This window comes from Chiloscyllium plagiosum, unplaced genomic scaffold (genome assembly GCF_037043375.1).
Source record: "Chiloscyllium plagiosum isolate Xiang-an unplaced genomic scaffold, Cpla_swu_hap1 HiC_scaffold_12, whole genome shotgun sequence".
In the NCBI taxonomy this organism is placed as follows: Eukaryota; Metazoa; Chordata; class Chondrichthyes; order Orectolobiformes; family Hemiscylliidae; genus Chiloscyllium; species Chiloscyllium plagiosum.
In genome coordinates, this window is record NW_028270150.1 from 27,935,289 (window position 1) to 28,007,377 (window position 72,089).

The 72,089-nt window shown below is 42.5% G+C and overlaps 1 protein-coding gene and 1 long non-coding RNA gene across 3 annotated transcripts; both read left to right on the top strand.

The window, feature by feature from the left end:
- Positions 1 to 7,370: 7,370 nt before the first annotated feature.
- LOC122555356 (uncharacterized) lies at positions 7,371 to 53,052 on the top strand. 2 transcript variants are annotated; one of them, XR_015758743.1, is made up of 5 exons: positions 7,371 to 7,546; positions 8,621 to 8,738; positions 27,949 to 28,072; positions 51,714 to 51,800; positions 52,993 to 53,052. It is a non-coding gene; the product is annotated as an uncharacterized LOC122555356 (long non-coding RNA). The 2 variants fall into 2 exon arrangements; XR_015758744.1 differs by lacking the exon at positions 8,621 to 8,738.
- A 5,877-nt stretch (positions 53,053 to 58,929) lies between these two features.
- LOC148148509 (potassium voltage-gated channel subfamily E member 2) lies at positions 58,930 to 59,331 on the top strand. The gene has a single exon (XM_087993192.1). It carries the CDS (start codon positions 58,930 to 58,932, stop codon positions 59,329 to 59,331), a length of 402 nt encoding a protein of 133 aa, XP_087849318.1.
- The last annotated feature ends 12,758 nt before the right edge of the window (positions 59,332 to 72,089 follow it).

Genomic DNA, 72,089 nt, shown 5'->3' on the forward strand with positions numbered 1-72,089 from the left:
TCAGTCCTTGCCTTTCCAAATACATGTCCATCCTGTCCCTCAGGATTCCCTCCAACAACTTACCCATCACTGAGGTCAGGCTCACCGGTCAATAGTTTCCTGGCTTGTCTTTACCGCCCTTCTTAAACAGTGGCACCACGTTTGCCAACATCCAGTCTTCCAGCACCTCACCTGTGACTATCGAGAATACAAATATCTCAGCAAGAGGCCCAGCAATCACTTCTCTAGCTTCCCACAGAGTTCTCGGGTACACCTGATCAGGTCCTGGGGATTTATCCACCTTTAACTGTTTCAAGACATCCAGCACTTCCTCCTCTGTAATCTGGACATTTTGCAAGATGTCACCATCTATTTCACTACAGTCTATATCTTCCATATCCTTTTCCACAGTAAATACTGATGCAAAATATTCATTTAGTATCTCCCCCATTTTCTGTGGCTCTACACAAAGGCCGCCTTGCTGATCTTTGAGGGCCCCTATTCTCTCCCTAGTTACCCTTTTGTCCTTCATGTAATTGTAAAAACCCTTTGGATTCTCCTTAATTCTATTTGCCAAAGCTATCTCATGTCCCCGTTTTGCCCTCCTGATTTCCCTCTTAAGTATACTCCTACTTTCTTTATACTCTTCTAAGGATTCACTCGATCTATCCTGTCTGTACCTGACATATGCTTCCTTCTTTTTCTTAACCAAACCCTCAATTTATTTCGTCATCCAGCATTCCCTATACCTACCAGCCTTCCTTAGCACAGCTGTAATGCTATCCCTTATCAAAAATGCCACTCCCCCTCCTCTTTTGCCTCCCTTTCTATCCTTCCTTATCCTAGCTTGCGTCTTGCGGAGTTAACGATATTTTCTCTAATATAACATCCTAAATCCTACGAATCTTAGAGTTCAATTTTATGAAACAAGTGTGGGACTGTGAGACTAAATAAAAGGATGTATCCATCTTTATGTCTGATCATATAAAAATGTTCATGAAATTCGTTTCTTTTCATTAGCAATTCAAGTACTTTTTTCTTGAAATGTTGTCACTATGGTAAGGTCTGCAGTCAATCACTGTACAGTAAGTTTTCATGAACAGCAATATGACAGTGAAAGTAACAAATGATTGGTTGAGGCATAAATGTTGGCCAGGAGAATAATTAAGCCCTTGTCATTATTCAAAATTGGACCAGAGGAATTTTTAAAATGCATTGAGAGGGTGGGCAGGGCTTTAGTTTAGTGTCTCATTTGTAGGCTTAGCACTCTGTCAGTATAAGTTTGAGTGTCATGCTAGAATAAGCACAACATTTATACAATTTGGATGTCAGGAATTAAATATGGGGGTTGGAATACAGATTAGACAAGACCTAACAACTCAGATAAACATGAATTAAATTTCTACTTTGATAGTTTGAGAATTTTAATTCAATTGGAAAGTTTGAAATTAAAATTTCTGCTTCAGTAGAATTGAACGTGAAACTGACTGACATCCTTTAGGAGTCTCCTGACACTAGGTTATAGTCCAACAGGTTTGTTGAAATCACAAGCTTTCAGAAGGCTGATCCTTCATCAGATGAAGTCATCTGATGAAGGAGCAGTGCTATGAAAGCTTGGGATTTCAAATAAACCTGTTGGACTGTAACCTGGTGTCGTATGACTTCTGACCCTGTCCACCTAGTCCAATACTGGCACCTCCACATCACCATCCTTTAGAGAAGGAAACTTGCTGTCCTTACCCTAAATGTGACTCCAGTCCACAGCAATGTGAGGTGGTCTTGCCAGCTCCTAGTGGCTGAAGAGAAAATCCCAGCGCTTTCCCACTGAGTGACAAGGTGTACTTTATTTTTGCTCTTCTCCTGGAGTGTTATTCACGGCACAATGTTTGATGCATTTTTCTGCTTACAGAGACGATAGGGAGTAATAACGTTATTGGGCTAGTAATCCAAAGCCCAAGCTAATGTGCTGAGGATGTGGGTTCAAATCCCACCATGGCAGAAGGTGAAATTTGAATTCAATACAATCTGCAATAAAGTGCTAATCTATTGGCAGCCATGTAACCACTGTCGATTGTTATAAAAAAGCAATCTCATTCACTAATGTCCTTTAGGAAAGGAATTCTGCCTTCCAAACCTGGTATGGCCTACATGTGACTCCAGCACCACAACAATGTGGTTGATTCTGAACTGCCTTCTGGGGAATTAGGGATGGGTAAGAATTGTTGGCCTAGATAGTGACACCCACATCCTATGAACAAATGAAAAAAATCCTTAGGACAATAGTGAGCCTATGGGAATCCCTCTTTCTTCTGATGGAGTGTGAAATACTTGATTTAGGATCCATTGGAACCTTTTTTGGCACCATTGTGTTGTAAGATAACTGCTGTAAACCAACAGTGAGTGATTGATTACTATGATTTGCCAGTTTCTCCTTTATCAATCTATCATGCAACTACCAGATAGACCTTGGACAATAGTTCCTATGTGCTATTTGGAGGAAGAGAACTGGAGGAATGGGCTTATTAGCTGTGTGTCAGCTGAATTCATAAATGGAGTATCATTTATTTAATAACTGCAGTTATAAATACTGGTGGAACTTGTCTTACCTAAGGAACAATGCCCAGAATGTGGAAAATATGATTCACTGATAAAAAGACATGATAACCTTGTGTGTGATGTAAGCGAACCTACAACCAGCTCCTGAAACAGATATGAGGTTTCCAACATCACTTCAGCTCCGATTTCTTTTACTTCAGCTCATCCCAAGCCACCACAGAGACCAAATAGCCAATATCAATCATTTTCTACAGTCCAAAATTTATACATGAAGTATAACGGAAAAAAGACCAATATGTTGTTTTCTAGAGCAAAGATCTCTCAATAGTTTCCCATCATTGAGAAAGAATATTGTACTGAGATGGTAGGATTTCTCAAAGTGCAGGGTATCATTGTCTGTATACATGTTCTTCAATAGCCCCCTCATATTTTAGTGGTATCTAGTCGGCATGGACGAATTGGACCAAAGGGTCTGTTTCTGTGCTCTACACCTCTATGACTCTATGGTGCCATGCTGATCCAGAACAACTTCCAATCACTCAGTGCACATTTCATTCATGACCATCGATGATTTTTGGAATACTGTGTTGAATTCTGGTCTCCTGCTACAGGAAAGATGTTGTGAAACTTGAAAATGTTCATAAAAGATTTACCAAGATGTTGCCAGGACGAGAGGCTTTGAGTTATAAGGATAGGCTAAATAGGCTGGGATCTTTTTCCCAGGAGTTTCAGAGGCTGAGGGGTGACCTTATAGAGGTTTATAAAATCGTGACGGGCATATCCAAGGTCTTTTCCCCAGGGAAAGGAGTCCAAAATTAAAGGGCATAGCTTTAAGGTGAGAGGGGAAAGATTTCAAAGGAACCTAAGAGACAACATTTTCACACAGAGGGTGGTGCGTGTATGGAATGAGCTGCCAGAGGAGGTGGTACAGGCTGGTACAATTACAACATTTAAAAGGCATTTGGACGGATATGTGAATAGGAAGAGTTTAAGGGGATATGGGCCAAATGGTGACAAATGGGACTAGATTAATTTGGGATATCTGTTGAGCATGGACAAGTTGGACCAAAGGGTCTGTTTTCACTTTGTATAACTTAGAGTCATAGAGATGCACAGCATGGAAACAGATCCTTCAGTCCAACTCATCCATGCTGACCTGATATCTCAACCTAATCTAGTCCCATTTGCCAGTATGTGGCCCAAATCCTTCCAATCCCTTCCTATTCATATACCCATCCAAATGCCTTTTAAATGCTGTAATTGTACCAGCCTCCACCACTTCCTCTGTCACATCATTCCATACATGCACCACCCTCTGCAAGACAAAGTTGCCCCTTAGGTCTCTTTTATCTCTTTCTCCTCTCACCCTAAACCTGTGCCCTCTAGATCTGGACCCCTCCAACCCAGGGAAAAGACCTTGTCTATTTACACTATCCATGCCCTTTATGATTTTATAAACCTCTATAAGGTCACCCCTCAGCCTCCGGCGCTCCAGGGAAAACAGCCCCAGTCTATTCAGCCTCACCCCATAGCTCAAATCCTCCAACCCTGGCAACATCCTTGTAAATCTTTTCTGATCCATTTCAATTTTCACAACATCCTTCTAATAGGAAGGAGACCAGAATTGCAAGCAATATTCCAAAATTGGCCTAACCAACTTCCTGTACAGTCACAATATGACCTTCCAACCTCTATACTCAATGCTCTGACCAATAAAGGAAAGCATAGCAAACGCCTTCTTCACTATCCTATCTACTTGCAACTCTACTTGTAAAGATCCATGAACACAATGATTCTATGACTGTATCTGGTGTTAAATGTGGCATGTGACTGTCCCTTTCCTCAGGAGCAGCCTTTGAAGTATTTTCTTTAAGGCAATCTTAGTCCATTCACTACTTATTGCAAAAGGAAAATGAAGACTTTTCTAGGATAAGGATTTTGCAGGCTAGGGCAGAATTTATTACCCATCCCTAATTGCTCAGAGGATGGTATAAGTTAACTACGTTGCTGTGATTCTGCAGTCATGTGTTGGCCAGACCTGGTAAGGAGAGCCGATTTCCTTCTCTAAAGGACATTAGTAAACCAGATGGGACAATTGACACTAGTTATACGATCACCATTAGATGAGCATTTTACTCTGGACTTTTACTAAATTCAACTTGGATCATCTGCCATGGTGAAATTCAAACCTATGACCCAAGAATGTTAACCTGGACATCTGGATTATTAGTCCAGTGACATAACCGTGATGGCACTGCTGTCCTAATGTTACTCTCTGTAAATAGGATTCATGTCATGTCTATGACAGTAGCTTAGCCTGATAATATTGAAAATAAGTTATCAATGCGTGTTTAATAGAGTACAGCCAAGACATGGTGAATTATACATTCAATATGACAAGTCAGTGAATGCTCCATAGTCCTGCTATGAAAACACACAATATTGTAATTTGCTGCTTGTTTGTAACTTTACAGGGCAAAGAGAAATTAGCATAGGCCAAAGAAGATTGTTCCTGACAATCAAATCTTCCTCATGGTCCTCTGGTTATAAGAACTGGTGAGGTAATGGCTATGTGAGATGGTTCACAGTCTCTTTAGGCACTTGCCTAACCTAACTCATCCATTGGTGATGCAGAGTTATCTAGATCAGCAGGATATGGCAGAACTGTCTGATATTAATCCAGTCTGTTCCACTCTTTCTGTCTCACATTTGATTCAAGATAAGTTTCCAAACTCAAATTCATGCTGTCATGTTGAATATTCATTTTCAATCTGTACCATCACCTGACATCACGCTGTCCCAATCTGTTGCTGAAATGTTCGCTCATGCCTTCGTTACTTTGAGAGTGACTCTTTCCTGGCTGCTCATACACATTGTACCCTCTGCACACTTGAAGGCATCCAAACTTTGCTGCGCATCTTAACTCACTTCAAGTCCTATTTCCCAAATACCCAAATACCCACATTGACACAAATCAAGCAGTATCTTGCAAGCTTTTATCCTTATTTTAAAGTCCTTCCATGGCTATGTTACTCCCTACCTCTGTAATCTCCTCCAGGTCCACAACCCTCTGGAGATACCTGTGCTCCTCTAATTCTGGCCCCTTGTACTTCCCTGGTTTTAAATGTTCTGCTATTGGTGGCCCTGCCTTTAGTTACCTAAGTCCCAAGCTCTGGAATTCCCTCCCTAAACCTATCTGCCTCTTTACATCACTTTCTTCCTTTAAGATACTCCTTAAAATCTCAGGGTTTTTTTTTGTTATCTGACCTTTATGTTGCTTTGTGTTATACTTTATTTTATAAACACAACCTCTACCATCTAGAAGGACAAGAGCAGAAGATACATGGGAATGTCATCATCTGCAAGTCCCTCTCCAAGCCACTCTCTATCCTGACTTGGAAATATATCGCTGTTCCTTCACTGTGACTGGCTCAAAATCCTGGAATTTCCTCCATAATGGTATTTGGGTCAACATACAGCACATGGACTGCTTTATTTCAAGTGGCAGCTCACCACCACCTTCTCTATAGAAACCAGGGATGGCAATAAATGCTGGCCAGCCAGCGACACCCACATCTCACGAATGAATAAAGAAACAATCATTTGTGTTGAGCTTTGGATGTTTTATTCTATTAAAGGTGTTATATCAATACAGGTTGTTATTAAATTGGTGAGCAGATGTCATCTTGAGAGAAAGAAACATCATCCAAGGCCCACTGGAAATATCCCATTTTAGTCACTGACAACGATGACATGGATAAGTCACTATTTCCACCACATCCCTGACAGCCATCAGACCTGTCCAATATAGAGGAGGCCATTTATTACATTGGAACCTTTGTCAAGAGTGTAAAACAGGTCTCAGGGATTCTCTCATGTCATTGCAGGCTTCTGCTCATAGACTTACTACAATCCGAAGAATCTTTCACAGGTAGGTGGTAAGTGGTCACATAAACCTGGGGAAACATGTGAATGAAGCCTTGTACCTATTTATAGATGTCCTCAGCATAGCCACACTCTCCATGGTCTCTCCACACTGGCCTCAATTTGCTTTGTGCCATTTCCAGCGATTATAGTAATCTCTGTTCCTGAGAAACATCTTTTATCCAAAATCGGGACTCTGATGTCCAGCTCCCTCTCCTCACCAGCTGAGGATAAACTTTGAAATGATCCTTCTAACACCAATTTGATGCTTCTGCATTCAAACTGCTTACCACCTAAGCTTCCTCATGCCTATATGACTCATCCACCTCTTTCAAACTATCTCCCAAATTTTCCCGATATGGATTTATGTCTCTAGTACTTTAAAATTTAGAGCGTTGTTCTTGTTGGGACAAGTCAGGATTGCAAAACCTCTATTTAATTAAACTAATTTTTGGGGTACTGTTACTACCAGCTGGGAGAAAAATGACAATTAGAACTACAGTGTTTTCATTCTATTTTTAGCTGTAAAAATAAAGCAAATAGGAGAAAAAAAAACTATCTTATGTCAAGATGAAGCCAAATGGATAACAAATTTAAAGGTGAGGTTTTGACTCAAACTCTTCTGTAATGTTAAAATTGGACTCAATTTATATTGTTAGTGTGGGAAAGCAGCATGCCTGAAGGACTGGGCTAATGGTGAGAGTAGGTTTGGGTTGGGGAGATAGTTTGGAAGCTCTGGAGTGAAAGGAGGGTGGAGATGGCTAAGCTAGGAGTCGTGTTATGTAACATATACCTGAACAGAATAGATAACCTTGGCATAGACGTGGCCGCCAGTGTTTCACATTGACTCAGCTTTGTGGAATTTATCTAAAAAAGAGAAAAGAGAGAAGAAACAAATGCTGTTGCCATGGCAGCTCTTGTGGTATCACTTTATATTGCAGGTTTGCCTTGTCCATTGGCTGGATTTGAATAGGCTGGAAACAATATGGCAGGAAGAGTGCAGTATAAAGCCTGAGCGCGACCTGATCCTTTCAGCTGTTTCCTCATGATTCAAATGGCACAAGAATTAAAGTTGAAGAATTGACCTGTAAGTATTTTCTCTCCCATTCGTTGCGCACATTCTTCTCTTTTCAGATGAACATAAAGAGATTACCAATTTGAGGACAGTGTGCAGGGATTAAAAAGACGTGCATTTCTATCGTGCCATTCATGACTTCAGGATATTTCAAAAAGCTTAACAGTAATAGAGTCATAGAGATGTACAGCATTGAAACAGACCCTTCGATCCAACCCATCCATGCCGACCAAATATCCCAACCCAATCTAGTCCCACCTGCCAGCACCCGGCCCATATCCCTCCAAACCCTTCCTATTCATATACCCATCCAAATGCTTCTTAAACGTTGCAATTGTACCAGCCTCCACCACTTCCTAATTTTTTCAGTACAGTCAATAGTTGTTATTTAAGAAACACAACAAGTGCAGAAGCACATAATGGAATACCACATACAACAATGTGAACGACCATAATCTCATTGAATGGTGCAAACATGCTAAATAATCTGTTTCTGTTTGGAATGATCAGACGGCCTGACAGTGTGACATTGGGTGATGTATAAATATTTGTCAGGGTACAAAGAAATCTTCTGCTGTTCTTCAAAATAGTGTTAATGGCTATTATACATCCAGGTGAATACGTCCATTATGAAATACAAAATCTCAGACAATGCAATGCCCCCACAGTCCTTCACTGGACTTCTAGCCCGGATTTAGCCCTAACAGCTTAAGCATCGAACCCCATAACTTTCTGATTCAGTTGTAAGAAAGCTGCCAACTGAGGTCTATGCATTAGCTGGCTACCTTTGGGCAAGTCTTTTCTTATGTATGAACCATGCAAGTAGGAACAAAGGATTAGAGAGAGAGAATAGGAATTGAGAATGTGAGTGAAAGATAAGGGGTGGCTGTGAAGTTTAATGGAGAGTTTCTGGCCAATCTGAACTGTACAAGAACGTGGCAATGAGATAACTGCATGCCATGCATTTTTATCACATTACATTAAAATAGGGAGGTGTCTCACTCTTTGGCACACTTGCTGAATGAATTAAGTTGTTATTTTTCTTATTGTAATCCACTGTGTTGATCTATGCCATTGCCATTTCAGAGCACTGCCATCTCCTGGCAAACAACCTCAAACAGTGGTTGCATGTGATTAGCTGTTGGAAAGTGGGTTTCCTTCTTCTGGCAACATTTAACGGCATGATGCCTCTCGCAGTTGATCAGTAAGTCAGGACATTGCAATGCTGGAGTGAGCATCAGTTGTGGGAAGGATTTCACTCTGATCATATATTGTTCTCTTGGACTACAAGAGCAAGGCAGCGGCCTAGTGGTTTATCACTGGATTATTAATCCACAGACCCAGGTAACGATCTGGGTACCTGGGCTTGAATCCTGCAGTAATTGAATATATACAAGGCTGAGTTAGGCACGTTTCTGACTGGCGATTACTCTGGCTCCAAACTCTTATATTCTTTCACTCACCTGAGTTGCTTATATGTCGCTGAGGGAGCTGAATTTCTCTTGTTTGAGAGACAACATGTACACTCATTTGAAAACACTGATTTGGTTGACCTGAAATACAGAGTGTGTTAATGGGATGGAATATAGGCTTGTAATACACTATCTGGTAGCTGTCATACTGGAGCCCAAGATTAAAATTACTCCCTTTACCCCAGCCCCAACAGCCCCTTACTAAATACAAGCCTTTTTTCAATGCTGTGACTGTTCAAAGAGTGTTACAATGATCTTAAGTATTAATCAAAATATTTTCTCAAATATGCAAACATAGACAGTGAAGGCCTTTATAATTACCTCCTACCTTCCTCAACAAAATGTCCTTCTAATCCAACATATTAAAACATAACATTTTCCCAACTGCTGTTCTGAATTATGGGGTAATTTCACCACTCCTCCAACATTCCACGCTATCAGCAATGCTTTCTTTTGAATAAAAGGTTACAGTATTTTCAGTCAGACCGGAAAGCCAAAAAAATGTTTTAAGAGTGCTTTCAATGCTTTTGATAAAATAACTTATCCAAGGACTGGCTGTGTTGAATTAGCTAATCTTAACTTGTAGTGCCTACAAGTGGCATGGCAATGGGTATCATGCCTCAGGCTTGAGAATGTAATTAGTCTGATTGCTGTTGATGTACCACAGCTAGAATCTGCATGTGTGTGGGCTGTGGATGATGAGACAACAGACCCAGCTTTCATTCCCATGTTGGTGGCTAGAGTGTCCATTGTTGTGCATAACAGGAGGATAGGAATAATCACATTCTACTGAGGAAGGCTAGCAACTTTGGAACCAATCTCAAAAGGTGAGGAGAAAGTCAGAATGGAAAAGAAAATAACTCATCTAGAAGTTTCTTCCTGAGTGGAGGTGGGATGAGGATAACTTTAACCCACAGGATTGGGTGGAACGTCTGTTTTAATCCCCACCCAATATTAGTCGCTGTTTATTTGGAAGTAGATTGAACTCAGGTGAAATGTAAAACTAATATTACAGCCAAACCCACCCCAAAGGGTGGATTAGGTTAAAATTGCTTTTGCAATTCAAACCTTACATTGTTTTATATGCTGCATTGTTTAATCCAAACAAAAGAGTCTTTGTATATGATAGAATCTAGGCTGCAGTTAAATCTCATTAGAGAGAAAAAAAAATGTTTAATGACAGTATGACTTGGTAAACTACAGATCACAACTCCTTGAACACCAATTGAGTAGATTAGGTTAGATTACTTACAGTGTGGAAACAGGCCCTTCGGCCCAACAAGTCCACACCGACCCACCGAAGCGCAACCCACCCATACCCATACATTTACCCCTTACCTAACACTACGGGCAATTTAGCATGGCCAATTCACCTGGCCTGCGGGAGGAAACTGGAGCACCCGGAGGAAACCCACGCAGACACGGGGAGAATGTGCAAACTCCACACAGACAGTCGCCTGAGTCGGGAATTGAACCCGGGTCTCTGGCGCTGTGAGGCAGCAGTGCTAACCACTGTGCCACCGTGACAACACAAAATATGACAACACAGAACAAAGATAACAAAGGAACTTTGGAGAACATGGAAAAAAGGTTAGGTTTTTTAACAAAAATTGTAGGATGAATTTTCCACTCGAGTGGCATAGGCAATACAAGAAAGGTGGGAAAATGAGGCGAGAATGAGAAAATCAGATTCTTGACTTTGTGAAAAAGTTCGCAATTTTCCCCTTCATGTTTAAACAACAATTTCAGAATCCGGCTATTAAGTAGGGCGTATCTTTTTTCTCGGCAAGTGCATTTCATTATTAGTGCAACTTGTTTCTCTTATATGCCACTTTACAATTCTCTTCCCCTACTCTGAGAAACTAGATGGTGTCAATTCACAACATGAAAGTCAGAGAGTTAGCTTTCCACCTGCTTGATCAGGTCTTTATAAAATTCTGTCTTCACCATACCATCCCTACATGCTTTGTGGACGCTATCCTCTTCCATCCTTCATTCACTCAAGTTGGCATTGGTAAACCATCAATCTCACCACATCATCTTGCCTCCTCCTGATCCAACTGTCACACATCATATTGGCTCTTTGATACATGACTACCTGACTTTGAAGTTTTTTATAACTTCCATGTTTCCACTGGGTCACTTTTGATGCAGGGACATGCATGCTTCCCAGGTAGATACACAGGATGCATCTGATGGTTCTTAGCTCACCTTCTTAATCACTCACTTTGTGATTACTTGCAGGCTGCTAGCTGTTATGGCGTCCATTGGTTTTTAGAGATTAGTTGTCACATTGAGGAAACCTGAACGGTCAAGGGTGTGGACATGTTGCTGTATGTCACTGTGTTACATCACTGACACACCCACAGCAGAAGCCAGCAACTCACCCAACAAACACTTTGCATGTGCTTCAACAGAATGGCCACATTAGAAAGTCAAAAGGAGGCAGATGTTAGTGGGGCAGGGGTAGGGGATAGGATTAAAAGTTAATTGAATTAGTCAGAGAAGGGACTAACCCAGTACTGGGTTTTTAAAAGTTAATTCAGGGAAATATGGGTGTCAATGGCTATGCCTGCACTTATTTCCCATCCCTAATTGCTCTGGACAAGGTTCTGGTGAATTGACTTTCTGAACCACTGCAATCCTTGGAATACCCACACTGTTGTTAAGAGTTCCAATTCACCCAGCGACAGTGAGGGAACTGCCATATAGTTCTAAGTCAGGATGGTGTGTAACTTGGAGGGGAATTTGCAGGTCATGATCTTCTGCCTGTGATCTTTCAGATTGCAGAAGTCATGGGTTTGGAAGGTGCTGTATAAAGAGCCTTGGTGAGTTATTGCAGTGCATCTTATAGATGATACACACTGCTGCCAATGTGCATCAGTGGTTGGGAGTGAATGTTGAAGGTGGTGGAATGAGAACCAATATCATGGGCTACTTTGTCCTGGATGGTGTCAAGCTTTTTGGGTGTTTTTGGAGCTGTACCAATCCAGACAAGTGAAAAGCATTCCTCTGCACTCCTGATCTGTGCCCTGAAGGTGGTGGATTGGCATTGTGGAAACACATGGACCTCTTAGCATCTGACCACTCTTGTAGCCACAGTATGTATAGAACATAGAATATTACAGCACAGTACAGGCCCTTCAGCCCTTGATGTTGCACTGACCTGTAGAACCAATCTGAAGCCTATCTATCAGACACTGTTCCATTTTAATCCATATATTTATCCAATGAACATTTAAATGCCCTTAAAGTTGGCGAGTCTACTACTGTTGCAGGCATGGCATTCCATGCCCCTACTACTCTGAGTAAAGTAACTACCTCTGACATCTGTCCTATATACTGGATCAGTGGTGCTGGAAGAGCACAGCAATTCAGGCAGTATCCGAAAAGCTTCAAAATCGACGTTTCGGGCAAAAGCCCTTCATCAGGAATAAAAAGAGGGCTTTTGCCCGAAACGTCGATTTCGAAGCTCCTCGGATGCTGCCTGAATTGCTGTGCTCTTCCAGCACCACTGATCCAGAATCTGGTTTCCAGCATCTGCAGTCATTGTGTTTACCTCATCTGTCCTATATATATCACCCCACAATTTAAAGCAATATCCCCTCGTGCTAGCCATCACCATCTGAGGAAAAAGGCTCTCCCTGTCCACTCTGATTACCTTATATGTCTCAATTAAGTCACCTCTCAACCTTCTTCTCTCTAACAAAAACAACCTCAAGTCCCTCAGCCTTTCCTCATAAGACTTTCCCTCCATACCAGGCAACATTCTTGTAAATTGCCTCTGAGCCCTTTCCAAAGCTTCCACAACCTTTGTGTAATGCAGGGACCAGAACTGTATGAAATACTCCAACTGCAGCTGCACCAGAATTTTGTACAGCTACAGCATGATCTCATGGCTCCAAAGCGGCACGGTGGCACAGTGGTTAGCACTGCTGCTTCACAGCGCCAGAGACCCGGGTTCAATACCTGCCTCAGGCGACTGACTGTGTGGAGTTTGCACATTCTCCCCGTGTGTGCGTGGGTTTCCTCCGGGTGCTCCGGTTTTCTCCCACAGTCCAAAGATGTGTAGGTCAGGTGAATTGGCCATGCTAAATTGCCCGTAGTGTTACGTAAGGGGTAAATGTAGGGGTATGGGTGGGTTGCGCTTCGGCGGGGCGGTGTGGACTTGTTGGGCCGAAGGGCCTGTTTCCACACTCTAAGTAATCTAATCTCACTGCCTCTACCAATAAAAGCTAACACACCATATGCCTTCTTAACAATCCTATCAACCAGGGTGGCAACTTTCAGGGATCTATATACATGGACACCGAGATCTCTCTGCTCATCTACACACATTTCCACATTAAACTCCATTTGCAACCTCTCAGCTCAGCTCTGCAGTTTATCTATGTCCCTCTGTAACTGCAACATCCTTTGTCACTATCCACAACTCTATCGACCTTAGTGTCATCTACAAATTTTCTACCCATCCTTCTACGCCCTCATCTAGGTCATTTATAAAAATGACAAGCAGCAGTAGACCCAAAACCGATCCTTGTGGTACATCATCAAAAACTGAACTCCAGGATGAACACTTCCTATCAACCACCACCCTCTGTCTTCTTTCAGCTAGCCAATTTCTGAACCAAACCACTAAATCACCCTCAATCCCATGCCTCTGCATTTTGTGCAATTGTCTACCATGGGGAACCTTATTAAACACCTTATTGAAATCCATATTCACCACATCAACTGCTTATCCCTCATTTACCTGCTTGGTCACCTTCTCAAAGAATTCAGTATGGTTGTGAGGCATGACCTACCCTTCACAAAACCGTGTTGACTACCCCTAATCAACTTATTCCTTTCTAGATGATTATAAATCCTATTTCTTATAAGCTTTTCCAACACTTTACCTATAACTGAAGTAAGGCTCACTTGTCTATAATCACCTTGGTTGTCTCTACTCCCCCTCTTGATCAACAGAACAACATTTGCTATCCTCCAGTCTTCTGGCACCATTCCTGCAGACAATGATGACATAAAGATCAAAGCCAAAGGCTCTGCAATCTCCTTCCTGGAATCCCAGGGAATCCTAGGATAAATTCCATCCAGCCCAAGGGACCTATCTATTTTCACACTTTCCAGAATTGCTAACACCTCCTCCTTGTCCACCTCAATGCCATCTAGTCTAGTAGCCTGTATCTCAGTATTCTCATCGACAACATTGTCTTTTTCTAGTGTGAACACTGACAAAAAATATTCATTTAGTGCTTCTCCTATCTCCTCAGACTCCACGCACAACTTCCCACCACTAACCTTGACTGGCCCTAATCTTACTCTTGGCATTCTTTTATTCCTGATATACATATAGAAAGCTTTAGGGTTTTCCTTGATCCTATCTGCCAATGACTTCTCATGTCCCCTCCTGGATCTTCTTAGCTCTCTCTTTTGGTCTTTCCTGGCTACCTTGTAACTCTGAAGCGCCCTAACTGAGCCTTCACATCTCATCCTAACATAAGCCTGCTTCTTCCTTTTGACAAGAGATTCAACCTCTTTAGTAAACCCCGGCTCCCGCGCTCTACAGCTTCCTCCCTGCCTGACAGGTAAATACTTATCAGAGGCACGCAGTAGCTGTTCCTTGAATAAGCTTCACATTTCAATCATACCCATACCCTGCAGTTTCCTTCCCTATCCTATGCATCCTAAATCTTGCCTAATCGTATCATAATTGCCTTTCCCCAGCTATAACTCTTGCCCTGTGGTATATACCTATCCCTTTCTATCACTAAAGTAAACATAACCGAATTGTGTTGAGAGTGTGTTGCTGGCAGAACACAGGAGGTCAGGCAGCATCCGAGAAGCAGGAGAATCGACATTTCCAGCATAAACCTGTACGTCTACCAATGTCATCTATTACATCCATTGCACCCGGTGTGGTCCCCACTACATTAGGGAGACACGACGTCTTCTTGCGGATTGGTTCAGAGAACATCTCTGGGACACCTGCACCCACCAACCCCACTACCCTGTGGCTGAACACTTCAACTCCCCTTCCCACTCCATCAAGGACATGCAGGTCCTGGGCCTGCTCCACTGCCAAACCATTACCACCTGATGCCTGGAGGAAGAATGCCTCATATTCCGCCTTGGGACCCTGTAACCACACCGGATAAATGTGGATTTCAACAGCTTCCTCATTCCCCACCCCCCCACATTATCCCAGTCCCAAGCCTTCAACACAGCACTGCCCTCCTGACCTGTCCATCACTCCCCTCTCGGACCTATCACCTTCATCCACCTATTGCTGTCTCAGCTACTTTTCCCCAAACGCCACTTCCTCCCATTTATCTCTCAGCTCCGGCCCGCAAATCTCATTCCTGATGAAGGGCTTATTCCCAAAACGTCAGTTCTCCAGCTTCTCAGATGCTGCCTGACCTGCTGTTCTTTCTAAGCAACATACTCTCATCTCTGATCTCCAGCATCTGCAGTCCTCATTTCCTCCATAACCGAATTGTGATCACTATCACCAATGTGCTCACCTATCTCCAAATCTAACACCTGGCAGGGTTTATTACCCAGTACCAAACCCAATATGGCCTCACCCCTTGTTGGCCTGTCTGCGTACTGTGCCAGGAAACCCTCCTTCACACATTGGACAAAAACTGACCCATCTAAATTATTCGAAATATAGTATTTCCAGTCAATATTTGGAAAGTTAAAGTCTCTCATAACAACTACCCTGTTACTCTTACTCCTATCCAGAACCATCTTTGCATCTATTTGGAGACTTGTAGAAAACTCCCAACAGGGTGACCTCTCCTTTCATGTTTCTAACCTCAGCTCATACTACCTCAGTAGACGAGTCCTCAAACGTCCTTTCTGCCACCGTAATACTGTCCTTGACTAACAATGCCACACCTCCCCCTCTTTTACCATCTTCTCTGTTCTTACTGAAACATCTAAATCCTGGAACCTGCAACAACCATTCCTGTCCCTGCTCTATTCATGTCTCCAAAATGGCCACAATATCGAAGTCCCAAATATCAACCCATCTTATTCTGGATGCTCCGGGTGTTGAAGTAGACACACTTCAAACCACCTTCCTGCTTGCCAGTGCACTCTTGCAACATCACTACTCTCAATCTCCTGGACATTGGAACTAAATTTAGGTTGCCATGCCCCTGCTGAATTGGTTTAAATCGTCCTAAAGAGCATTAGCAAATATTCCCCCCATGATATTGCAACCTCTCTGGTTCAGGTGTAGACCATCCTGTTTGTAGAGGTCCCATCTACTTCAGAATGAGCTCCAATTATCCAGGGATCCGAAACCCTCCCTTCTGCACCATGCCTGTAGCCACGTGTTCAACTCCTCTCTCTCCCTGTTCCTTGCCTCACCAACACGTAGCACAAGCAACAACCCAGAGATCACAACCCTGTTTGTTCTTGTTCTAAGCTTCCATTCTAGCTTCCTGAATTTTTGCCTTAAATCCCCATCTCTCTTCTTACCTGTGTTGTTAGTGCATATGTGGACCATGACTTGAGGCTGCTCCCCCTCCCCTTCTAGGATCCTGAAAATATGGTCGAGACATCATGAACCCTGGCACCTGGAAGGCAACACATCAGCAGTGAGTCTCTCTTGTTCCCACCAATCTTCCTATCTGTCCCCCTAACTATGGAGTCCTCAATGATTCATGCTCTGCTCATCTTTCCCTTTCCCTTCTGAGCAAGAGGGATAGAGTCTGTGCCAGAGACCTGTACTCTATGGCTTACCCTTGGTAAGTTGTCTCCCTCAACAGCATCCAAAATGGTATACTTGTTATTGAGGGGAACAGCCACAGGGGATCTCTGCACTGTCTGCCTGTCCCCTTTCCATCCCCTGACTGTAACCCATCTGTCTTTTTCTTGTACTTGAGGTGTGTCTCCCTCCCTGTAACTCCTCTCAATAACCCCCTCTGCCTCCCGAATGATCTGAAGTTCATCCAGCTCCAGCTCCCTAACGTGGTTTTCAAGGAGCTGGAGTTGGATGCATTTCCCGCAGATGTAGTCAGCAGGGACTCTAGTGGTGACCTTTACCTCCCACATTCTGCAGTAGGAACATTCAACTGCCTTAACCACCATTCCCACTGTTCTAAATTCCCAAAGAGACTATTGAAAAATAAAGAATAAAAGAAAACTAATTACCTTACGAATCTGGCGCACAGAATCTTTTCTTGGTTAGAGGAGGAGAATGGGTGGGAGACGCTACCTAAGCAGTGTTTCGGGTAATGCAAACACCCAAATATATTACTTCACTTACTCAGCAGTCCCGTGTCTGGCTGGTTTATTTCACTCTCAGGTAAATGGTAACACTCAGGATGTAATTGTGGAAGGCTCAGCGATGAGAAGAGGGGTTCTCAGAGAGAATTCTTTCTTGATGGAGATGGTCAGCACCTGGCACATACGAAGCACGAATATTCTTACCACATGTCAGCCCCAGACTAGATGCTGTCCATCTATTACCGCGATGGACAAGGGCTGCTTCATTGTCTGAAGAGTCACGTGGTGATAAACATTGTGCAACCATTGGCAAATATCCTGGTTTCTGACTTTAAGATGGAGCCAAGGTCATTGATAAAGCAATTGAAGATGGTTTGGTCTAGGACACTAGCCTGATGAACTTCTGCAGAGATATCCTGGAGCTGAGATGATTGACCAACAACCAAAATCATCTATTTTTGTGCCTCATGTGGCTCTAACAATTGGACAGCTCTTCTTCGATTCCCATTTGCTCTGCTTTTACTAGGGATCCAAATCATCGGTTGCCATGCAAAGTCATGTGTTTGTTTGGTATGTTTTGGTCAGTTATATGTAATTATTATTGACAATCCTGGCCACTCCAATGAAGTCTGATGAAAAGTCATGGCCCATAACTGTTGCTGTGTTTCTCTTGAACATTTCAAATTCCCAGACTTTGCATGTTTTTATTTTGTTAGTTAGGTACTTTCAGGTATCTCAGTTGATTTGTATATGAAGAACAATCTCTATTGGAATAAGTTGCCAGCTTCTAAACTTAGATTTTATGTTTTCTTCTGCACTTCATGGCAAACCATTCTCTAACAAGAGTGAATCTAACAATTGTCGCTTGACATTCAATGGCATAACCATCGGAGATACTATTGGGGTTACCATTGATCATAAATTGGACTGGATCAGCCATGTTAGTACTGTGGATACAAAAGGCTGTGTATTCTGCGCCACCTGACTCCCCAAGCCCTGTTCAATATCTCCAAGGTACAAGTTAGGAGGACAATGGTAATATTCTCCACTTCGTTGGGCAAATGCAGCTCTATCAACATTGAAGAAGGTCTACACCATCCAGAGCAAATTATTCCACCTGACTGGTACCTATTCCAACACCATAACTTTCACTCACTGTTGTAAAGTGGTACCAGTGTGTACCATTGACAAGATGTACTGAATCAACTCACCAAGGCTGCTGTGGTTCTGTTCGCCGAGCTGGAAGTTTTTGTTGCAAACGTTTCGTCCCCTGGCTAGGCGACATCATCAGTGCTTGGGAGCCTCCTGTGAAGCGCTTCTTTGATGTTTCCTCCGGTGTTTATAGTGGTCTGTCCCTGCCGCTTCTGGTTGTCAGTTTCAGCTGTCCGCTGTAGTGGTTGGTATATAGGGTCCAGGTCGATGTGTTTGTTGATGGAGTTTGTGGATGAATGCCATGCCTCTAGGAATTCCCTGGCTGTTCTCTGTCTGGCTTGCCCTATGATAGTAGTGTTGTCCCAGTCGAATTCATGTTGCTTGTTGTCTGTGTGTGTGGCTACTAAGGATAGCTGGTCGTGTCGTTTCGTGGCTAGTTGATGTTCATGTATGCGGATTGTTAGCTGTCTTCCTGTTTGTCCTATATAGTGTTTAGTGCAGTCCTTGCATGGTATTTTGTACACTACATTCGTCTTGCTCATGTTGGGTATCGGGTCCTTCGTTCTGGTGAGTTGTTGTCTGAGCGTGGCTGTTGGTTTGTGTGCCATTATGAGTCCTAGGGGTCGCAGTAGTCTGGCTGTCAGTTCCGAGATGCTCCTGATGTATGGTAGTGTGGCTAGTCCTTTTGGTTGTGGTATGTCCTCGTTCCGTGGTCTTTCTCTTAGGCATCTGTTGATGAAGTTGCGCAGTTATCCGTTTTTGGCGAATACCTTGTATAAGTGTTCCTCTTCTTCTTTTTGCAGTTCTGGTGTACTGCAGTGTGTTGTGGCCCTTTTGAATAAACAAACAACAACTCACCAGAACGAAGGACCCGATACCCAACATGAGCAAGACGAATGTAGTGTACAAAATACCATGCAAGGACTGCACTAAACACTATATAGGACAAACAGGAAGACAGCTAACAATCCGCATGCATGAACATCAGCTAGCCATGAAACGACACGACCAGCTATCCTTAGTAGCCACACACAGACAACAAGCAACATGAATTTGACTGGGACAACACTACTATCATAGGGCAAGCCAGACAGAGAACAGCCAGGGAATTCCTAGAGGCATGGCATTCATCCACAAACTCCATCAACAAACACATCGACCTGGACCCAATATACCAATCACTACAGCGGACAGCTGAAACTGACAACCGGAAGCGGCAGGGACAGACCACTATTAACACCAGAGGAAACATCAAAGAAGCGCTTCGCAGGAGGCTCCCAAGCACTGATGATGTCGCCTAGCCAGGGGACGAAACGTTTGCAACAAAAACTTCCAGCTCGGCGAACAGAACCACAACAACGAGCACCCGAGCTACAAATCTTCACACAAACTTTGATCACCAAGGCTCTTTATATGGCACCTTATAAACCCACAATCTGTACCACTGAGAAGGACAAGACGCTTGGGAATGTGACCACCTGCAAACTCCCCTCCAAGTTACACACCATCCTGACTTAAAAATATATCACAGTTCCTTCTTTCTTGATGGGTCTAAATCCTGGAATTTCTTCTCTGACAGCATTATGTGTGTACCTACACCACATGGATTACACCAGTTCAAGAAGACAGCTCAGCACAACCTTCTGCAGGAAATTAGAGATGGGCAATAAATGTTGGCTTTGTCAGTGATGCTCAAGTCCTGTGAAGATATTAAAATAAATAAATAATTGAATTGAGGCAGCTATCCAGGAATTGTGCAACACATGAAGAAAGGTTGTATTATGGTCACAGACCACCTGAACATTGAGTGAAATGACTTCCGGATGACAAGACTGTCAGTGGTCTGAGTTAGGGGCCTCACTGAGTGCCATCTATAACACACTGTACCTAAGGGAAGCCTGCAATCTGGGCAAACTCCATGATTTTCTGTATTTACGATAGCAAACCCAAATGGAAACGATTAACTCCTCTCTATGAGTAAACAGGGCATTATTCACATCCTTTATGCAGCTGTGTGCTGCGGACTGGGAAATACCAGCCAGATTACCCGATGTACTGTGTGTGTAACAGTTAACTTCACAGCCACTGGCCGGGAACAAGATGGTGAATTATTGCTTTAGTTACTGCACCGTGGCAAATGGCACTGATAACGTCACGACTCATACTAAGTCTCCTCTGGCACCAGTTTTACATCAGATTAAGGCAGAATGTTCTAGGTCGGTGCACCACTACACCCTCCACCACCCCCACCTTGTGGTGGAGCCGAGAACCTCTGCCTCTTCTCCTTTCTTTGGCTCATGTGCACCCTACTCTTTTGACCTTTGGCCCTTTCTCTGGGCTTCAGCTGATCCCACTGACTGTTTCTGTGACCTCTATATCAGACTGTGCTATGTATATCTTCTATGCTCCCCTAAATGAGTCACCCTTCAAAAGTACTAAGATTGTCCTTGTACCTGGGTGCAATAATATGTAGAAGCAACAATAGAATGCCCTGGTAAACTGGCAGCCCCACCTCCCATTTCTTTGGGAGTGAGAACATAATGATAATCCATATCATAACACTTACTAAGGCAGTAAATTCAAACTTGACTCAAAATCTCTAAGGGGTAAAAACAATGACTGCAGATGCTGGAAACCAGATTCTGGATCAGTGGTGCTGGAAGAGCACAGCAATTCAGGCAGCATCCGAGGACAGGCAAAATCGACGTTTCGGGCAAAAGCCCTTCATCAGGAATAAAAGATGAAGGGCTTTTGCCCGAAACGTCGATTTTGCCTGTCCTCGGATGCTGCCTGAATTGCTGTGCTCCTCCAGCACCACTGATCCAGAATCAAAATCTCTAAGGGTTCCTCAGCTCTCCAAAGGAGTACCAAGGCTAGCCAACAAGAACTGCACTAAGGAGGAAGTGAGGACTGCAGATGCTGGACATCAAAGTCGAAAGGTATGGTGCTGGAAAAGCACAGCCAGTCAGGCAGCATCCAAGGAGCAGGAGAATCGACGTTTCTGGCATAAGCCCTTCATCAGAAATCAGGAATCTGCACTAAGAGCAGACCTGGTTTGGTATCCACAATATGGGTTTCAGAAACTGGGCATTTTGACTGAATTGAGGCAGCTAATCAGTTCAATTGTTAGCATCGCCTGCGAACTGTGCTTGCATGAACTGCAGCTTTCTCCATATCCACTTCTGTTAAAATGGAAAACAATGATCTTGGGGTGGAACTTAGGTTTCCTGACATTTTCAGGGAAACTTACAGATGATGGTGTTCCCATGCATCCTCTGCCCTGGCCCTTTTAGGTGGGTGAGGTTTTGAGTTTCGAAGGTGCTGTTTGAAGGAACCTTGGAGAACATCTGCAGTGCATTTCGTGGATGGGCACGCAAGGCTCACACTGTGTCCCTCTGGTGGAGGAATGTATGTTTAAGATGGGGTGAACTTTGAAAGTTGGATGGGGTGCCAATCATGGGCTGCTATGTCTTTGCTTGTGCAGAGCTTCATGAGAATTGTTGGAGCTGCACTCATCCAAGCAAACGGTACACAGTCAACAAAACATGTAAGGTGAAACTGAACACATTTATCTTGCTTGTTCAGGTTGAATAGATGTTATTCTATTAAAATCCCCTTCAACTTGCACTCAATGAGGAATACAAATTATTTCCTACTATTCTTTAAAATGCTTCTGAAATAAGCCAATGGAGATTGTTGGGCTTTAAAATGTCTAATTTCAGATATTTGTACAGAAATGTTTGGGATTCTCAGTGACTATTTTGATCTTCCTTTTAAAATAATTCTGAAGGATTTGATTCTGGATTGTGTCATGTTCAATTTATTTGGACAACATAATGTTTAAACATTTATTTGTGCATTAGCTTTGTTTGTAAATGCTTATCCCCATTACAACTCTATCACAACATATGACTTCAGAAAACTGGGGGTCAAGTTTCAGTAGCTTTATATTGCATGTAATAGTATTACAAATATAGAGTGGCACCAAAATAGCAATGTTAGACTGTCTTTATATTCCTAATTATGTTAAGTGAGATTTGATAGAGGTTTTGACAGAGTAAAATTAACAACCCAAGGAAATTGTTTGAGGCTGTTTCGTACAGAACCAGTGGATTTATTTTTACAAACAGAGTTGTAAGAGTTTGAATTCACTGCCTAAAAGGATGGTGGAAGCCATTTTAAAAGCAACTTTGCAAAAGAAATTAGATAGATTTTGAAGGGAGAAAATGCCAGTGTTACTGAGAAAGCAGCAGGGCAGTGCCACTAATAGATACGGAATAATCTGCAAAGATGGGTCAAATAGCCTCCTCTGTGCTCTATCAATCTATGATTCCATCAAAATGCAAGCTTCAATTACAAAGTGAAATGGACAGAATTTCAACAATGTGTTACTCAAATAAAACTATGCTGTGAGCTTATCAGCAGAATTGGAACTTTGTACACTAGCAGTCAGACATATACAAACATTTTCACATTTATAACCTTAAACTTTGAATATGAAAATATTTCCTAACTTTCGGAATTACAAAGGTTCATGTAGATAGTTTGAAAGTGACTCCCTTTATGAATGATTATGGTGATATTGTAAGGCAAAATCAAATCGATGTGAAGATCAGAAAAGCATTTCTTAATCCGTGATGATCTTCCCAGTATTTCAGAAATAACCTAAGAATGCACAATAATATCTCATTTTTTGCAAAAGCACATTGTTGCATTGATTAAAGACTTCATTTATGTCATGGTCTTGTGATGTGAGATCTGTTCCCAGTTGTTTCACAATCATTGAGTTATTATTCATAACAGATCAATTAGAACCACTACAGTATGGAAGCAGCCCATTGAGTCCACACTGACCCTCCAAAGAGCATCTCACCCAGACAGAAACCCCTATTCTATCCCTGTAACCTTGCATTTCCCGTGGCTAACCCACCTAACCTGCACATCCATGGACATGATGAGCAATCTCTCATGGCTAATCCTCATGGCCTGTACATCTCTGTAACTGTTGGAGGAAACTGGAACACCCAGAAGAAACCCACACAGACACAGTAAGAATATGCAACCTCCATCCCAAGGGTGGAATCAAACCTGGGTCCCTGGAACTGTGCAGCAACAATGTTAACCACTGAGCCACTCTGTCACAATTAGTGTCACAAGCTTGATTTGAAGACCTGACCAGTCATTACGATTATGTTGACCAATCCTATGACTTTGGAGGTTCATTTTGTCAAATGAAATGTCTTTTTTGTTGGTTTTTCTATACTTACACGAAGGCTTAACTGATCCCCAAGGTTGTGACAGGCTGTATGTAAATGCAGGCCTTCCTTTTATGTGAGGGACACTATGACCATGGGAAGTTGGTTGAATGTTAACCTCCCAAAGCATCGGGTTTTGGGTTGGCTGGATACAAATATAATAGAGGGACCCAATCCACCTCAAATGCAGCCACACCTGATTTTAATGGATTGGGGGTTGGGGAAAGTGGGGAGGAGGAGACCAATTGCTTTCAGGAGGTGGTCAGTTGTTGAAACACTTTAAGGAAGCTGCTTCTCGCTGTTGAAACTGTTTTTTTCCTGTTTGGCCTGTGCCTTCCTGATTTAATGAAAATTGTGAGAGGAAATGAGAAGGGTTTGACGTGTAAGTGTCTCTGCATTGCCTCTGGATCACGCACAATAATGTTTCATCCTCCCATCACCAGCACCCCTACACTAGCACAGCAGTGTAAATCATCCTGTGAACTTATACACATAACCACATAGAGTCATAGAGTAATAGAGATGTACAGCACAGAAACAGACTCTTCGGTCCAACTCGTCCATGCCGACCAGATATCCCAACCTCATCTAGTCTCATTTGCCAGCACTTGCCCCATATCCCTCTAAACCCTTCCTATTCATATACCCATCCAGATGCCTTTTAAATGTTGCAATTGGACCAGCCTCCACCACTTTCTCTGGCAGCTCATCCCATACACGTACCACTCAACTCCTATACTCAATGCTCTGACCAATAAAGCAAAGCAAATGCCTTCTTCACTGTCCTACCTACCTGCAACTCTACTTTCAAGGAGCAATAAACCTGCACTTCAAGGTCTCTTTGTTCAGCAACACTCTCTAGGACCTAACGATTAAGTGCATAAGCCCTGCTAAGATTTGCTTTCCCAAAATGCAGCACCTCACATTTATCTAAATTAAACTCCATCTGCCACTTCTCAGCCCATTGGCCCGTCTGTTCAAGATCCTGTTGTAATCTGAGGTAACCTTCTTTGCTGTCCACTACACCTCCAATTTTAGTGTCATCTGCAAACTTACTGACCATACCGCTTTTGTTAATATCCAAATCATGTATATAAATGATGAAAAGCAGAGGACCCAGCACCGATCCTTGTGGCACTTCACTGGTCACTGGCCACCACTCTGAAAAACAACCCTCCACCGCCACCCTCTGCCTTCTACCTTCGAGCCAGTTCTGTATCTAAATGGCTAGTTCTCCCTGTATTCCATGAGATCTAAGCTTGCTAGCTAGTCTCCCATGGGGAACATTGTCAAACACCTTACTGAAGTCCATATAGATTATGTCCACTGCTCTGCTCTCATTGATCCTCTTTGTTACTTTTTCAAAAAACTCAATCAAGTTTGTGAGACATGATTTCCCATGCACAAAGCCATGTTGACTATCTCTAATCAGTCATTGCCTTTCCAAATAAGTGTAAATCCTGTCCCTCAGGATTCCCTCCAACAACTTGTCCACCACAGACATCAGGCTCACCAGCCTATAGTTCCCTGGCTTCTCCTTATCACCTTTCTTATGTAATTGTACCACATTTGCCAACCTCTCCAGTCTTCCGGCACCTCACCTGTGACTATCGATGATACAAATATCTCAGCAAGGGGCCCAGCAATCATGTCCCTAGCTTCCCACAGAGTTCTCGGGTACAGCTGATCAGGTCCTGGGGATTTATCCATCTTTATGTGTTTCAAGACATCCAGCACTTCCTCCTCTGTAATATGGATATTTTTCAAGTTGTCACCATCTATTTCCCTGCATTGTATAACTTCCATATCCTTCTCCACAGTAAACACTGATGCAAAATACTCATTTAATATTTCCCCCATCTCTTCTAGCTTCACACAAAGGCTGCCTTGCTGATCTTTGAGGGGCCCTATTCTCTCCAGAGTTACCCTTTCGTCCTTAATGTATTACTAAAAACCTATGGATTCTTCTTAACTCTATTTGCCAAAGCTATCTCATGTCCCCTTTTTGTCCTCCTGATTTCCCTCTTAAGTATATTCCGACTGCCTTTATACTCTTCTAAGAATTCACTCGATCTATCCTGTCTATACCTTACATATACTTCCTTCTTTTTCTTAACCAAACATACAATTTCTTTAGTCATTCAGCATTCCCTATACCTACCAGCCTTTCCTTTCACCCTGACAGGAATATACTGTCTCTGGACTACCGTTATCTAATTTCTGAAGGCTTCCCATTTTCCATCCATCCCTTTACCTGCGAACATCTGCCCCCAATCAGCTTTTGAAAGTTCTTGCCTCATGCCGTCAAAATTAGCCTTCCTCCAGTTTTGAACTTCAACTGTTAGATTTTGTCTATCCTTTTCACCGCTATTTAAAAACTAATAGAATTATGGTCACTGGCCCCAAAGTGCTCTCCCACTGACATCTCAGTCACCTGCCCTGCCTTATTTCCCAAGAGTAGGTCAACTTTTGCACCTTCTCTAGTAGGTAGATCCACATACTGAATCAGAAAATTGTCTTGTACGCACTTAACAAATTCCTCTCCATCTAAACCTTTAACACTGTGGTAGTCCCAGTCTATGTTTGGAAAGTTAAAATCCCCTACCATAACCACCCTATTATTCTTACAGATAACTGAAATCACCTTACAAAGTTGTCTCAATTTCCTGCTGATTATAGTTACAATCCAAATAAGATGATCATCCCGTTCTTATTTCTCAGTTCCACCCAAATAACTTCCCTGCATGTAATTCTGTGAATATCCTCCCTAAGTATAGCTGTAATGCTCTCCCTTATCAAAAACACCGCTCCCCCTCCTCTCTTGCCTCCCTTTCTAACCTTTCTATAGCATTTGTATCCTGGAAAATTAAGCTGTCAGTCCTGTCCATCCCTGAGCCATGCTTCTATAATTGCTATAATATCCCAGTCCCATGTTCCTAACCATGCCCTGAGTTCATCTGCCTCTCCTGTTAGGCCCCTTGCATTAAATAAATGCAGTTTAATTTATCAGTCCTACCTTATTCTCTGCTTTGTTTCTGCCTGTTTGACTCAGTTCTGTTCTCAATTGTACCAGTGTCAGATTGATCTCTTTCCTCACTATCTCCTTGGATCCAACACCTCCCTCCCCCCACCCTTGGAAGCCATCCTTCTTGTAGAGGTCACTTCTATCCCAAAGAGCTTCCAATGTTTCAAAAATGTGAATCCTTCTCCCACACACCAGCTCTTCAGCCACACATTTATCTGCTCTATCCTCCTATTCCTATTCTAGCTCATCACACTGGGAGTAATCCAACTATTACTACCCTTGAAGACGTCCTTTTTAAATTTCTGCCTAACTTTCTATATTCTTCCTTCCGAATCACATCCTTTTCCTTTCCTATGTCATTGGTACCAATGTGTATAATGACCTCCTGCTGGTCCATCTCCCCTTTGAGAACATGTGCCTCTGGCTAGAGAGTCCCCTAACACAATCGATCACTTGGAACCTAATGTACGCCTCATTACATTAGAGCCAGTCTTGATACCAGAAACTTGGCTGTTCGTGCTACATTGCTCTATTCCTGATGAAGGCTTTTGCCCGAAATGTTGACTTTCCTGCTCCTCGGATGCTGCCTGACCTGCTGTGCTTTTCCAGCACCACTCTGATCTAAACTCTGGTTTCCAACATCTGCAGTCCTCACTTTTGCCCTGTTCATGCTACATTCCCCTGAAAGTCCACCACCTCCTAAATTTTCCGAAACAGCATACTTGTTTGAAATGGCGATAGCCATAGAAGACTTCTGTACTACCCGCTTACCTTTCCTAACTTTCTTGGAGTTAACCCATCTACCTGACTGTATCTGCTGCTTTTCTCTCAACCTATAACTGCCAACCATCACACCTCCTAGCTCTTGGAAATTCTTCACTGCCTTTAACTGCTGCTCCAACCAATCCATTCGATCTGACAGTATTTGCAACCAATGACATTTAGTGCAGATATAATCCTCAGTAACTCTTAAACTCTCCTGAAACTCCCACATCCAACAAGAAGAGCATTTCACACTACTAAAGGTCATTTTGCTTCTTCCAATCTACAGACCCAAAAAATAGCACTGTCTTATTGTTCCACAAAATATCGCTCCAGGCTAACTTAATACTTATGGCTTATATTTTTAAAATTCAATCAAGAGACAGATCCTAATAAAAACATATAATCAAGAAAGAACTCACTCTACTCACTATTGTAGATTTACAGCAAGGCTATACTTAAAACTATTCACTTATCTGTTTCTGTGCTGTAACCTTTCCTGAACAGGTTCCTCCAAGACTCTACTCACAGTGTTGGGAATCACAGAGGAGTTATCAGCAACAAGGTGACAGTCAGAAGAAAGCTAAGCCAGGTAGAGTGGAATGGCGTTTAGGAACAGTGAGACTGTTTGGTAAGTTTTCCTAGACTCCGATGTCCAGTGATACATGAATTCAAACAGCAAAGGCAATACTGCACAGATTCACTGTTGAGTCAGTCAGCACTGTGGGTTTCTTTCTCTCTCTCTCCCTTACAGACCATGTGCTTGCTGCCTGTGTCTGTCTTTCTCCCTTTTAAAAGTGCTGTTATTTTGACTTTATTTTTCCAAAGTTCCAAAGTAATTGCAACAGCATATAAAGCAGTAGTTGCTGCTCTTGGAATTCGAGGAAATCAGCTCCAACACCTAAAATACCTCAAAAAAGGAGCAGTCTGTTACAGCCAGAAATTTTTCACTTCCTCCATCTTGGATTACCCAGAATCCATCTCTCATCCACTGATCATATCTCACTTCTCCAACCACAAGTCCTCTCCAACCACAAGTTTCCTCCCAACAACCAACATCTTACTTTCCATCACTGACCAACATCTCACTCCTTACAGCCTGACTGTTCCTAAACACCATTCCACTCTACCTGGCTTAGCTTTCTTCTGACTGTCATCTTGTTGCTGATAACTCCTTCTGTGATTCCCAACACCGTGAGTAGAGCCCATCTTCCTGCATCTACCGTCTCCCCTTTCTCCCTCCTTCCCGAACATCTTCTGCTGTACACAGACCCACTTGACAGACACACAGACTGTCAGTCGTTTGGGCTGTAATGAATACACCTAAAAGTCAAAATCTGTAAGACCTTCAGGAAACCCATCCACAACTGCTTCCTCCCTGCTCTGAATACACAATGCCTAATTATCATTATCAATGGACCAAATAATGTTTACTCAAAGACTTCAGGGACATTTTTCTTGTGCATTTCATATTGTCTGTTTTTTTATGTTCTGAAGAATAATAATATTGGGCTGGCAACATTAAATCTGTTTGTCTCTCCACAGATGCTTGCAGAACTGTTGAGTTTCTCCAACAGTTTCTACTTTTATTTCAGGTCCCTGGTATTCACAAATTTTATTTTTATTTTCTTGACGAGTATGTTCTTAAATTATGTTTTGAAGAAGGATCACTGCACTCAAAACTTAATTCTTTTTTCTCTTCATAGATGCTGCCGGAACTGCATCCATGCTGACCAGATATTCTATACTAATCCATTCCATTGGCCAGCATTTGGCCCATATCCCTGTAAATGCTTTCTATTCATTTGCCTATCCAGACACCTTTTAATTGTTGTAATTGTACCAGCCTCCATCACTTCCTCTGGCAGCTCATTCCATACACACACCATCCTCTGTATGAATAAGTTGCCACTTAGGTCCCTTTTAAATATTTCCCCTCTTACCTTAAACCTATACCCTCTAGTTTTGGACTCCCCTACCCTGGGGAAAAGACATTGGCTATTCACCATATTTATGCCCCTCATTATTTTATAAATTTCTATAAGGTCACCCCTCATCCTCCAATGCTCCAGGGAAAATAGCCCCATCCTATTAAGCCTCTCCCCCGATCTCAAGCCCTCCAACATCCTTATAAACCTTTTCTGAATTCTTTCAAGTTTCACAATATCTTTCCTATAGCAGGGAGACCAGAATTGAATGCAGTATTCCAAAAGGGGCCTAACCAATGTCCTGTACAGCCACAACATGACCTCTCAACTCTCCTATACTTAATACACTGACCAATAAAGGCAAGCATACCAAACAGCTACTTCACCATCCTGTCTACCTGCTCTGCAGCACCCACAGCTCTTTGTTTTGTTTTATGTTCTTAAGTGATGCTGTGACTTGGAACAACCTGAAATTATATAATGCTCCTAACATAGTAAAACGTCTTAAGGTGCTTCACGTGATCAATATCAAACACAATTTGACACTGATCCATCCAAAAAAGATAGCTAAAGCTTGGTCAAAGAGAGAGGATTTAGGGAAAGACTTAAAAGAACAAAGAGAAGCAGGGAGGTTTAGAGAGGGAAATCCAGAGCTCAGAGACTTGGCAATTGTAGCACAGAATTGTGCAATGAATAATATCAGAGCTGCTCAAGAGACCATAATTGTATGAGTACAGAGATCATGCATCCACTATGAAGATGGGATATCATCAGAGAATCAGATGCATCTTAATTTACAGTTCTAATAGATAGTTTAAAAAATTTATACATAATTTGTTACAAAGACACATTTCTGTAAATTTAAATATAGGGCACATTCAGAATACCCAACCTTTACTATTCGCAAACTACAAATTAGATGGCCAAGGAAGAATGCATACTGCTTTCCCCTTTGTATCTTACATCTCGTTTACAGAATTAAAAATCACACAACACTAGGTTATAGTCCAAGCTTTTGGAGGGCTGCTCCTTCATTGGTAGCTAATGGGGCAGTATCATAAGATACAGAATTTATAGTAAAAGATCAAAATGTCATACAACTGATGCACAAACCTAGATTGCTGTTAAGTCTTTAATCAATTAGAATGGGTTTGCACTTTTTGATTGATTAATGTAAAACTCCCAGAACTTCTTTTAAGTCACAGTCCCGAGATAACTTAAGGTTTTATAAAAAAATGTGACCTCTCAGCTCAGACAGTGCTTTTAAGGTGTGAGGTTAGAGTCTGTCTGTATCCTAACCTTGAGTCAGAATGGCTCTATTTCCAAAGTAGGAATTGATAAAATGTCACCTGGACAGACTGCCGACAGATTGTCTGCTTTTTGATCAAAAGAATGTATCTGCAAATGCAAATTCACCCCAAAGACTTAAATGTGTGTGTGTGAGGGAGAGAGGGTGTGTGTGTGTGCATGTGAGAGTGTGTGTATATACTTGATAGAGTGTGTGCTTGAGTACATGCCTATGAGAATATATATGCCTATGAGAGGGGTGTTTGTGCGCGCACGTGCACACACTGCGGACATTGGGGGCAGTCTGTTTAGGGTTAGGCAGCTGTTTAAAGACAAGAAATGGAACCGAAGGGAAGATCTCATCCTCATCGATAATGTCTTTGTGGCCTGTAACACATTATCGATGAGGATTAGCACCTTGCCAAGATCTACCCTACACCTCCACTTCTCACTTTTAAACAACTGCCAAACCTTAAACAGATCATTGTTTGCAGCAAACTGCCCAGCCTTCAGGACAACATCGACCACAACATCGTACAACCCTGCCATGGCAACCACTGCAAGACATGTGAGAGTGTCGACATGGATACCACATTACACGTGGGGATACCACTCACCATGTACACGACTCATGTGACTCGGACTACGTTGTCTATCTCATTCGCTGCAGGCAAGGATGCCCCGAGACATGGTGTATTGGCGAGACCGAGCAGACACTGTGATAACAGATTAATGGACTTTGCATAACAATCACCAAACAGGTATGTTTCCTTCCAGTCAGGGAACATTCCAGCAGTCAGGGACATTCTGCCTCAGATTTTCGGGTGACCATCCTCCAAAGTGGATTTTGGTATATGCAACAATGCAGAGTCGCCAAGCAGAGGCTGATAGCCAAGTTCGGTACCCATGAGGAGGGCTTCAGCCAGGATCTTGGGTTAATGTCACATTATAGGTAACCCCACTACACTATACATTCTTACATGCACACACACGCACACTCTCACACACTCACACACCACATTCATATTCACACACACATCCTCTCACAGGCTTATACTCTGTCACACTCATGCACACACTTTATCAAGCATGCATACGTGCGCACACACTCTCACATGCACACACACACTCTCCCTCTCACACGCACAAACACATCGAAGTCAATGAGTGAATTTGAATTTGCAGCTACATTCTATTTTGTCCATATGACATTTTATAAATTCCTACATTGGAAGTAGAACCAGTCTGACTCAGAGTTGGGATACAGACAGACTCTAACCTCACATCTTTAATGCATTGCCTGAGCTGAAATGTCACCTTTTTCAAAAATATAACCTTAAATTATCTCTTGAAAGGAGTTCTGGGATTTTCGTATTAGTCAATTGAAACCTACATCCCCATTCTAAGTGATTAAAGACTGAACAGCAATCTAGGTTTGTTTAATACATCGCATCAGTTGTATGACACTTTGATCTTTTACGATAAATTCGGTGTCCTATGATCCTGCCTCATTGGTTACCTGACGAAGGAGCAGCGCTCCGAAAGCTTGTAGTTCCACATAAACCTGTTGGACTGTAACCTGGTGTTGTGTGATTTTTAACTTTGTCCAACCCAGTCCAACATGGGCACCTCCACTTCCTGTCTACTGAATGCTTGTGTTCGTTTGTCTTTAGATAGAATGGCGTAACATTGCCATCTTGTGGCAATGGTGAGTATAGCAGCTATTTCAATTGGAAATTCAAGTGCAGCAAGAGATGATAAAATTTGACACACCCCAATGTAGAAACTACCCTTCACAACCTTTTCAAATGATGCCTAACAATATGATGTTATACTGTTACTTTTTTTCTGAACACTACTGTTAACCTAGTTAATTCACATAGTGGAGCACCTCCTTTAGAGAGAAGAATTTCATATTTTGCTTGTTCAAACTGCTAACAATAGCATCCAGGTCAAAATGACTTAAAGTCTCCCGTCAAAATGAATTTGTTGAACTTTAGCTCTGAGACTGATGTTGTAATTGCTCGAATACTGATAAGTAGTTGAATAACACTGAGAAGAAAATGGCCTACTTACTTTTCCTTAAGCAAAAATAATTCAAAGCCAAACCTTCTACTCATTTTGGAGCAACCCTGTGGCATGGGCTCAGCAAAGTAAAAGCTGATTAACCCTGCCTCCCACTGGGAAAGGGACTCTGCTTATTTTGTAATACCAGACCGAATTCTGACAGAAAAGTGGGTTGTGGAGATTGTTGGAGTCTCTAAAATCTGTTTCCAGACTCAAAATTGCCTCCAACACCCAACACCCACACACCATCCATTTACTTTAACAAGAGATCAATGTCAAGTGGGTAACATGATTTAAAGAGGCAAGTTGTAATTTTCAGTAAGGCAGTGAGGCTCAGCGTCTTGCAGATTCTGAAATATATATATGAGCAAATCGTAATGACACAACGGCATTTGTATATTCAAGAAAGTGATAGATACATTGTAGGATGTTAAAGGCATTAAGGGGTCTACGGTGAAAGAGGAGATATGATACTGAGATAAAGGATCAGTAATGATCACTGGATGAGATGGCATGAAGGACAAAATTGCCTACACATGCTCCTAGTTTCTATGTGTCTATGTCATTTTGTGTCTTGAGATCTCTGACTATCCCATCACCCCCCCGGCCAACTCCCTCACCATCGCCAGGCCTCAGCTGCCCCTTTCCCACACACATCACCCCAAGTCTGACTCCCTTATCACGGCCAGATCTCAATTGACCCTCCCTATATCAGCAGGTCCCCTCCCTTCACCCCAGCCCCCAGAAGCCCTGGCCTCCCCCACCCCCTGGGAGAAAGTGAGGACTGCAGATGCTGGAGATCAGAGCTTAAAAATGTGTTGCTGGAAAAGCGCAGCAGGTCAGGCAGCATCAAAGGAACAGGAGAATCGACGTTTCAGGCATAAGCCCTTGTTCAGGGCTTCCTGTTCTCCTGTTCTCGATTCTCCTGTTCCTTTGACGCTGCCTGATCTACTGCGCTTTTCCAGCAGCACATTTTTAAGCTCCCCCATTCCCTGCCCAATGCCCAGGCCCTGACCTCCCGCTCCCATCACTCTGCCTTCCAGGGCCTGGACTCCCCCACCATCAATGCATGGTTTAAGATTCGTCCCCCCCTCCACACCCCACCTCACCAAACCCCAGAGAGGGAGGGTCAGAGGGCCATTGCTACAGCCATGGACCATTCTGTCAAGGAACTGCCCATTTTCCATGAGAGACATGGCAGCTGTGATCACACATCACTTTTAAAAATGCCTTCCTTAAATAGCAGCACCCAGCTGGAGAAGGATGCTAGCCACCCTTGGGCACTTCCAGTTGATCTTCTGGCACCCCATCCTGACATGATCTGCCTCCAGGAGGATCATTCAGCTAGGCAGACCTCAGGAACCATCGGATTCAGGGCCCAGAAATGGTTGATCATTGCTAGTAAAATGGTCATTTTGCTGGCTCTTCATGGTACCACTAGATGGAGCACTTCACACTGACAGCATTTTGACAGCACAAGAGAAACAGCAGAAGTATCAGTGCAGGTCCCCACATTCGCACAGTGGTTTTAGTGATGCCACTTCCCCAGACCTCCCCAGAAATGGTGGGCTAGTGGTATTATTACTAGACTATTCATTCAGGGAAAGCACAGCAGGTCAGGCAGCATCCGAGGAGCAGGAGAATCGATGTTTCGGGCCAGAGCCTTTTATCAGGAAAGGCTCTGGTCCGAAACATCGATTCTCCTGCTCTTAGGATGCTGCGTGACCTGCTATGCTTTTCCAGCAACACAGTCTCGACTCTGATCTCCAGCATCTGCAGGCTTCACTTTCTCCTATTCATTCAGGGATCCAGGTTTGAATCCCATCATGACAGATGGCGGAATTTGAATTCAATAAAAATATGGAATTAAGAGTCTAATGATGACCATGAAACTGTTGTCAATTATATTTTAACACAATCCTGTGTTTCCAATCAGTGTTACTGATATTTCTGCAATGTTGAGAACTCTGCAGAGACTGGGAAGAAGGCCCATGCCCCTTGAAGCTGACACATTCTCCCAGTCGAGCAAGTAAGATTCCATCAGAGTGTAAACCTGTTGAATTACATTCATACCACACTGCATTTAGACTCAGTTCTGTAAGATTTGCATATTGACCTCCTGATACTTACAATGCCAAATCCAATTCCCCCACTCTGTCAACGTATTTTGGAAGCTTGTTTTTTTGTTCCTTAATTTTTTAATTGCTTGTTGGCATCACTGGAAATACCAACCGTCCATCCCCCATTGCCTATATACTGAGTGGCTTATTAGGCCATTTCTGAGGGCAATTAAGAGTCAAACATGTTGCTGTACGCCTGGAGATCTATGTAGACCAGACCAGGTAACGACAGCACACGTCCTGGTCTCCATTACTGAGGCTAATTTACAATTCCACATATTATTACTCACCAGCCACTGTGGTGGAATAGTGACCAGAACACATTGTAGGTCTTTGAATTTCTTCTTATATGCATTCATGAGACGTGTGCATCCCTGACTAACATTGATTGCTGATCACAAATTAGCTTGAGGAAAGTGCAGTTCGTGTGCTGTAAGTAGCCCTACAATACTGTTAGGGAGGGAGTTCCAGGATTTTGATTCAGTGACATCGGAAGAAGTCTGGTATAATTCCAGTTCAGGATGGAGAATGGTTTGGGGTAGAACTTGCAGTTGGTGGCATTCGCATTGTCTATTGTCTTTCTCAGGCAGAGGTTGTGGATTTGGAAGGTGCTGCCAAAGGAGCCTTGGCGAGTTGCTGTAATGCATCTTTTATATGGTGCACACTGTGAATGGATGGTGAAGGGAGTGAACATTGAAGTTGATGGATGGGCTGGTTTATCCTGGCTGGTGTTAAGCTTCTTGAGTGTTGCAGAGGTGGCTGCTATTCAGACAAGTGAAAACTATTCCATCACACTCCTGGCTTTTGATCTCTTGATGGCAATTAGCAGTTGGCGAGTTAGGAGCTGAGTCACTTGCCACAATATAATCTGCGTCTGATCTGCTCTTGTATTCATGGCCAGTCCAACCCAATTCTGACCAGAAATATTGCCCAGGATTCTGGATTAGGGGTGCTGCTGCCTGAACTGCTGTGCTCTTCCAGCACCCCTAATCCAGAATCTGGTTTCCAGCATCTGCAGTCATTGTTTTTACCTCGTTGATTATTGCCCAGGATGTTGATAGTGGGAGGTTCAGTGATAGTAACACCATTAAATGTTAAGGGATAGTGGTTAGTTTTTCTCTCATTATTACCTGGAACTTGTATGGTGTTTCTACAATCGAGTGGCATTTCCATTGTGTCAATGTCCCCTCCTCAAAGTTTAGATTAATATGAACCTTCAGCATGAATTATGGTTAAAGATAATGTCAGAAACCCAGAATAGAAGATTAAGTTTGAAGTTTCCTTTGTTATAGTTTTTATGATCCTTTTGTGCTGCAAATTTCACTGATCACTAGACTACAGAGAGAGCACAAGACAGTTGGGTTAGTTCAGGACTAAGGTGCTGAATAAAGTGCTGGCAATAATATCAATGAGGCAGGGACCCTTTTCTTTACTCCAAATGGCTCCACTATTCATAAATGAGACAAACAGAAAACATCAAATTACATTATTAATTATTCTGTTTAAAATTCCTTCTTTTGTACAAAACATATCAACTATTAACATGTAAGTCAGATCAGGCCAAGGCTTCGTGTAATTGTGTGTGTATCTCACAGACTGTCTGTCAGCATTCCCCCAGGGCTATGCTTTGGAATTAGGAGCTCTGCAATAGAATGGTGTGGATGGCTTTAATTTTCCATCTTTGGAAAAGGTGGCAATGTGCCTGAGGAGGGTTGCAACCTTTAGCTTATACTGTGGGATTTTTTTACGTTCAGCCTACCTTCTGATCGTAGATCACAGGTAATGGCAACTAAAAGGATACTTTTTGCATCTAATCCAATCTCCTAGAAAGATTAGCAAATTCTGTCCACATAAGAATTTGGTGGTGTAGTTTCTTTTTAGTGCTCTGATGACAGGAGCATGAAAGTTTGATGTGGGAGAAGTGGGTTTTGGCTAATGGAGCAGCGGCAATTTTTCTGGGTAAAGTGGGATCTGAACCAATGGGACAGTCTCCACCTGAACCATGCTGGGGATGGTATTCTTACTGACTACACACATGGGAAGTTGAGAGAATATTAAACTAAGTTTGTGAGAAGATTTGTAGCTCAGGTGCTCGTTGTTGTGGTTCTGTTCGCCGAGCTGGGAATTTGTGTTGCAGACGTTTCGTTCCCTGTCTAGGTTACATCCTCAGTGCTTGGGAGCCTCCTGTGAAGCGCTTCTGTGATCTTTCCTCTAGCATTTGTAGTGGTTTGAATCTGCCGTTTCCGGTTGTCAGTTCCAACTGTCCGCTGCAGTCGCCGGTATATTGGGTCCAGATCGATGTGCTTATTGATTGAATCTGTGGATGAGTGCCACGCCTCTAGGAATTCCCTGGCTGTTCTCTGTTTGGCTTGTCCTATAATAGTAGTGTTGTCCCAGTCGAATTCATGTTGCTTGTCATCTGTGTGTGTGGCTTTCCTGTATACCTTTGTGGTGAATTCTCCGTTCGGTGTTCTCTGTACCATCACGGCTAGGAATGGGAGTTGGTTGTCCTTTTCTTCCTCTCTAGTGAATCGGATAAAAAAAAATAGAGAACACACACCGGATCATCAACGCCACACTCACAGGAATCCAATTCACTAGAGAGGAAGAAAAGGACAACCAACTCCCATTCCTAGCCATGATGGTACAGAGAACACCGAACGGAGAATTCACCACAAAGGTATACAGGAAAGCCACACACACAGACCAAGTCCTAAACTACAAAAGCAACCACCCCAACACACACAAAAGAAGTTGCATCAAGACACTGTTCGAGAGGGCCACAACACACTGCAGTACACCAGAACTGCAAAAAAGAGGAAGAAGAACACCTATACAATGTATTCGCCAAAAACGGATACCCGCGCAATTTATTCAACAGATGCCTAAGGGAAAGACAACAGAACGAGGACATGCCACAACCCAAAGGACTAGCCACACTACCATACATCAAGAGCATTTCCGAACTGACAGCCAGACTACTGCGAAAGAAGTCAAAGTGCAAACAGAAAGAAAGAAATACAATCTAGAAGCCATTACAGAGACCTGATAAACTGGACTATAACCCAAATATTGAAGAATACAGGACATTTAGGAATGAAAGGAAACTCGGAAAGGTAGAGGGTTGCTCTGATAGTTAAAGATGGTAATAGCACAATAGAGAGGGATGACTTAAATTCAACCAAAATTTGGAAACCATTTGGGAGAAATGAGGAACAATAAAGGCAAGAGGTCACTTGTGGGATTTGTCTACAGTAACAGTAACCACTACTTTTCCTGAGATCCTTCCTCCCTTCCATTTCCTGATTCATCACTGCTTCTGGGATGTTACATGTGTCCTCTATAGTGAAGCCTGATGAAGAATACCTGCTTAATTCATCTGTAATTCCTTATTTTTCATGGTTAATTCTCCAGCCTCACTTTTTGTGGGATAAAATTCACTTTGTTAACTCTTCATTTTTAAATATTTATGAAACCTCTCACTGTCTGTTCTTATATTTCTAGCTAACTTTGTTTGTAATCTTAGTTTTTCTTGCAAAGACTACATATATTAGTTTTCTGCATTTTTGATTGTGGACTGAAATGGAAAAAGGACTACTTTAAAAACCAAGGATTGTGGAAGGGATAACGGCACTTTTTAAAAACAGGTTGCTGACACTCAGTATAGGTACTGTTTACACTGCTGCTTACAAAAGCAACTGGGGTTTGAGGGTGGGGGTGGAGGTACGCGCAATAACTGCAGTTGAGCTGGAGTCAGAAGGTATGTACAAGTACAGATCCAGCTTTGAACAAGTAGCTGATTGGCCTGGAGAAACATGGCCAGTCATTGATGCCAAAGACCTTCTGTCTGTCAACAAGGTTGCTGAGCAGCTTGTGGGTATGAGCATGATACACAGGAGCCTTTAGATCTATGGAAAGTATGGTGCTGTCTTTTCTCTGCAGTCAAAAGCATCTGAAGCCAATAGACAATAGACAATAGGTGCAGAAGTAGGCCATTCTACCCTTTGAGCCAGCACCACCATTCATTATGATCATGACTGACCATCCTTAATCAGTATCCTGTTCCTGCCTTATCCCCATAACCCTCGATTCCACTATCCTTAAGAGCTCCATCCAACTCTTTCTTGAAAGTATCCAGAGACTTGGCCTCCACAACCTTCTGGGGCAGAGCATTCCATACACCCACCACTCTCTGGGTGAAGTTTCTCCTCAACTCTGTTCTAAGTGGCCTACCCCTTATTTTTAAACTGTGTCCTCTGGTTCAGGACTCACCCATCAGCGGAAACATGCTTCCTGCCTCCAGAGTGTCCAATCCTTTAATAATCTTATACGTCTCAATCAGATCCCCTCTCAGCCTTCTAAACTCAACGAGGTAAAAACAATGACTGCAGATGCTGGAAACCAGATTCTGGATTAGTGGTGCTGGAAGAGCACAGCATCCAAGGAGCTTCAAAATCGACGTTTCGGGCAAAAGCCCTTCATCAGGAATAAAGGCAGTGAGCCTGAAGTGTGGAGAGATAAGCTAGAGGAGGGGAGGGGTGGGGAGAAAGTAGCATAGAGTACAATGGGTGAATGGGGGAGGGGATGAAGGTGATAGGTCAGGGAGGAGAGGGTGGAGGAGAGGGTGGAGGGTGGAAAAGGAAATAGACAGGTAGGACAAGTCTGGACAAGTCATGGGGACAGTGCTGAGCTGGAAGTTTAGAACTAGGGTGAGGTGGGGGAAGGGGAAATGAGGAAACTGTTGAAATCCACATTGATGTTTTGGGATTGAAGTGTTCCGAGGCGGAAGATGAGGGGTTCTTCCTCCAGGCATCTGGTGGTGAGGGAGCGGCGGTGAAGGAGGCCCAGGACCTCCATGTCCTCGGCGGAGTGGGAGGGGGAGTTGAAATGTTGGGCCACGGGGCAGTGTGGTTCATTGGTGCGGGTGTCCCGGAGATGTTCCCTAAAGCGCTCTGCTAGGAGGCGCCCAGTCTCCCCAATGTAGAGGTGACCGCATCAGGAGCAACGGATACAATAAATGATATTAGTGGATGTGCCTAAGCATGTACAAGCCCAGTCGCTCCAATCTTTCAGCGTAAGGTAGCCCCACCATTCCGGGAATTGACCTAGTGAACCTACGCTGCACTCCCTCAATAGCCAGAATGTCTTTCCTCAAATTTGGAGACCAAAACTGCGCACACTATTCCAGGTGCGGTCTCACCAGGGCCCTGTACAGCTGCAGAAGAAAGTCAGTTTATTTTCCCTCATCAGTTGCTGTAAGCTGTAGCTTTTAACCAATAAGTCAGAGGCTTTATAAGTTGGAACCAGTTTTTCTGTGCCAGTGAAATATCTGGGGAAGAGAGATCGAGGAACAGCATGTCCTTGAAAGAGAAAAGTATTGTATCAGCAAACCCTGTGGATAGGGACCATTAAATTGCCCTCCCAGCCTTTCACTCCCATAACGCCTATGTTTGTTTTTGTCTGTCTATGTCCATCTCTTTTTGTGTGGGTGGAGGAGATTATAAAGCTGATTTTAGCTTGTAGAATTACCGTACATACTCGAGTAATAGTCACATCTTTTTGACTCCATTTGAAGGTTAAATTTATGGGGTCAGGAATTACATGGATTCTACTTTCCAGGAGCTGAAATTCATGCCTGTCAAAATTCATACCGTACTATTAGCATAAGTCCAACTGATCTGTAAACAAATGAAAAAAAAAATTATGGTAATTCTGAAAACCTGGAGGGGAACTCGACAGCCAACGGACAGGAATACCAAGAGCAGAGCAGAATAACCGGCAGACTGGAAAGCTGGAGCAGGACGTGATAGCCAGCACACTGACTCATAAACATTAATCGGTTATCTGTGAAGAACTAGGTTTACACAAGGTATATAGAAAATTCCTGGTTATTTGGCCAAAAATATAGGGGGTCGACTTTTACGTGAGATCAACTATTACTTGAGCTGTATTCCTGATGAAGGGCTTTTGCCCGAAACATCGATTTTACTGCTCCTCGGATGCTGCCTGACCTGTTGTGCTTTTCCAGCGCCACTCTAATCTAGACTCTGGTTTCCAGCATCTGCAGTCATTGTTTTTACCTATATGTCAACAGTGTAATAATGATTTACCAGTGACTAGACTATTTATTTGTAATAAATAGTTATTCTTGTTAAGTTCAGAAACTTGGTCACAACTTTCTATTAATCTGGAACTGAAAAAGATAACTAAATTGGGAAATGTTGTCTACTTTGATAAAATCTTTTTGTGATGACTGGAATGCGTGGGGTTTGATTTCAAATATATACCCCAGTGAATTATAACATTTCTTCCTTATTAGTTTGTTTTATGTCAGTCTTTACTTTTTTTTATATTCTGTCCAATGTTAAGACCCATTACCTGGGCAGCCTACAGCCAGAAAGACTCAACATTGAGTTCTCCAATTTCAAATAACCTCCCTTCCCATCCCCTGACTCCCTTTCCATCCCCTCCCCCTCCCTCCCAATTCTCTGATCAACCCTTCCTTCCAGCTACCAACCGGATTCATAGCAATTATATGCTATTATTCTTTAAGCTTGATACTACCTTTAATTTCTTTTAATTAACAATGGATCGCAGGTTCCCTCATTGGAATTTCTCATTAGAATGCATCTATTCTTTGTAATCTCAAATATTTATTGAAACATCAGCCACTGCATCTCCTAATCTTTTTTATAGATTTTCTATTAGATTTAGATTTTATTGTCACGTGCACTTAAGTCTGAAAGTACAGGAGTACACTGAAAAGTATATAATGTCACCACACAAGGCGCCATCTTAGGTACAAGTACCCAGGTACAGAATCAAAAGAACAGATAGAAAGAAAGAACAAAGTTAAAAGTTAAACATTGCAGTAATTCTTTGTATTAAGTAGAAAAATAAAGAAATAGAGCTAAAAGTCAAACATTATGGTTGATCAGAAGTGCGTGGCCATGCTGGGACTACACTTCCTACAGGGACTTAATCTCCTCCTCTTTGCCATACTTTACCCACACAGTCTGTTCCAGGAGCAACACACTGGGCCACACTACCACTGAAGTAACCGCTGCCTCTGTCGATCCACTTGGATTATTGATTCGGGCCTAGCGTGTTGCCGCAGCCGTCGACCACCGAGGTTGCCCTGCTGTTGAAAGCCATTAACCACTGCCACAGCCTCAAGTCCTATGCTGGGCCCACCAACATCAAAGATGTTGCTGGTTAGCTTTCGCTATCTTTGCTTTTGTGTCCTCATAATTACCCTGTTTTAAAATTTGAAAATAATAGTCTTGGCTCCATCCCCCTCCCTCAAACTATGTCCAATTTAATCATATTATGATCACTATAACCAAGAGATGTCTTCACTATGGACTCACTATTTAATCCCATCCCTTTGCACAACACAAGGTCTAGTATGTTCTACTCACTGGTTGACTAAGAATGAGCTGTTCTAAGAAACTATCTCAAAACATTCTTGGAACTCTGCTTTCAGGATAACTTTGCCCATCTAATTTTTCTAACCTATATTTGGAATAAAACCACAAGTATTTTTGCTGTACCTTTGTGAAAGTTCCTATTATATTTTCCTTTATACACCAACTAACTGTGGCAACTGTTAGGGGACTGTATATAAATCCCACAACTGATTGATGAACTTTATCGTTTTTGTTACCTCTAGCTTTATCTGCTGATTAACTCTTAGATTTGTACTCTCTATCCCTTCCTATCACAGTTGGTTCATCATTTCCTCATTAGTACATTTCTACTTGCCTTCTATCTACTCTTTGATTCATCACATCTTCCCATATTTAATTCATTGCTCTCACTATTTAGATTAAAGTCCTCTTCACTTCCCTAGAAATGCAGCTCAGTCCCATACTATCCTCAGCATAGTTCAGATGGAGCCCATCTCAAAGGCTCAGATCCTACTTCCCACAGTGCAGATGTGAGCACCCCATTTAATCCACTACTCTCACACCAAGCTCTGAGCTGTGCATTCATTTCTCTTATTTATTCAATCCAGTTCACACCTGACAGGTAATAATCCAGATTATGGCACAGAATCATACAGCAATGAAATAGGCCCTTCTGTTCTACTTGTAGAAGGTATGATCTAGTTGGTCGATGAGAGGAATGAATCCGGTTGGTAGCTGGAAGGAAGGGTTGATCAGAGAATTGGGAGGGAGGGGGAGGGGCTGGAAAGGGAGTCAGGGAATGGGAAGGGAGGTTATTTGAAATTGGAGAACTCAATGTTGAGTCTTTCCGGCTGTAGGCTGCCCAGGCAGAAGATGGGGTGTTGTTCCTCCAATTTGTGGTCTGATTCACTGTGGCAATGGAGGAGGCTGAGGATGGTCATGTCAGAATGGGAGTGGGAAGGCGAATTAAAATGAGCGGTGACCGAGAGGTCAGGTCAGCTCCTGTAGGCCAAGCTGAGATGCTTGGCGAAACATGCCCTGAGTTTATGTTTGGTCTCCCTGGTGTAGAGAAGACCACATCGAGACTACCAGACTCAACATTGAGTTCTCCAATTTCAAATTATCTCCCTAACCATCTCTCAACTCCCTTCCCAGCCCCTCTCTTCCATTCCTCTGATTGACCCTTTCTTCCAGCTACCAATCAATTCATTCCTTCCACTGACCAACCAGATTGTACCCTCCACCTGTGTTCACCTATCCCCATCTTATCACCCTGCTGTCCCCGCCTTTATCTGCAGCTCCCCTTACACCCACTCCCAGTCCTGAAGAAGGGTTTCACCCAAAATGCTGACTTTTCCACTTTCTGATGCTGCCTGGCTTGCTGTGTTTTTCCAGCCTGCTGCTTGTCTACCTTGGATTCCAGCATCTGCAGTTTTTTGTTTCTTGTAGTTTAAAGGCACCAGGCTACGTTCAAATCGAATACAGCAGCATGTGGACTTGAAATTCATTTATTTAATGTTTTAATAATCTGGAATTGAGAGTATGTTTTAGTCATGGTGAGCACATTAATGTTGTTGATCGTTGCAGAAACCCATTAATATCCTTTAGTGAAGGAAATCTGCCATCCTTACTTGGTTTGGCCTACATGTGACTTAAGACCCACAGCAATGTGATTTACTCTTAATCCTGCTCTGAAGTGGGCACTCAGTTTATGTCAAGAGCAATTAGGGATGGGCAACATATACTGAACATATACAGTGACATAATAAAATGAAACATAGCACCAGTTCCTCAGAGTATTCAATTTAGTACTGTTTGAAAAGAGGCAACTTTTAAATAATTCATTGGATGAGGGCCCTTAAGAGTCAACCACATTGCTGTGGGTTGGGGCCACATGTAGGCCAGACCAAGTAAGGATGGCAGCTTCCGCTCCTAAAGGACATTAGTGAACCAGATGTGTTTTCCTCCAACAATGGATTTACAAACATCATTAGACTCTTAATAACAGATTTATATCTACCTCAAACTCCCACCATCTGCCATGATAGGATTTGAACCCAGGTGCCCAGAACATTGTCAGACTAGTGATAATACCACTAGACCATCACTTCCCACTCAGTTCAGCTTTCTAAATGGTACAAGTGATGATCCTATGTTTCAAATGAGCCTAACTCCTGGCTGTCAGACTGATGTAAAAACCAGTGGCCAGGTTTCAAATCAATGCAAAGGAGCTTGAAAAATTTCTGGAGCCCAAACTTTTCTTGCTTTAACATATCAACCAGTATGAGGAGGCTGACCCGTTCAATACTGGGAGGTGAGAATCAGGGCAATGAATGCGTGGCATGAAAGTAGACTTGTAAGAATGTGGATATTGCTTCCATGGGTTGGTTGAGAAAAATAACATAGATACATTAAGGGCAAGTATACGAAGAATATACAGTCAGAAAAGTTGGGTGGGAGCAGAAGCACTATATGAATATATTAAGCAAAATGGCCTGCTTCAGTGTCGTAAATTCGATGCAATTGTTATCTGCTGCAGTACTGAAGAATCTTCAGAGAAAAATGTAACCTTATAAGCAGTTGAGAACTGGTCATTCAAGGACTCTTTCCATTCTGGCTCTGATCCCATGTAGCCCCTGATTTCTGTCATGCAAATTGCAAAGGGTCATTCCTTACACTTTTGGCGTCGCTGTATTTCCTTTCAGTGTGGTTTAGGAGCTGGCATGGACCATGCAGCCAGCTCATGTGAAAATGTCTTTATGATGCCCTTATGAAACTTTATACAATTGTATAAGTTTGCCAAAGTGTTCAATTTAGGTCCAGGCTGAAAGGGTGGCAAATTCTGAAAGGCACCATTTTATGCCATATGTGAGCCATTTACATTGCATTTACATAGTGCGGAGCTGAGGGGTCTCATTAGTTTCTGTATTTGTTCCCTGGTCCTGGCGCAGGCTTCCATCTCAGGCTATATATGTTGAATATCATCCCCTAACAAGAGTGCCAGGACATGCCAACCAGGTAACTCTCCATGTGCCCACCTTGGCAACCCTCCTTTTCCATCCATCAAAAAGTACACCCATGGCTCCATTACCCACCTCCACATTTGGTTTGCTGGTCACTTTACTTTTGTTACGTATTACTTTCAGACCACATGTAACCTTAGTACTGACAGTCCAAAAAAGTGCTTTTCAGAAGTCAGCCAAAGCATTCTGATCATATACAACAATAACTGGTGATTATAGAACATCTTTAACATAATGAAACAACACCTGGGTGGTTTGTATGACAAGACACATTAGAAGATAACTGGACCAGATGAGTGAAAGGTTGATGAAAGAGGCAGATTTTAAGGAGGGCCTAATAGGAGGAAAACAAGGAAGAGGGATGAAGAGATGAGGGGAAGTCATTCTTAAAGCTTGGGTTATAGGTAACTGAAGGTACTAAAGCCAGTGGTGGACAAATTAAAACAGAGAATGCAAAAAAGGTGAAAATTACAGAGGGGCATATATATCTTGGGAAGGTTATGAGGCTAGAGGAGGTTACATAGACACAGCAGTTTTGACCATGATGGATTTAGAATCAAAGATGAAAATTTTCAAATGAAGCTGTTGTTTGACTTGGAACCAGTGCACGCCAGCAAGCAAAGGGTGATGGGGCATTGGACTTACTGTGAATGAAGACTTGGTAGGAGAGCTTTGGACAGCATCAATATTGGAGATTGGGGTAGATTGGAGCAGCTGAATCTAGAGATGTTACAATCAGCCCCCCCACTGAGGTTGCTGTCTTTGTTATAGTTCCACACGGGATGATCCATATCCTTAAAAGTCTGTGTGATGTTGCTGTAGCTTTCAAAAGTATATTTTATCCTGGTTTCTTTTAAGAGAGGGATTGAACAAGAGGTGGTAATGTAAACAGCTTGTGAGGCCTTGGGTATTTTTTTAAAATTTGGAACAATTGAAGCAGCCAGGATGGATGTGGCCAGCTCTCACAGACCAGAAATTCTGTTTTTTTTTAACTTTTATATTCAGCAGAAGCTGCTAGAGTTTTGAGGAAGTAAAAGCTATTTTTTTTCCTTCTCTCTAGAAGCTGGGGTTTCTCTTTTTGCTGCAGGCACTGCATGTGAGAAAATCTGATTTCTGAATTGGCCTTTTTACCAAGGGGTGTATTTATGGAATGTTACTATATTAGAGTCAAGATTAGAGCGGTTTTGGAAATGCACAACTGGTCAGGCAGCATCCGAGGAGCAGGAAAATCGAAGTTTCGGGCAGGAGCCCTTCATCAGAAATCCTGATCAAGGGCTCCTGCCCGAAACGTCGATTTTCCTGCTCCTCGGATGCTGCCTGACCAGTTGTGCATTTCCAAAACCACTCTAATCTTGACTCTAATCTCCAGCATCTGCAGTCCTCACTTTTACCCTGTTACTATATTGGGACAGTTAATTAGTAATAATTACTATATCTATTATTCTGTTAAATTCTCAAATTGAGTTAAGTTGTTCTAAATTTTTTTTGGTTATATGTTAGGTATAGTGTTTGAATAAATTGTGTTTTGCTTGACACTGAGTAATTTGATCAGTTGAATCACATCTGGAACACAGCACTTTACATTTGTCTTTCAAATAAGTAAAAGTTAAGGTCTAGGCTAACTTCTTAAAATATTTTGAGGGGTTTCTGTTTGGGTCCATCACATCTGGCTGAGGAGGGATGAGCCAACTCCTCTTTATTCATCCATCACCTTGGTTGGTTGCACAACGAGTAATTTACAAAGGATCTCTCCACTTATATAATAAATAAATTCATAATGATTTTATGTTTGAAAAGAAACCAAATTACCCAAGATTTCTTGAATTAACAATAAGAGAGTGTTTACTAATTTCTAAATGCTAAACTGATGCAACACATATTGATTAGAAATCAGAGAGGAGTCCAACAGGTTGAAAATTTTTTTAAAAAGATACACAAATTAGTCTCTGAAATCTTCGCGAAGAGTAGATAGTTGAACTTTGCAGCTGTTGCAGTGGAGGTTCCAGGTAGCATACTAACACCTCTATCCGCCATGACCAGGGCCTCCAAGCCTTCCATTTCTTCCTCTCCCAACATCCCCACTGGTACCCTTCCACTGACACACTGATTCGTTTGGCTGAACTGGTCCTCACCCCTAACAATATCTCCTTCGAATCCTCCCACCTCCTCCAGACCAAAGGAGTAGCCATGGGCACCCATATGTGCCCCAGCTATGCCTGTCTCTTTGTCAGCGACGTAGAACAGTCCATCTTCCGTAGTTACACTGGCACCACTCCCCACCTCCTCCTCCCCTACATTGATGACAGCATCAGCACCACGTTGTGCTCCTGTGAGGAGGTTGCGCAGTTCATCAACTTCACCAGCACATTACATCCCAACCTTAAATTTACCCGGGCCATCTCTGACACCTCCCTCCCCTTCCTGGACCTCTCCATCTCCATTAATGATGACTGATTTGAGCATTGACATTTTTTACAAACCCATCGACTCCCACAGCTACCTGCATCACACCTCTTCCCACCCTACCTCCTGCAAAAATGCTATCCCGTATTCCCAATTCTTCCACCTCTGCCGTATCTGCTCCCAGGAGGACCAGTTCCACCACAGAACACACCAGATGGCCTCCTTATTTAAAGACTGCAATTTCCCTTCCCATGTGGTTGAAGATGCCCTCCAACGCATCTCATCCACATCCCGCTCCTCCGCCCTCAAATCCCACCCCTCCAACCATAACAAGGACAGAACCCCCCTGGTGCTCACCTTCCACCCTACCAACCTTCACATAAACCACATCATCTGCTGACAATACCGCCACCTCCAAATGGACCCCACCACCAGAGATATATTTCCCTCCCCACCCCTTTCTGCTTTTCGCAAAGACCGTTCCCTCTGTGACCACCTGGTCAGGTCCACAACGCCCACCAACCCACCCTCCCCTCCTGGCACCCTCCCCAGCCACTGCAGGAATTGCAAAACCTGTGCCCACACCTCCTCCCTCAACTCCATCCAAGGCCCCAAAGATGCCTTCCACATCCATCAAAGTTTTACCTGCATATCCACCAATGTCATTTATTGTATCCGTTGCTCCCAATGCGGTCTCCTCTACATTGGGGAGACTGGACGCCTTCTCGCAGAGTGCTTTAGGGAACATCTCTGGGACACCCCACCGCTTCGTGGTCCAACATTTCAACTCCCCCTCCCACTCTGACAAGAACATGCAGGTCCTGGGCCTCCTCTACCGCCGCTCCCTCACCACCCGACGCCTGGAGGAAGAACGCCTCATCTTCCGCCTTGGAACACTTCAACTCCAGGGCATCAATGTGGACTTTACCAGATTCCTCATTTCCCCTTCCCCCACCTCACCCCAGTTCCAAACTTCCAGCTCAGCACCATCCTCATGACCTGCCCTACCTGCCAATCTTCCTTCCCACCTATCCACTCCACCCTCCTCTCTGACCTATCACCTTCAAACACCCCATCTACCATTTGTACTCTTTGCGACCTTGCCCCACCCTCCTTTCTGACCTATCACCATCATCTCCACCCCCATCCACCTATTGTACTCTTTGCTACCTTCTCCCCAGCCCTACCCCCCTCCCATTTATCTCTCCACCCTGGAGGCTCCCTACCTCCATTCCTGATGAAGGGCTTTTGCCCGAAACGTCAATTTTCCTGCTCCTCAGATGCTGCCTGACCTGCGGTGCCTTTCCAGCACCACTCTGATCTAAACAGCTGAACAGATGATTTTCAGGATTCTTGTTTTTGTGTGCTTTGTCCTGATTCCTTTTTAAACTGATTTGCAGCATTTCAAATGAGAGAGGTTCTCCTTTTACAAGTAAAAGTAGGATGATTGAGGGATTGCTCTTTGACTGTGACCTTCATAACATGCTAACACTTCGAGTCATAAAGTCATAGAGATGTACAGCATGGAAACAAACCCTTTGGTCCAACCCGTCCATGCCGACCAGATGTCCCAACCCAATCTAGTCCCACCTGCCAGCACCCGGCCCATATCCCTCCGAACTCTTCCTAGTCATATACCCATCTAAATGCCTCTTAAATGTTGCAATTGTACCAGCCTCCACCACTTCCTCTGGCAGCTCATTCCATACACGTACCACCCTCTGCTTGAAAGAATTGCCCCTGAGGTCTCTTTTATATCTTTCCCCTCTCACCCTAAACCTATGTCCTCTAGTTATGGACTCCCCGACCCCAGGGAAAAGACATTGCCTATTTACCCTATCCATGCCCCTCATAATTTTGTAAACCTCTATAAGGTCACCCCTCAGCCTCCGATGCTCCAGAGAAAACAGCCCCAGCCTGTTCAGCCTCTCCCTATAGCTCAAATCCTCCAACCCTGGCAACATCCTTGTAAATCTTTTCTGAACCCTTTCAAGTTTCAGAACATCTTTCTGATAGGAAGGAGACCAGAATTGCATGCAATATTCCAACAGTGGCCTAACCAATGTCCTGTACAGCCGCAACATGACCTCCCAATTCCTGTACTCAACACTCTGACTGATAAATCCAACAGTGGCCTAACCAATGTCCTGTACAGCCGCAACATGACCTCCCAATTCCTGTACTCAATACTCTGACTGATAAAGGAAAGCATACCAAATGCCTTCTTCACTATCCTATCTACCTGTGACTCCACTTTCAAGGAGCTATGAACCTGTACTCCAAGGTCTCTTTGTTCAGCAACACTCCCCAGGACCTTACCATGAAGTGTATAAGTCCTCCTCAGATTTGCCTTCCCAAAATACAGCACCTCACATTTATCTGAATTAAACTCCATCTGCCACTTCTCAGCCCATTGGCCCATCTGGTCAAGATCCTGTTGTAATCTGAGGTAACCCTCTTCACTTTCCATTACACCTCCAATTTTGGTGTCACCTGCAAACTTACTAACTGTACCTCTTATGCTCGCATCCAAATCATTTATGTAAATGTCAAAAAGTAGAGGACCCAACACCGATCCTTGTGGCACTCCACTGGTCACAGTCTGAAAAACAACCCTCCACCACCACCCTCTGTTTTCTACCTTTGAGCCAGTTGAAGCCAGTCTGGTACTTAAGAGATTGTTTGATCCCACTAGTACACTCCAGTAGAGTTGAAGCTTGATTTTTAATCCTTGTTCTTGTACATTCTTCAAAAGGAAAAACATCATGTTTCTGCAGTTTGGGACACCATCTACACAAAGTGGATTGCTTTTGAATGCGGAGTCATCAACCCTGCTTTATCTTTATATTTATCACAGTACAATCTGTTTGAAGTTTCTTTGACATTTTTAGGTACTACATTTCTTCAATACAAACACTTTTTTTAACACTTGCAGTTATTGTCTATGTAGCAGTTCTCTTGTGAAAAAAAATACATTTTGGAATTAAGAGTTAAAAATGTCCATAGTACTTTGGGGTTATAACCCTTGGTCATGGTAGAGTTTTAGCAGCATATGATCTGAGACAGTGGGAAGGGGTGGCGAGGTGTTAGGGCAAGGACATCATTGACGATGAGCTGGTTCAGGAGTAATGGACACTCTTTAAATTATATCTTTCTTTATTTTTCTTATTCTTAAAATATTCAAAATGACACTGAAACATGGCGGCACGTAGTATATTTTACTGTTTTTCTCACTGAAAAATATATACCACAATAATAGCTTTCACTCATTCAATGTCAGGCACTATAAGGATGTAATACATGGTCTTAGTGATGAAACAACGATGAGATCAGAAGCTTACTCTAGGCTTAACTGTGATACCAAGTTTGTGAAGAGAATGGCTTAAACTCAGACTGTTACCAGGGATATGGGCAGAAACTAGCTATAGAAATTAGAGAATAGAGATTGGAATGGGGACAGAAAACAACTTCATCAGTGTTCTCAATACTTAATTGGGTCTTTATCATTTATCACAAAGGTGATGCAATGGCAACACCACTGGACGAGAGATCCATCTGCCTGGACTAATTGTTGTATTATTGTAAGGTTCTACACACAAAAAAACTTGAAAGTTAAAGTTTTGCTGAGCTTAATCGAATAGCATTTCAAAGAGCTAATACAGGTATGCTGGGTGAGTGGCCAGCAACTGCACTGAGCATTTTATGATTTGAGATATGCACTGCATCTGAATAACAATCAGGGCTGGCTGATGCTCCCACCCACCCCTGCCACCACCCCTCCAATCTCCTTAGTGAAGTCATACTGAGGCCAAGGTGAGAGGCCAACTAACTCAGTAAAGAAGGCAAGGATGAGCCTAAGCCTCTTTGTTCTCCATGGCTCAGCAGCAAACAAGGTGGTGTATTTGCTTATTAGAGCTTGTGTAATATTTGATAAAACAGTTGGCAGCGGATTAGACATAACTAAGATATGTTTATCATGCAGTAAGTAATTTTTGATCTGTTTATAAATGAGTTTATCAATCCCTCTCATTCAAGGTTTCAAGGTTACTTGCTGGAACAGGTCACTTATATACGACAACAATTTTGATATTGCTTCTGATTTTAAGCTTCTAGGTCGTCCTGGTAAGTAGCTGTTTCAGTAATAAGTGAATATTACTTATATTTTCTTGATTAATTGTAAAATCTACACAGATTTTTACATGAGAAAAAAGTTATGTCTATTACACCTTTCATTATATTTATTTTCCTTGTTGATTTTATGGTTATTATTTAATTCCTCTTGAGATAATTTTTTTTTGATTTTAACATTAAAATATGAAACTCAAAAAGCACCACGTCTGTAATCTCAGTGTTAAGCTATTACTAAAACTGCCGAGTAAACAGGATGTTGTACCATATTGTACAGTCACTATATAACTCCCGGCTATCATTCAGCTTTATTACTGTATTATTTGGAAAAAAAATTGTACTCTGGATAAACTAATAGGTCTGTTTAGGTCTTCGTAAATGTTTAGACCAAGGGCGTTAAAACAACAGTCAGTGGGTTATAATATCTCGTTCCAAACCCTTACAGTAAAGCCCAGGGAATTGAATTGCCATTTATGCTTTAATTTCCTACTGGCTAGTTTGTTCTTTTACAATTCTATTTATCTTAATGCTGCTTTTTAAATTATGGATACACTATACATTAGAAAATCATGTTCAGCATACTTTAATTGGAATGCTGTAAAAATGCTAATGAAGCAACTCTCATAATATCAGGACATTCCGTAACCATTCGCAGACCATTAAATTCTTTCAAAGTGGAGTTGTTGCAGTGTAGAACAGAGTGGCCTGTAACTTATACATTTCCGTGCTACATTAACAGCAGATGTAAGTGACCAATCTTATTCAATGATGGTGGTTGAAGGTTAGTACTTGCCAGGATGCCAGCAGAGTATTCCTCTACTGTTCCATGAACTGTGACATGGAATCTTCTATATTTACTGCAATGAAATGGCGGAGCCTCAATTTAACATCTCATCTGACAATTTGATGAATGTGGCACTCCTTCCAAACTGCACTGAAGTGATATGCTCAATTAAATGCTTGTGTTTATCATTTTGCACTTTATCCTCCAATCTTTTGATTCAAAGGAAAGAGTGCTCCTGCGTGCTGAATAAAACATATAGTCCTTTAGTCTTCACTTAGACGAGCACAAAAACACTTCCTATGCAAGACCACAGGTTTTCTTTGACAAACCTCTTTCTCATTGAGGAAGCCTGGCTTCTGATGTCAGTGTTAAATTTTGTTTCATTTTACTTGTTCTGTATAGGTGACCCTTTCAAAAGTGGGGAGAGAAAGTTGGTGGAAAGATGGCTTTGGTTTAGTACCCAAACCATCCTTATCAGAAACAGGAGGAGGACAGCATGGATAGGACAAAGGTGTCAGCTGAGGAAATGTAAGTGATGGTCATTCTCAATGATTCTGGGAGTAATTGTGTGGTTCTGAGTTACACTACGAGGAAGCTCCTTGTACTAAATGATCCCAGTCAGAGGAGTGGCAAGGAAACCATAGTAACTGTGTTCCTGGAATGTGAATGAGTTTTCAATTAGTCAGGGTTCCCACTCTAGGCAGAGTCATAGAGTCATAGAGATGTACAGCACGGAAACAGACCCTTCGGTCCAACTCGTCCATGTCGACCAGATATCCCACCCCAATTTGGTCCCACCTGCCAGCACCTGGCCCATATCTTTCCAAACCCTTCCTATTCATATACCCATCCAAATGCCTCTTAAATGTTCAATTGTACTAGCCTCCACCGCTTCCTCTGGCAGCTCATTCCATACATGTACCACCCTCTGTGTGAAAAAGTTGCCTCTTAAGTCTGTTTTATATCTTTCCCCTCTTACCCGAAACCTATGCCCTCTAGTTCTGGACTCCCCCACCCCAGGGAAAAGAATTTGTCTATTTATCCTACCCATGCCCCTCATGATTTTATAAACCTCTATAAGGTCACCTCTCAGCCTCTGACGGTCTAGGGAAAATAGCCCTAGTCTAGTCAACCTCGCCCCTGTGGTTCAAATCCTCCAACCCTGGCAACATCCTTGTAAATCTTATCTGAACCCTTTCAGGTTTCACAACATTCTCCCAATAGGAAGGAGACCAGAATTGCACACAATATTCCAAATGTGGCCTAATCAATGTCCTGTACAGTCACAACATGACCTCCCAACTCCTGTACTCAATACTCTGACCAATAAAGGAAAGCATACCAAATGCCTTCTTTACTATCCTATCTACCTGCAACTCCACTTTCAAGGAGCTATGAATCTGCACAACAAGGTCTCTTTGTTCAGCAATACCCCCGAGGACCTTACCATGAAGTGCATAAGTCCAGCTAAGATTTGCTTTCCCAAAATGCAGCACCTCACATTTATTTAAATTAAACTTCATCTGCCACTTCTCAGCCCATTGACCATCTGATCAAGACCCCGTTGTAATCTGAGGTAACCTTCTTCACTGTCCACTACACCTCCAATTTTGGTGTCATCTGCAAACTTACTAACTACACCTCTTATGCTCATATCCAAATCATTTATATAAATGATGAAAAGTAGTGGACCCAGCACCGATCCTCGTGAGACTCCACTGATCACAGGCATCCAGTCTGAAAAACAACCCTCCCTCACCACCCTCTATCTTCTACCTTTAAATTTATAATGCGCTAAAGGTTAGTGAGTTTTGGGAAGATTTGTAGCTCAGGTTGAGGTTCTGGATGTAGGTTTGCTCGCTGAGCTGGAAGGTTCATTTTCAGATATTTTGTCACCCTACTAGGTAACTTCTTCAGTGAGCCTCTGGCCAAAGTATTGCGGATGATTCCTGCTTTCTATTAATATATTTGAATTTCTTTGGGTGTGTGATGTCACTTCATATGGTGATGTCATTTTCTGTGGTGATGTCATTTCCTGTTCTTTTTCTCAGGCGGTGGTAAATTGGGTCCAAATCAGTGTGTTTGTTGATAGAGCTCTGGTTGGAATGCCATCCTTCTAGGAATTCTCTGTTTGGCTTGTCCTAGGCTGGATGTGTTGTCACAGTCGAAGTGATGTCCTTCCTCATCTGTATGTAAGCATTTTATGAGAGAGGGTCATGTTGTTTTGTGGCTAGATTTCAGCCTGTTTGTCCAAAATTCACAAACCAGGAGTCCACCTCAGAACCATAGTCTCGATACCTGGAACACCAACTTACAGATTGGCTAAGGAGCTACACCAAAGACTAAAACACTCTGTAGAAGACTCATGCCACTCCATCCACTCCACCCAAGAATTCCTGAAGACCATCAAAGACACAAAGACAGAAGAGAATGAAATAATAGTCTACTTTGATGTAACAGCCCTGATCACATCAATCAACATCAACCTAGCCAAGGAAACACTGACTACACTATTAGAATACCCAAAGACACATACACCAAACACCACTAACTTCATCAGCAAGGACAGTATTGTCAGGCTTGTGGACCTATGCCTTACCACCCACACAACCTTCAACAACAAAACCTACAGACAAACCAATGGAACACCCATGGGATCTCCGATATCAGGGTTCTTAGTAGAGACAGTAATACAGATACTCAAACAAATAGCTCTGCCAACCACCCAGCCCAAACCTTTGGGTCTGTTACGTGGATGACATCTTTGTCATCACTAAATGAAACAAATTAGGGGAAACCTTCAAGACCATCAATAGTACCCTTACTGGCATAAAACTCGCTAAAGGGGAGGAAAACAACAACAAACTGCCATTCCTAGATGTCACAGTAGAGCGAACAGCCAATGGGCAACTTCAAACCAGCATCTACAGGAAAACAACACATATTGAATTACAGAAGCAATCATCCCAACAGCCACAAAGGAAGCTGCATTAGAACATTATTTCAATGAGCCACCACACACTACAGTACAGAGGAACTACGCAAAGCAGAGGAAAATCACCTAAACAGTGTATTGAAAAAGAACAGGTCCTCAATGAACACAGTCGACAGATCTCTCAGCAACTAACACAAACAAGCAGACAAAATGTGTCCAGAAACCCTCGCTATGCTCCCCTACATCAAAGACATCTCAGAAATGACTGCCAGACTACTCAGACCCCTTGGCATCATGGCAGCCCACAAACCCATCAACACACTAAAACAGCAGCTGATGAACTTGAAAGACCCTATACAGACAATAAACAAGACTAGTGTCATTTACAAAATACCGTGCAAGGACTGTAACAAACACTACATTGGACAAACAGGCAGAAAACTAGCCACCAGGATACATAGACACCAACTAGGCACAAAACGACTTGACTCTCTCTCACTAATATCCTTACATATAGATGGGGAAGGACACCACATCCATCCTAGGACAAGCCAAACCGAGACACGTATGAGAATTCCTAGAAGCATGACATTCCAACTGGAACTCTATCAACAAACACATCAATTTGGACCCGATTTACCACCTTCTGAGAAAAATAACAGGAAATGACATCACTATAGTAAATGACATCACCACAGGAAATGACATCACTAACCCAAAGAAACCCAAACCTATAAATGCTTTGTCCAGAGGCTCACTGATGATATTACCTAGTATTAGATTTTAGATTAGATTACATTACAGTGTGGAAACAGGCCCTTCGGCCCAACAAGTCCACACCGACCCGCCGAAGCACAACCCACCCATACCCCTACATTTACCCCTTACCTAATACTACGGGCAATTTAGCATGGCCAATTCACCTGACCTGTACATCTTTGGACTGTGGGAGGAAACCGGAGCACCCGGAGGAAACCCACGCAGACACGGGGAGAACGTGCAAACTCCACATAGTCAATCACCTGAGTCGGGAATTGAACCCGGGTCTCCGGCGCTGTGAGGCAGCAGTGCTAACCACTGTGCCACTGTGCCGCCCATAAAAAAATCAGTTTATTATGCGTAATTAAAGCCTGCACTGCCTTTGAGCCAGGTATGGTAACGAAACATATGAAAATGAGCCTTCCAGCTCAGCAAGCAAACCTACATCCACCAAAGGTTAGTGTTATGGCTATCTTAGAAAATATCTCAAATTGGGAAACAGACTCTCTTTAATCAACCCTGGAGATTGTGCTGCTGTAAATAACTGGGATTATTTTAATGCACATCATCTATATTTTATAACCATGCTCCATCCACTGCATTTTGTCAGAGAAATCATTCTGACAAGTTGGGGCAGATTGTATCTGGGTCCACCTCACAACAAGACTGCCGACATCTCCAAAAGACAATAACATACTTGGGATTCAAACAGTGCAGCTTTCATACAGTGCAGAAGGGAGCCATTCAGGCCCATGTGCTAATGTTGGTACTTTGAAAGAGTAATTTAGTTAGCCTTCTTCCTCCGCACAGTGTTACTCACTTTTTCCTTCTTAATAAGTCAAATTGCCTTTTCAAAGTTACTGTGGACATTTTCTTACAAAGCAGTACTTGCAGGACTGAAAGAGGCACTTAGTGCAACAGATCCATGGTTATGTTTGTGCTCCACATGAGCATCTTGCCAGCTTTCTTCATCAAACCCCATGAACATATCCCTTTATTCTTTTCATCCTCATGTAATTATCTAGTTTTCCCTTGAAGATATCTCTGCTACTTATCTTGATTTCTACCTGTGGTATTAATATCTACATGTTGACTGTCCCTGGTTCAAGAGATTTTTCTTTTTTTTACTTTCACCAGTCCATTCCAGATGATTATGAAGAACTCATTGTGTTAAAAATTATTTCTCATCATCTCAACTCTGATACTTTGTCAACTAATTTCTCCAGTGGTGGAAGTAATGTTTTTGTCCCGTTTATCAGTATTTGGAAATGACATATTGCAAAAAAGCTCATGGATCAGCTCGGGTTAGGTAGGTAGGTATGGTGATATAGTGTAGCTCAGTTAGCTGAATTAGCTGATTTGTAATGCAGAGTAATGCCAACAGCTTAGGTTTAATTCCTGCACTGGCTGACATTATCATGAAAAGCTCTCCTTCTCAACCACTTCCATTGCCTGAGGTGTGGTGACCCTCAGGTTAAATCACCAGCAGTTGTCTCTTGCTAATGAGAGAACAGCCCTATGGTCTGGTTAGATTACAGTGACTTTACATTTTTACTGAGTGCTGTGCTTACTTGTTTCAAATTTATTTGCTCTATTTACTAGCCTTCTTGTAATTTTCTGATCATTATATGTAATAATTACATGTTGATACTTGAGTGATACATTCCACAGTATAAAAAAAAGACATACCATTTCAGCAGTTTTGCAAAATGTCAGAGTCACTGTGGTCATAAAACAAGCTCAATTAGTGTCTCCATTGTCCCCATTAGAGAAAAATGTATGTGAGATCATAGAGTCATAGAGATGCACAGCACGAAAACAGACCCTTCGGTCCAATTGGTCCATTGCTGACCAGATATTCTAAATTAACCTAGTCCCATTTCCCAGCACTTGGCCAATATCCCTCTCCACCTTTTCTATTCATTTCCCCATCCAGATGCCTTTTAAATGCTATAATAGTACCAGCCTCCATTACTTCCTCTGGCAGCTCATTCCATAAATGCTCAACCTTCTGAGTGAAAAGATTGCCCCTTAGGTCCCATTTATATCTTTTCCCCTCTCACCCTAAACCTATGTCCTTGAGTTCAGGACTCCCCCACCTCAGGGAAAATACATTGTCTATTTACCCTATCCATACCCTTCATGATTTTCTATAAAGTCAACCCTCAGCCTCCGACGCTCCAGGGAAAACAGCCCCAGCCTATTCAGCCTCTCCTTTATAGCTCAAACCCCTCCAACCCAGACAATATCCTTTAATCTTTTCTGAACCCTTCAAGTTTCACATCCTTTCTTATTGGTTCCACAGGTCGGCGCAACATCGAGGGCCGAAAGGCCTGTATTGCGCTGTAATGTTCTATGTTCTATAGGAACGAGACCAGAATTGCACACAATATTCCAAAAGTGGCCTAAGCAATGTCCTGTACAGCTGCAACATGACCTCCCAACTCCTGCACTCAATACTCTGACCAATAAAGGAAAGTGTACCAAACGCTGCATGTAAATGAATGGAAAGTATTGGTGTCCTCATGCGTTATACATTCCATGTGAATTTTCCATGTTTCAGTGAGTAAAACAAAACTGAGAAAAAGGGATTAAAATACTAATCAGAATTCCTTGTCAATTTCTTTTTCAATAGGACTGGTGCAATGGAAGCTGTTAAATCTAATAGCTCAGAACTGTCGAATATAACCCTCATATTTGAAAAGTTTTTCATTGAGTTTTACAAAAATTATAAGGCTCAACAAAAGCAGGCAGCGGCCTTGAATAAAACACTCCAGGAAGAAGAATTTCAATTTGCTTATTTGTACATACTGGTGATGTTTGGTATCTTCACCTTCATTATCATAACAATACTGGCCAGCACTGTACGATCCAGAAGGCAAGAGCACACAGAAGACCCATATCATACCTACATAGTGAATGATGCCAGGAAATGGAAGGGACACAAGGCCTTAAAATCTGACTTTAAGGAGTTCTATATCAATGAAAATGTAGTCAAGACTCTGCAGAATCTGTCGGACCAAGATGACACTGTGACAGTCCAATAAACATTATGGCTCGCAACAAATGTTTCTTGATGAAGAAATAATTCCTCTTACAAGATAAATTGAAATATAAAATGTAGATAACACTATTTTTCTGCAGTCACTCTTTCTTAAGAGCAATGAGAATCTTACCATTTATCAAAATCTCTTAATGAGGAACTATGTGGACTGCCACCCCTCAGTTCCATTGTAAACCATTTTGTATCAGATCTGTTCTGGTGACTCATATCTCTCTCACATATTCTGCTTTTATTTTTTTAAAAACGCAGATACCTGGAGATAGCCAAATAACAAAAATTTAGGGTAAAACGTCCTGTTAATACATAATGTGCTAACGTGCAAATAAAATGATTGATTCTTACAAAAAATGATGACTCATTTTAAAGAATTTAGTGTATCATCATCCCCAAATCTGAACTTTTGAATTCCTTCACTTTATTTTGATTCTTATTACTCTAACAGTCTAAGTGGCATATTAGTTGGTCTGCGCATCTAATACCTACATCCACTATTTAATACTGCACAACTGAGAGATTCTGACACAAACACATTCACCACTGGTGAAAAGATCTTGTGACCAATACAATGCCCTTTCTTTGTTCTGAATCTGCATCTTCTTTCTCCATCTGCTTATTTCATGTTTGAATACTCTGCTATACTGTTTCAATAAGTCTTTGGCATAGTGGTGCTTGGGACAGCACTTGAAACATCAATCGACTAGACTCTTTCTGGGGTTTTGAAAATTCCAAATTCTCTTTGATTCTCAAAATTATCCAATGCATTTTTGTTCCCCTTTCACTTATTTACTGTTTTCCTTTTCTTACTGCTCATTACAACCTGTACCTAGATGGGTTTGAACAGCCTAAATAAATAGTATCCTCCAATCTCCATCGCTTTGCCAATTTCCCCCTCTGTGCCAAGAATGTTACTGAAGAAATAATGCCTTTCAAGGAGTTGCTTTGATGCTGGTGCTGCTGACATTTGCTCTTGCAGTATGCATTTATCTGCACATTTAATTTTCGCCAAAATTAGAAGTCTTTCCAAACTTGAAACTTTTGCAAGGTCTAACAATTAAATGTCAGCACTAATGGAGAAACGTCCAGATTAAATGTCTGCATATGGTCTCCACTCTTTCCAAACTCGTCAAAATCTGACAATGCCTCATGAACAGTCGGTAAGTCATCTTTTTGATAAATGTCATCAATGACAGCTGACAATCTGCCCAAAGCTTCATCAAGTTTCAAACCATCAGGCCCCAATTCTAAAAAATATGCTTTGCATCTTATCCTGCATCCATATGGGAGCAAAAATGTCAAGGCCATATCTTAATTCCTTTATAGTAGAGAAATAGCCCAGGTCCATATGGTTACTTCATTCTTCACTGGTCATACAGTTCACATTCAGGAAACAGATAGGGTGGGGCTATCAAGTCCAGCTGCAATTATGGGGTTAAAATGGTTATTGGATGCTGAGATTTCAAAGTGCAAACATAACAAAGCAACTTTATTGCAGTCATGGGAGTCAGCAGTTTGTTGCCGAAACCAACATCACAAACACATCTCCTGAGGATCTCCTATGGGATGATTGGTGTTTTAACACTCACTTAGATCCTGTAAGTTTGGTCTGGATAGACACTCAGTGCTAATGAAATCTACACCTCCCATCAAGGTGAGATATACTGGCTGCCAAGCTGATCTTTATGTGAAAGTTTTCTCTCCTTCTGAGATAGTGGTAAATGGAACAAAAATGGAAACATTCTGAAGAAGGGCCACTGGACTCGAAGTGTTAACTCTGCTTTCTCTCCATAGATGCTGCCAGAACTGCTGAATTCCTCCAGCAATTTGTTTTTGTCCTTGTGTCCTGCTATGGAAAGGATATTCTTAAAATGGAGAGGTTCAGAAAATATTTGCCAGATTATTTTTGGGAATGAAGGTTTTGAGTTGTAACAAGAGGCTGGATACGCTTGGACTTTGTTCAGTGGAACTTAGGAAGTTAAGGGGTGACCTTATGAAGGTTTATAAAATCATGAGGGGCATCGATAAGGTGAATAGTAAAGGCTTTTTCTGTAGGGTGTGGGAGTTCAAAATTAGGCAGCATATTTTCAAGATCAAGAAGAAAGATTTGAAATGGACTTGAGGAGCAACTTTTTCACACAGAGGGTGGTTCGTATGAGGAATGAACTGCCAGAGGAACTGATAGATGCAGGTACAGTTACAACATTTAAAAGACATTTGGACAGGTACACGAATAGGAAAGGTTTGAAGAAGGGCTTATGCCCAAAACGTCGATTCTCCTGCTCCTTTGATGCTGCCTGACCTGCTGCGCTTTTCCAGCAACACATTTTTCAGATATGGGCCAAACACAGGTAAGTGGGACTATGTTAGATTGAGAAATCTGGTCGCATGGGCAAATTAGATCAAAGTATTTGCTTCCTGCTGTATGACTCTATGACTGTCCAGTCCTTTACACATTTTAATGCAAGCCCCTCTCAGTTTTCTAAGCTCAAATGAATACAAGCCCAGTTGACTCAATCTTAACACTAACAACTTACTGCATCTGCAACAAGCCCAAGGACACCAAATTCATTTGTACATCATTTCCCACCCTCTCACCATTGAAATAATACTCTGCCATTCCATTTTTCCCATCAAGATGGATAACTTCAAACTTTATGTTGCATCCGCCATGCATTCGCTTACTGAGTAAACTTATCTCAATCATCTTGAAGCTTTTTTACTTCCTCCTCACCACTGACAGTTCCTCCTAGTTTTGTGTTGTTTTCAAAATTAGTGATTTTACATTTCATGCCAAATCATTGGTACATGTTATAGATATTTATAGCCCAAACACTGATCCCTCTGACATCCTACTACCAACAGTAAAACTCAATAATTGATTCAGTGATATGAATGTCATTGAATGGCAAGGAGAAATAGTTTGATTCCCTCTTCTTGGAGATAGTCATTGCCTAGCACTTCTATTTGAGAATCTGAATTAACACTTACCATCCACAGGAGAAAGTGAGGACTGCAGATGCTGGAGATCAGCGACGAGGGTGTGGTGCTGGAAAAGCACAGTCATTATGCCCGATGTTTCGGGCATAAGCCCTTCCTTCAACTCTCCTGCCCCTTGGATGCTGCCTGACCTGCTGTCCTTTTCCAGCACCACACTCTCGATACTTATCATCCCCAGCCTACATGTTATCCAGGCCTTGCTGTATTTGGACAGTTTACAGACTGTTTCAGTGTGGGTGGGCGATGGCCTAGTGATATTATCTTGCGTCTGTTCATCCAGAGCCCCTCAGGTTTGAACTTGGGTTTAAATTCTGTCATGGAAGATGGTGGAATTTGAGTTCAATAAATATCAAAAATTAGGAGTCTAATGACGACCCTGAAATTGTCAGGGAAGGAATCTGCCTTATCTGGTCTGGCCCTTACATCACTCTTGCAGAGATGACCTGCGGCTGCTCCAATGGCCACAACTTTGGGCCATTCATGACTCCAGCTAGTAAAAGGTTCTCTCATTGACTCAAATTTGTTAGAGCTCCCAGGCCAGAATTGGACAATGATGCTTTGATGTCAACGGCTCTATTTTCATCTCATCTCTTGGGTTCAGCTGTTCTGTGCATATTCGTACCAAGTAGTTTTACAAATGGAGGGTATGGATTCATTAGCTGACTGACGGTGGTAAGTGATAATAGGCCAGAGGATCCCCACCAACCCAACCTCCACTCACAGCACCTTCCCCTGCAACTGCAAGAAATGCAAAACTTGCGCCCACACCTCCCCCCTTACTTCCCTCCAAGGCCCCAAGGGATATTTCCATATCCGCCACAAATTCACCTGTACCTCCACACACATCATTTATTGCATCCGCTGCACCCGATGTGGCCTCCTCTATATTGGGGAGACAGGCCGCCTACTTGCAGAACGTTTCAGGGAACACCTCTGGGACACCCGGACCAACCAACCCAACCACCCCGTGGCTCAACACTTCAACTCCCCCTCCCACTCCACCAAGGACATGCAGGTCCTTGGACTCCTCCATCGCCAGACCATAGCAACACGACGGTTGGAGGAAGAGCGCCTCATCTTCTGCCTAGGAACCCTCCAACCACAAGGGATGAACTCAGATTTCTCCAGTTTCCTCATTTCCCCTCCCCCCACCTTGTCTCAGTCAAATCCCTCGAACTCAGCACCGCCTTCCTAACCTGCAATCTTCTTCCTGACCTCTCCGCCCCCACCCCCACTCCGGCCTATCACCCTCACCTTAACCTCCTTCCACCTATCGCATTTCCAATGCCCGTCCCCCAAGTCCCTCCTCCTAACCTTTTATCTTAGCCTGCTTGGCACACTCTCCTCATTCCTGAAGAAGGGCTCATGCCCGAAACGTCGATTCTCCTGCTCCTTGGATGCTGCCTGACCTGCTGCGCTTTTCCAGCAACACATTTTCAGCTCCTTCCCAGAGGATCCCTTGCCCCTGTTTTACCCAATATCATGAGACTTCATGGGGTTCAGACTTAATATAAAGGACTCCTCAATTCCCTTCCAATTGTATACCCCTGTGCCAACAGCTCTGCTGGGTCTGTTCCACCGGTGGCACAGGACATATCAAGGAACGGTGATGACCTTGCTCGGGGCGTTATTTGGAAGGTATGATTTGGTGAATCGGATTATGTCAGGTGGTTGCTTGATTTGTCTGTGGAACAGCTTTCAAAATTTTCATGTGAAATATTAATAAAGCAAATGTCAGTGTTGTTAATATTATTCTCATTAACTCTGTCTAATTGATACAACTGAGTAGCTTGCTGAATCACTTCGGAGGGTAGTTAGGAGTGAGCCACATAGCCTTGCACTTGGAGGCACATGTAGGTCAGGCAATGTAAGGATGGCAGATTCTCTTCTCTAGAGGGCAGATAGGTTTCTATGGCAATCAACAATAGTTGAAGGGTCACTATTACTGTGACTAGCTTTCCATTCCAGAATTAATAATTGAATCGAAATTTTACCAAGTGCTAAGGTGGAATTTGAACTTGTGTCCCGAGATGACTGGCTTGGGTATTTAGATTGCTTATCTCGTGACATCACCACCTTTCCCCTCCATTTTGAAAATCATTGCGTTCAAGTAGGTGGCTCACCATCACCTTCTCAAGTGCAATTAAGATGGCCAATCAATGCTGACCTAACCAACAACGCTGAATGAATTAAAAATAAATCACTACCTGGAATTACTCATCAGATAGATTCCAGAACTTTGCACACTGAGCTCCAAACAGGGCAGTAAACCTTTAAAAAGTAATTGCACAATCATTAGAGAGATTAATGAGACAATCACCATCCTGGATAAAAGGAAGCAAGATCACTTCAGCTCGTAGGGCCATTGTAATAAAGAATCTGAAATAGCACCATAGAAATCAATAAACAAATATCCAAAATCAGAGTATAGTACTCAATAATAAGTTGAATTGGATTTTCATTTTACAGGCTTGATTTAAAGGTTTTACAAACATTTTTATAAATCCATTTTACAAAAACATTACATTTAACAGCACCAATTTCTAAATGACTTGCATCATTACTATGTTTTAAAATCATTCAACCACAGATTCAAAAGATACTGTAAAGAAACGTTGAACTGCTGTGAAGTCCACCTCAAAATCTCATTTGGATCTTTTTTAAAATTTAGTCTCAGTGCACCGAGATAAGGAGTCAAAATGTCAGCATAGAGCCAAATAAATTTTTCAATGTCAACCACTTAATTGTGCAATTGAGTTACTCATTGACTTAATATAACAAACAGACCGTTACCAAGGTCTTGAGTCTGACGTGTCACTTTGAAAGTTCCTTGGAGGTGGTACGTATGTCCACATGATAATTATCAACTGTGCTTTAGCTCACATGTCACGTGTGAAGCTCACAGGTCTCAGGTCCTCTTTATTACCTATTTATATAGGGTTGCTATGCAAAGAATTGTATAATGGGAAGTAAAACAAAGATAGATCAATAAGCCAGCAAATATTCCAGATATTGGCAGAGGATGAATGACCAGAAAAGCACTTGGGGTCAGTGATTTGGATGAGAAATTATAAGATCATCATTTTCTGGGATTGTACTTTCAAAAGTCATGTGACATGAAGGAGGTTGTGTGACCTGTGCTGATTGATGTCTGCCTGGGTGATGAGGCTGTTAAAGCTTAAAAGAAGGTCTGGATTGCTTTAATGGAACAATTGATATAAAATATTCATACTTGAAGACACTGGTGCCATTGGGTAGCAAGTGTCAAAAATATTAGATTGTAAATAATTGTGCTTTGAACTATCCGTTTAGTTCCAAAGGTGAAAGAGGGTGGCTTGGTGGCACAGTGGTTAGCACTGCTACCTCACAGGCACCAGAGACCCGGGTTCAATTCCTGCCTCAGGCAACTGTCTGTGTGGAATTTGCACATTCTCTCTGTGTCTGTGTGGGTTTCCTTCCACAGTCAAAGAATGTGCAGGTTAGGTGAATTGTCTGTAGTGTTAGGTAAAGGGGTAAATGTAGGGGAATGGGTCTGGGTGGGTTGCTCTTTGGAGGGTCGGTGTGGACTTGTTGGGTTGAAGGACCTGTTTTCACACTGTAAGTAATCTAAGTAAATAGTTGAAGAAAATATCATGTCCATCAGTTGTAAGAAAGCCCAATGAAAAAGACATTGTCTTATCGAGTAAAGGTTTTCTGTAATAAGGCTAAGTTTACCAACCTCCTACGGAAACTACGGAATCTCTGCTCAATGTCCCTGCAGCTATTAAAAAGCAGATTAGGAGATTGCATCACTGTGTGGACTCAAGCTCAAATTGAGAGTCAATGGAGAAAGGGAGAAGTACAGAACAATGAGCCAGCTCAAGCCCACCCAGCTCAGAGATTTAGTTCCTAATGAAGCAAGCAATTAAATGAAACGAAACTGTCTGAACTTGTCACTGCCTGCCTCGAAAATTCAAACCTCCCAGTTCAGTACCTAAAAGCTTAGTGGCTCCCTGAACTGAAGAAAAAAGCCAGGGTTTCTGAGATTCAAGGTAAGAAGGGGCACTGTCTCTAACTTCCCACTCCTTGAAACTTTGAAAAATGTTCCATGAGAAACTCTACTCAATGAGTCTTAGAGGTATGCTTTCTTTTATTGGTCAGAGTATTGAGTACAGGAGTTGGGAGGACATGTTGCGACGGTACAGGACATTGGTTAGGTCACTGTTGGAATATTGCGTGCAATTCTGGTCTCCTTCCTATCGGAAAGATGTTGTGAAACTTGAAAGGGTTCAGAAAAGATTTACAAGGATGTTGCCAGGGTTGGAGGATCTGAGGAGAAAGTGAGGTCTGCAGATGCTGGAGATCAAAGTTGAAACTTTATTGCTGGAATAGCACAGCAGGTCAGGCAGCATCCAGGGAACAGGAGATTCAACGTTTCGGGCACAGGTCCTTCTTCAGGAATCTGAGGAAGGATCTGAGCTACAGGGAGAGGCTGAACAGGCTGGGACTGTTTTCCCTGGAGCGTGGGAGGCTGAGGGGTGACCTTATAGAGGTTTACAAAATTATGAGGGGCATAGATAGGATAAACAAGCAAAGTCTTTTCCCTGGGGTCGGGGAGTCCAGAACTAGAGGGCACAGGTTTAGGGTGGGAGGGGAAAGATATAAAAGAGACCTAAGGGGCAATTTTTTCACACATAGGGTGGTACATGTATGGAATGAGCTGCCAGAGGATGTGGTGGATGCTGGTACAATTGCAACATTTAAGAGACATTTGGATGTGTATATGACTAGGAAGGGTTTGGAGGGATATGGGCCGGTTGCTGGCAGGTGGGACTAGATTGGGTTGGGATATGTGGTCGGCATGGACGGGTTGGACCGAAGGGTCTGTTTCCATGCTGTATATCACTATGGCTCTATGACTGTATGACATCACTGAAGTAATTTGGTCAAAACAGCACAGCTGCTCACATAAAGATGACCCAGAAGAAAGCTCGCCTAATATTTCTAACAATTATTAACAGAGCTAAAATAAAACACTCATATATTAAATATTAGCTTTATTGTTCACAAGTTTGTAAACAACAATTCAAAATCAATCAATTAAGTCATCATATTCAGAGAACAGAAATTCACGGAATAGCTTCTCTCTGAATTGGCAACCATTAAAGGTCAAAATTATCGATTCTCGAACAAATAGTCTACGTGGCCTTGCTTTTACTCCAGCTCGATTTTAGGCAACTGAGTGCTGAGGTGAGTCAGATACTAACCCAGATCTCCTGATACGGGTTAACATTACACTAGCTGACATAACTGAGGGGGTAAGATTGGACTTCAGGGCAAAATATAATTTATTTTCAAATTCCATTTATTACATGACAGCATTATCTCGGCACAGGTTACTCTGATGTAATAGATCTTATATGGTAGGTCCATCTCCTTTGAGGTCCAAAGTTATTCTGACCAAATCCAAATGTTATTGTTGTACAGGGTGGTGTTTAATGCTCTCCTCAACATTAACCCTTTAAGATGCTTACACTGAAATCTCAGGAAGGTAATGGTTTAGTGGCATTGTCACTAGACTAATAATCTAGAGACACTGGTGATAGATTTGGGGACATAAGCTTGAATCCCACTATTGCAGATCGATAAATTTGAATCAGTGAAAATCTGGAATAAAAAAAACTAACCGAATGGCGACCATGATTGTTGATTTTTGTAAAAACACATCTAATTTACTAGTGTCTTTTAGGGAAGGGCATTTGCTATCGTCATCAGTTCCTGATGATATGTGACTCCAAAAACACTCTGAAAAGGCCAGCCAGCTCAAGTGGCAACCCAGGATAGGCTGGATTGACCCCGCTAATGATACCCAGATCCCATGAATCAATTTTTAAAAATAAATATGCACCATCTGCCAGCAGGGGGAGCAAGGCATACAGATGGCACTGGGTCATGTTGCAATCTGCATCCCTCATTGTTCAACACCCCTGATGCATAGCTCCCTCTGTGTGAAAAGGTGTCAAACACTTTTTTAGCACTGGGTATGCCAGGGAGGTGCAACATACAGACAGGGTTGTTGCTATAAATTCCCAGAGAGTAGGCTACCTTTATGCTTTGCGTTCTACATTTCATGGGCCTTTGATTAATGTTGTTCCCCTTTAACAACCCTTTGGACAATATCCCTCACTCACAGATGGAGTCATTTTCCCCCCTCCCACTCCGAGTGGCCTCGAACAGTGCACACTGTCGATTTCCAGGACAATGGATGATGACGCTGAGCGCTCCTCTTCCAGCAACTTCTAGTGTCAGCCTGACCGTGTCAATAAGCTCCCCAGATATCCACATCTCTTTCTTAGTAGATCATCCCATTAAACACATAGGCTTCAACTGAAGCATTGTGAACTCTGAGGGGGACGGTGTGGAACTTCTTGACGTCTTCGGCAGTTCTGTGGAGTGGGAGGATAGGTGATAGTGGAAATGCGGAAAACGGTGAGCTGTTACATTTTGGTAGAAATGACATGAAGAGACTGTATAAAATAAAGGATGTTATTCTAAAGAATGTGCTGCAATAGAGGAAGTGCTTCATGAAGGGCTTTTGCTCGAAACGTCGATTTTCCTGCTCCTCAGATGCTGCCTGACCTGCTGTGCTTTTCCAGCACCACTCTAATCTTGCACTAGAGAAACCTGAATGTAAATGAGCATAAATCATGAAAAATGGAGAATATGATTACTTGAGTATGTGATATTAAAGTATGTGATATTTTGGGCTTTATAACTGGGGAATAGAACATGCTGAACCTATATAAGACATTAGTACGGACCACATTGGAGTATTGCGTCTTTTTCTTGCTATCACACATTTACTAGGAAGGATGTGAATGAATTGGTGAAAGTGTAGAAGAGGTTTATGAGAATGAGTCCAGAGATGAGAAACTTCAGTGTTGAAAGCAGATCGGAGAAGCTGAAACTGATTTCCTTCAAGAGGAGTTCAGAGGTCTGGGTGGAATAGGCTGTTCCTGCTCATGAAAGGATCAAGAATAAGACGGCACGGATTTAGAGAGATCAAAAGAAGTAAATATAATGTGAGGAATCAGCTTTATCATCCAATCAGTGGTTCAGATTTAGCACAAAGATCCCAGAAGCGTAGTCAAGGCAGGTTCAATCAAAGCATTCAAGCAAGCATTCATGATTACGGGTGGTAATAAGAGATAGTATTCATTTGAAGAGTTTATACAGATTCAGTAGGCTGAATTGCCTCCTATTTAGATTACTTACAGTGTGGAAACGGGCCCTTTGACCCTCCGAAGAGTAAGCCACCCAGACCCATTCCCCTCCACCTAACACAACGGGCAATGTAGCATGGCCAATTCACCTAACCTGCACATTTTTGGACTGTGGGAGGAAACCAGAGCATCTGGAGGAAACTCACGCAACACAGGGAGAATGTGCAAACTCCACACAGACAGTTGCCTGAGGCAGGAATTGAACACAGATCTCTGGCACTGTGAGGCAGCAGTGCTAACCACTGTACCATCATGCTGCCCATAACAATCTGTGATTCTGTGACCTTTCACCACTTCTGAAACTAAGGAACCTGACGTGAAATTAAACTATCATTAGCAATAAACACATATACATTAAGTCATTTCTTAGAATTCAGCATCTTGTTTATCTAAGTCTCGAAGTTGGCTTTGAAATATGAAAGTCACTGATGGCAGCTGAGATCAATGAATTTGTGATTCTGTGTGATCAAGTCGATGCAGAGGGTAACCAACATCATGGACACTTACTGAATAACAAAATATATCCCCATAATTTTGTCCTTAAAATATCTGGCACCACTCACAATGAAATGTCTTGTTTTCCAGTTTGTGTTGTCATCTTTTATGCCCAGATGATGTTCCTCAATGCATTACAGTTCAGGACAGGATACTTGTTAAAGCTCCCAGGTAAGGGGAAATGAAACTGGTTCAACATTTTTACTCAGTTTGTTTTAACACGGTTAATTTGAATAGGGTCTATTCCTTTGTAGATTTATTTCTTCCAGTGTCAAATAAGCTTATGTTATAAAAATGAGCTAATTTAATCAGGCTTTCAGGAGTTGACAAAAGGAGTGAGTTTATTCGCCATGGCACGTGAGAAAAAATACTGCCACAACACATAGAGACAGAGATTCAAAACAAGAAACAAAAACTAAAAGAACTGTGGATGATGTAAATCAGAAACATTAACAGAAATTGCTGGAAAAGCTCAGCAAATCTGGCAGCATCTGTGGAGAGAAATCAGTTAACATTTTGGATTGAGTGACCTTCCTCAGGATTCTGTTTGAATGTTACAATGGAGAATATACCTACATTTGGAGAGTCAGAAATTAATAAGACCATAAGACCATAAGACATAGGAGTGGAAGCAAGGCCGTTCAGCCCATCGAGTAGACTCTGCTATTTAATCATGGCTGATGGGTGTTTTAATTCCACTTACCTGCACTCTCCCCATAGCCCTTAATTTCTTGTGAGATCAAGAAATTATCAATCTCAGTCTTGAAGACACCCAACGTCCCGGCCTCCACTGCACTCCATGGCAATGAATTCCACAGGCCCACGGTGGCACAGTGGTTAGCACTGCTGCCTCACAGAGACCCGGGTTCAATTCCCGCCTCAGGTGACTGTGTGGAGTTTGCACATTCTCCCCGTGTCTGCGTGGGTTTCCTCCCACAGTCCAAAGATGTGCAGGTTAGGTGAATTGGCCATGCTAAATTGCCCGTAGTGTTAGGTGAAGGACTAAATGTAGGGGTATGGTTGGGTTGCGCTTCGGCGGGTTGGTGTGGACTTGTTGGGCTGAAGGGCCTGTTTCCACACTGTAAGTAATCTCTAATCGTTCTCTGGCTGAAGAAATATCTCCTCATTTCTGTTCTAAATTGACCCCATCTAATTTTAAGGCTATGCCCAAGGGTCCTAGTATCCCTGCCTAATGGAAACAACTCCCAGCATCCACCCTTTCTAAGCCACGCATTATCTTGTAAGTTTCTATTAAATCTCCCCTCAACCTTCTAAACTCTAATGAATACAATTCCAGGATCCTCAGCCGATCATCATATGTTAGGCAAAATCAGGGATAGTTAGCTTGGATATGTTAAAGGGATTATGTGTTTGACAAATTTGATTAAACCAATACTGAACACTTTGCCTGTCTCTTGCTTTCGAAAAGAAATGGCAGTTTACAAGGGACCTGGGATAGCTTTGCTTTAAAGGAAAAGAACTTTTAAAAGTTTTGAAAGGACAATCCCAAGTTAAAAGAAAAAGCTCTTAGACCAAAAGAGTGGCACGGTGGCTCAGTGGTTAGCACTGCAGCCTCACAGCGCTAACGACCCACATTCAATTCCCACCTCAGGCAACTGTCTGTGTGGAGTTTGCACATTATCCCTGTGTCTGTGTGGGTTTCCTCCAGGTGCTCTGGTTTCCTCCCACAATCCAAAGATGTGCAGGTCAAGTGAATTGGCCATTCTAAATTGCCCGTACTGGTAGGTGGATTAGTCAGGGGTAAATGTAGGGGAATGGGTCTGGTGGGTTGCTCTTTGGAGGGTTGGTGTAGACTTGAGGGGCCTGTTTCCACACTTTATGGAATCTAATCTAAAAAGGGGAGGAGGGGAAAGATCAATGAAAGAAAGTGATTTTCTATATTTAAAAGGTTTACCTTTTCACATTTGTCTCTTGGTTTTGCCATTTGCCTCTCAAAAAAGAGGCAAAGACAAAGAGAAAAGGCGCATGT

Excerpts from the sequence above, each read along its gene's own strand:
- LOC148148509 (XM_087993192.1), top strand. The coding sequence starts at position 58,930 with ATGGAAGCTGTTAAATCTAATAGCTCAGAACTGTCGAATATAACCCTC.